General features: G+C 39.3%; 3 protein-coding genes across 3 annotated transcripts; 1 reads left to right on the forward strand and 2 right to left on the reverse strand.

Moving 5' to 3' along the window:
• The first annotated feature begins 3,943 nt into the window (after nt 1-3,943).
• On the forward strand, nt 3,944-17,831 carry YES1 (YES proto-oncogene 1, Src family tyrosine kinase). Its single transcript, XM_062501118.1, has 11 exons — nt 3,944-4,208; nt 8,335-8,434; nt 9,090-9,188; nt 12,188-12,291; nt 12,485-12,634; nt 12,851-13,006; nt 13,274-13,453; nt 15,649-15,725; nt 16,053-16,206; nt 16,747-16,878; nt 17,623-17,831. The coding sequence occupies exons 1-11, from the start codon at nt 3,944-3,946 to the stop codon at nt 17,829-17,831; spliced, it is 1,626 nt and encodes a 541-aa protein (XP_062357102.1).
• A 23,688-nt stretch (nt 17,832-41,519) lies between these two features.
• Nucleotides 41,520-50,005, reverse strand: TYMS (thymidylate synthetase). The gene is made up of 7 exons (XM_062501131.1): nt 49,720-50,005; nt 49,347-49,420; nt 47,928-48,102; nt 45,698-45,799; nt 44,320-44,495; nt 42,890-42,961; nt 41,520-42,014 (listed from the first exon to the last, which is right to left on the reverse strand). Exons 1-7 carry the CDS (start codon nt 49,889-49,891, stop codon nt 41,877-41,879), a joined length of 909 nt encoding a protein of 302 aa, XP_062357115.1. The 5' UTR covers nt 49,892-50,005; the 3' UTR covers nt 41,520-41,876.
• Nucleotides 50,006-53,893: 3,888 nt separating this feature from the next.
• On the reverse strand, nt 53,894-66,282 carry CLUL1 (clusterin like 1). The gene is made up of 7 exons (XM_062501145.1): nt 66,180-66,282; nt 64,714-64,862; nt 62,865-63,032; nt 60,384-60,828; nt 59,022-59,159; nt 55,185-55,399; nt 53,894-54,061 (listed from the first exon to the last, which is right to left on the reverse strand). The coding sequence occupies exons 1-7, from the start codon at nt 66,280-66,282 to the stop codon at nt 53,894-53,896; spliced, it is 1,386 nt and encodes a 461-aa protein (XP_062357129.1).
• Nucleotides 66,283-71,881: the final 5,599 nt, after the last annotated feature.

The raw sequence follows: 71,881 nt of genomic DNA on the forward strand, positions 1-71,881 counted from the left end.
AGACCTTCCTTGAACCACTCCTGAAAATCCTGTGACCCAAGCAATGAAGGAGTAACTTCTGTAACTACCAGCTGGAAGGAGCAAAGATACATCAGATAAAAAGTGGTTTCCTTGTGAGACCCACCTCTCTGGGCTGGAGGGACAAGGCTATGGGCACCCTGAGGGAGTTTGCCAGTATGCTAAGAGACAATGGCATTAGAAGAAAAACTTGTTTTTCTTGGTCATCCTTAAAGGAAAGCAGAAAAAAGCCAACACAAAGACTTTACTGGCTGCACTTCTCAAATGTTGATGAAAGCTTCCTTCATGATCTGGCACTCTGTTATAAAAAGGAGTGAGGAAGATGAGAGGCCAGCTTGACTTTCTTGGAGCTCTCTTGCCAGAGTGTTTCTTAAGGATCTTCTACATTGTCTGAGATGTTTGTAGAGTATTGAATGACAATTAACTGTTGCCTTTTATATGTCTTTTCCAAAAAGTGCAAATCCAGTGAGATGCTACTAAAATCTCATTTGATTCCTACTGACAGTACTGGAGTAGTCTCATTCTTCTGTTGATTTCTGTGGGCATCCTGTTATCCTTCAGCTGTCCTTAACAGTGATCATTTTAGCTTCTGTTTCTACTTGAAAACATTTTAACATTGTTTTGTTTTCATCTAGAAGGCAGAACAAGACAGCTGGGCTTGCAGTCCATGTCTTTCTGAACATGGTTTCCTGATAGTCCTCCAGCAAGCTGACTGCCACCCTCTCCCACCCAAAATGTGTGGGCACAGTGATCAGAATCAATAGGTGAATGTTTGTTTTAAAGAAAGAACAAGATGCTGAAGTTACTAAAGTAGATTGTCTCAGACACCAATCTGGTGTGAAATAATGATCTAACTAGTGGGAAGTCAGTGGCTTGTGAGTAAGATACTTTGGGCTAGCACTTCTTTAAATAGATGGACTTCTGCAGTGCAAACAGGAATTTCCCATCTGAATCTGTTTCTAAAGAGTTCAGTGCATCAGAAAGAGAGCTGTTAGCTTTTTTTTTTTGACAAAAATTTATTCCTTAATATGTTTTTGCTGGACAGGTAAAGGTTGATTTAAACAGTTGTAACTTTTTTTTTAGTTACATACAATTTTGGTAACAAAGGCCAGAGTACCAGAATAATCAAATCCAACATTGCACACCAGCTGCTTAGGGATTTTTTGTTCTTTATCCAGCAATTTATTACAAGACTAAACAGTACTAAGTCGTTGGGGGTTTCCCCCCACAGGATGGACAGTCAGGGTTTTTTTCTACTCACTCTTGGTTTCTGTCATCTTCCCTCCCCTCATGCCTCCAATTCTTCCTCACAAATGCATATACAGAATTTCACTGCAGTTCACACCTATTTTTTTTTTTCTTTTGAAAGCTAGGAAGTTTATTCAGTTTTGTTTTGTGGGTATGCAGTTATAAGAGTACTTTACATTTTTGTCTGCTTATTTCTGAATGTCTTTCTCTTTGAAGTGCTGATTGAATCTCTGCTGTTAATCTCTTTAACCCCTGAAAGAAGATTACCTTAACAGTGAAGTGGCTGGGGAGGGGAGTAGCAAGGGAGAGGCTGATTCTGTTTTTCTAGAATTAATTCAGGTCTTTAATAAAGGGGTTTTTTTTGTGACCCTCAAGCAAACAAATAGTAAGTTCTTGCTGCTAACACAGCCTTAGCGGGTGAGCACGTCCTGGTGATAGTAGTTACCAGCCATTCAATCAAATCAGCAATTCCTTGGGCAGACTCCAGCAGTTTTACGGGACTTGGTAAATTGTTTACCTTTTTTTTGTTTTTTGTTTTTTTAATCTTGAGGTCTTATCAGCCTACTACAAGTTGGGTAAATGCCAGAAGGAAGGAAAAGTATTTGTGCTGGACATTTGTATAGATGTCTCTGTACTTCCTTTTCATTTACTTGATTAACATTAGTAGTGTGCTGGACTTTTGAACTGTGTGCTTAACTTGCAGCCAAAGGCAAGGAATTAGTGCTACTAGAAAAGACATTTTTGTAAAGGTGATTGGATTTTTATTCAGTGCTAGAGAAAACATTGATTCAGGTTTTTTAAAAATAGTCAAGTAGGTCTCAGAGGAAGACAAGAATTCACAATAGGCAGCCACATGGCCAAAAGAAAGTATTTTGGATTATGTCATTAAAATGTCTATTTGCAGTTGTAGAGAAATTAAAAGGATGTGATTCTGGATGTTTGACTTCTATCGTGAATTAATAACTGGCTTTTCTACTGTAGGTAGTAAGGTGTTTTCTGTAAAGTATTTAGGCACATTGCATTCTTATGCACAAATTCAAGCCTTGCTCTGTTAGCATTTGCTCATAGTTAATAAGTTGGCATTAATAGTATAAGAAGTAAAAATAATTGAAAAGGTATGCTTTGTGATGATTCATTATTCTATGAAAAACCTTAAGTGTGATTTGTAAAAGGGCAGTTATTTGACTTTATTTCTGCACCAGAAATTGTATTACATTGCAGTATTAGGGGCTGAAATGACAGGGTGAATATATTTAATCTTTTTGAGTATTAAATTTTATAGGGTGTTTCACTGTCTGTGGACCTTGTTCTTTCCAGAACTCTGATTCATGGTTCTTGAGGAAATAACAGTATCTTTATTATTGTAACAGTTAGTTATACTATTATTTTCTCTCAGTGTGTCTATGTTAAGACAGTATTTGTTTAGTAAAATTTACTTTGTTCCATATTTCTGTGTCCAATAGTTAACATGGTAAGAAGGAATTGAAAAGGAAGTAAAGAATTAGGCACACATTGGGAAATACATGTTTCCCTAATTGTTAGTTAGAGTCCATGAAATTGTTCTTGTGCTTATCAAAATATGAGGTTTTCATGCTTTCAGACTCCTGCTGTTTATTTTTTTTTATTGATTCATTAGAGAATGTGGAATAGTTGATTTCCTGTGTCTGTAGAGGTTTTACTTTTGTAGTTAGAGCAGATTTTTAAACCCCCTCCTGAAAGTAACGCAGTACTTTTATGCCAGACTAGTGCTGCATCTAATAGATGCTGCTGCTTTCTTCCAGATTTGTTTCCCAGCTGGGGTAAGCCGAAAAGTGCTTGCTGCCAGTTTCACCACGTGATAAATGGCAGGTGGTGAATTCTTAAGGCTCAATTGTTGTTAATTGCTGGGGACAGGTCTCTCTGATTCCCTTCAGCAGCAGGTAATAGGTGCCCCCACGGTAATCATCTCTGGCACTGTCTGCCTGTAGTGGGAGCTGGTGGCAGCCCTGGGCCATCAGGGATATAAATTGTCACCTGTCCGGGCACAGTTCAGTTTCTAAATCCTTTAAGATATTGTAATGACTCTTGGTTTTTCTGCAGTTTTAGTTACTCTAGAGCTTAACCCTATCCTGCAGCTGTGAATATCTGAGCTTTGTTTGTGAGATGTATTTTGGAGCTGGCAATGGATGAAAACCTCTCTGTCTTTAAAGATGTCACCAGTTGGTCAAGATTTCATTGCACAGATGCTTAAAAAAAAGGCAGGAATGCCCCATTTGTTTTCTTTTGTATAATTGCTTTGGATTTACTTCCTATAATTGACTCTGGATTTGTCACATCTGTTTCCCCCTCCACCCTGCTAATAGAAGACTCCAGTGTCTTTTCCTCATCTGTTGCCTGATTCCCCCTTTTTTTTGCTTTGTTGCCATTTACAGTCCATCAAGTAACCAGGATGAAGAATAATCCAAATGTGCTGTTATTATGTGAAGTTGGAAGGGAAAATAATTAGGGCTTCCCTGGTCTAGTAATAGTTTAGATTTTATTCCAGAACACTTTTTCATCAGTTTACACTCTGCAGGGGATTTAACAACAGTAAATTAGCATTTGTATTAACTTTTTGGGAATGTCCTCCGTTAGCTATCTAAAGACAACATGAAGCTGAACTCTTTCTTTTTCCCCTCTCATTCTCACAGAAGCAAGAATGGGGTGTATTAAAAGCAAAGAAGGTAAAGGCCCAGCCATGAAATACAGAACTGAAAATGCTCCAGAACCTGTTATTTCCCATGTCAGTCATTATGGATCAGATTCCAGCCAAGCAACACAGTCACCATCAATAAAGGGATCAGCAGTTAATTTTAACAGTCATTCCATGACTCCTTTTGGAGGGCCTTCAGGAATGACGCCCTTTGGAGGAGCAACATCTTCATTTTCAGCTGTGCCAAGTACATATCCTAGTACTTTAACAGGTGAGTGTTACATAAAATGATGCTATTATTATTTAGTATTATAGCCACTTGACAGTCATAGTCAAAAAACCACTATGACACCTTGCCACACAGAAATAAATTGCCTTTTAGAGATTCCTGATTTTCCATATCTTTACTGCTTAGATAATAATTCAGTCTGTATTCACTAGTGACTAGGGCATGAAGGTTGGGTGTTTAGGCTTTTTATTTTTGTGGAGACAATTAGGATCACAGCACAGAGAAATTTAAGACTTACTAAAGACAATAATAGGAATAGTTGATACAATTAAATTAGAAGTTTTAAACTGTTGAAAGCATGCATATATGATAATGGCTTTAAATTTGGAGAGGTTTACAAAATGAAAAACACTTCAGATTCAGGGAATTGATATTTTAAACTGGTTTCAAGTCTGATTACTTTTAAGTTATATTAATACAATATTGAATTAATTTATAAAGCTAAACAAGATTTGCATTATATTCTATGTACTTTAGTCTGGGAGCAGTATGTGTGAAATGAAAGAGCAGATTTCCATTGTTGGTGATCATATTAAAACCAAAATGGAAAATGTAAAAATAGAATTTGCAACACACAGAGACCTTCTTGGCTGAGGTATAGAAGATACAGCATTTAAAAGCAACATGCACATTTGATGTTATAAATCCACCTTTATATCAAAATCTTAAAACTTACAAAAATAATGATTTTGTCCACGTAACTAGTTTCATAGTTTGGTTGGATATTTCTGAAAGGAAGCTGTGATTTACTCTTCTTTTTGAGATACAGTAAAACAAATAATTTATTCTAGAAGCTCTGTACAGAAACTTCAAAAAACAGAGTAAATAATTTCTTATTATTCTATTTCTAGTTTTACCACAAACCTCTATTGTTGGCACACTTACAGTGCTTAAATGTTTGCGTTGTTCCAGTGGCATATAAAGTCTTTTAAACACAAGTAATTTGAGATCCATGGAAATGCATTCTGACCTTGACATTAAGCAATTCAGGATACCAAATATGAGTAGTGAGGTAATGATCACCTCGTAGTCCTTTTCTTGGGAATACATTAAAAACCAAATAATGAAAATGAACATCTAGCCTGTATCATAATGAGTCAGCTCTGAATCCCCGTTTTGGATGAACATATGCAGAAATTAAATAAGGGCAGCAGTCCTTTATTTTCATTAGCCCTGCTGTATTTATTGTATTTCATCTCCCCCAAGAGCCTTGGCATATTTCTTCTTACTAGATCTGGTTCTTTGGTCATGTAGGAAGCTCCAGCAGTGCATGCAGGCACTCTTGGGCATAACCAGCCATCAGAGATGTAGCCCCCCACTGGGTACCACAAATCCTTTACTGCAGAGACCAGAAGGGATGTTCTCTTGCCTGTTCCTGTTCCTGCTGGTTGTTAAGCATGTTATATCTTGAACTAGAGTCAACAAGAGAGATTTCTCGTGAAGAGAGAGTCTTAATATCTCATCAGTGTGAAATCAGTTATCAGCAGGCAGGCTGATTTGTGTGAATGCTCCCATTGTTTTGCAATTAGGTAAAATGATAATGCATATGAAATTATTCCTCTTCATTCTGTAAAACCAGCCCATCCACAAAAAACCCCCCTTCATTTAAATAAATAAATAAATACATAGATAAGTAAAATCGCACTAACAATTATTTGGTACATTCAGTGCTTCTTTTCAGATCAACCAAAATTGGGTGTTTTTGTGAGATGACAGCCTTCATCTGCTGTAAGCTTTTTGTATTTGTGACCAATAAAACACTGGATCACATTCTGTCTCTCTTTGCTTCACAAGAGAGGAGAATAGATGGGCTCGTCAAACAGGATGTAAGTGTCAGTAGTACTTACCCAGTTGATCAGTGATGTGTGACAAGAGGATGATATGGTTGTCATCATGGCCTGTAGTGAGGCTGAAAAGAGTTGAGCCATCTTTTATTCGTCTAGAGCAGAAAAGGAGAAGAAATCTGAGTTAGTCACACTGCTCCTGTATGACACAGTCTGTCTTCAGATACTTTGAATTCATAGAATATTACTGGAAATCAAATAAGAAAAATGGACTGCTGTTCTTGCCTTCCATGAAGCTGTGCTAGTGCTCTGTAATCCCCATGCTGAACCAGAAGGTAAAGTCTTCTCTCCAAAACCAGTCATAGATTAGAGGATGGAATACTGACCTGATAAAAGGAAAATCTTTAAGGGAAGTCTCATGGCTACAGATAGCTTGGGCAGCTAAACTAGATCACAAAGAAAACAGCTGCAAGAGACTTGAAATACCATTTGACAGTATCTTTGTTTAAAGCAGTCTGTGATGATGCTGTTCTCTCAAGTATTTTATTATTCTTTGCTATGAAAAAATAACACTGTGACTGAGAATAAAAAGAGGTCTTATGGTAGCTGAAATTTTTTGAGTTTCTTTATATGCACTTAAAAACCTTTGTGATACTGTGACTTTAGAGTATTGATTGTTTTCACCTGTGGAAGAACTCTATAGAGATGGTTAATTTCCCCTTAACACTTGCTTTCTGTTTGTGTGAATACAGTTGTATCCTCACTATTTTCTGGCTCCACATATCAGTTTGTGTCATCAAAGTAATTCAGTAATGAAGAGAAAAATTGCTAGAATTGTTTTGATTTTTAATTTAAATTAGGAGCTCCTAACTTCTAAGGAATATTTTAATTCATTTTCAGTTCATAAATCACACTTTTTAAAAAAGCCCTCAATTACTCTAACGTCCTGTGGGGATTTTGTTCTGTTTTTCCTGTCGGAACTGTAAATTCATTTCCAGCTGAGGCCTACTGAGAGACTGCAACCACAGGAAGACTCCAAATCAAATGAAAATATTTAGGTGATTAGGAGGTCTCTCAGAAAGTGTACATTGCACAAGAATATTGCATATAGACTGTCCCCACTGCATTATGTGTTCTTTCTGATCACTGTCATGTTAATTGTAAGATCTAAAATTATTTTCAACATGTTTCTCTTGGTGGACTTTCATGTATATCCTGATATCTATATGTGCATATTAGAGATTTAGTATTATTCATTTAAAAATGTTAATTGCTTGGATCATCATTAGGCTTCTTAAATGTTCATCAGACTAAGAAATTGCATTTCTAGGGCTTAGAAAGTCTTTCTGAATTGTCTATTTGTGATTTTCTATTTTAACTTTCTTCTAGTTATGGTATGTGGTTCTTTATTTTTGCAAGTAGCTTGTACATCTCAGCCTGTTCTCTTTTCCCTCTTCCTCATCTTCCTCTTCCCAGTTTTATAGATCAGTTCCTTAGAGTATAGTAAAAGGTTTCCTGCTGGTTGGTGTGGAAGCCTTCCTGCCGTCCACCTCTCTCACATCTGTCCTGTCTGGGGGACGTGTTCATCAGTGTGCCCTATACCAGAAGTGGGATGGGAAAGCAGATTCCTTAGGGTTGGTGGAGTGCAGCTGTTCCTTATGTGACCTGTCTTGGCCCTTGTTCTCTGGAGTAATGTACTGATGGATCACCCTCAGCAAGGGTCTGCTTCACAGGCGAGAGGAGACTTAGGGAATCAAAAAAAAAAAATCATCAGTGCTAAAGCAGAGGAATGTCTTTGTCCCCAAGAGAATACTTTTATTTCTGGTTCAGTTCCTTGGGTAGGTCTTGATGTGTAACCTCCAAAAGTTGGGAATGCAACCGTTATTTGTAGCCAAGTGCAAGAGGAACTTCTGCGTAAATTAGTGGCTGATGGTTCACCACTGTGGTTGTGTAGGTTCTTCCAGAATTGCATTTCTTAACAAGAAACAGAAGCTATGGTTTGTTGTTTTTTTGGTTTTTTTTTTAACTGATGATGCATCATGCAGGTTTCTGTATATAAGTGCTGTAATTATTAATGTAGTTCCAGTGATGTGTCTAGTGGCCTTTTGTGGTGTGGAAACATATTTTCAGAATGTCTGTTTATAGGCATTGCTCTGTCCTAAAAAATTAGCAGGTTATTCATCTGTCTTCCAAAATGAGATTCAACCTGGAGTGTTTAGTTGCTTCAAAATCAAAACTGATTAATTGTTTCATGGACAAGTACTTAAATAAAGTGTTGCAATATTATTGCTGTATCATACTGGATTTTTTTTCTTTTTCCTAAGGTGGTGTTACTGTATTTGTGGCCTTATATGATTATGAAGCTAGAACTACAGATGACCTTTCATTTAAGAAAGGTGAACGGTTCCAGATAATAAATAACACGTAAGTGCTCTCATTCACAGACCTCACTAGGTTGTTTGGAATAATTAGATCCCCAGTTTTTTTTGGAAATCTGTGTATCCTGTTTCAGTGGGGTAGATTGATTTTTTTTTTTTTATTTTCTTTTTAATACATTCAATATTCAACAAGCATGGGGTTAAAATATATAATACTGCTAAAACAATAACTTTTCAGGCTGAGATCAGGGTTTGGTGCGGATACAGCGCTGTAGCAACTATGGTAGCCCCAAGGCTCTTGTCAGTTGGGGGACTTCCTTCCCTGCCCCAGCAAGGCACAGCTACCCCCTTTGGGGCAGCAACAGTGGGGACAGGTCCCTCCCAGACTCTGCACCTGGAGTTAACTCTCTGATCTGGAGAGGCAGATGAAGACCAGACAGCTCAGAAGTTTAGTTACACATCTCTGCCATAAAGCATTTTGGTTTTACATTAAAAAAAAAGAATAACATATGAAATTCCACTAAGAGGCATTTGTGTTGCTCACAAAACAAGATGTATGTAGGTGCAGCATAAACTAGTTTAGATGCCCTCAAAATAACATGTTACCTAAATTTACCTGCCTTTCATATGTGAGTACATTACAGGTGCTATGGAATTATGTGTTGTTTATACGTGGAAGAGGTAATGATATTTCATTGCAGGGAAGGAGACTGGTGGGAAGCAAGATCCATTGCTACGGGAAAGACAGGCTACATCCCAAGCAATTATGTAGCTCCTGCAGACTCCATTCAAGCAGAAGAGTAAGACACTGTATCCCGTCAATCTTAGACACTTTTTTTACCCTGTGATGATACTGTTTTTTAAATACATCGTATATAACATCTAAGGGAAGAGTAGGAAAATACTATTAATGAAAAGGTAGCAGTGCCACTTGGACTATGTCAAAGGTGTAATTATTAGTAAGCATGTGGTGGGCGCACACAGTGTTTTGTGCCTGCTTGCTACTTGTGGGGCTAAAGGAGAAAGGATGTGAGAATTCAGTAATGATAAAAATTGGATGGCACACCTTACGTATCTTATAAAGCAAAAATGGATGGGTTTTAGATAAAGAGTTCACACCCCATCAACTCTAGGTTTTTATCCTTTATTTTTGCTTGCCAAACCCTGAGTCAAGATCAGCTATATATACTTGGTATGACTTAACCATAAATTTAAAAAAGCATATGTGTGCACAGTAATTGCTAAACTATTAATCTGTGATAACTTTTTGGTGATAAAATTGTTTGGTATGCTAAGGATTGCTATGAATTTGGAAAATTATACTGCTTTGTGTACTTACTACATTTATTTCCTGACATCCTGGAGTGCTTAGACAATCACATAAAATGACTGTGGAACCCGTAGGTTGGAGTAGAGTTGTGGGTTATGCTTGTTCCAAGGGATTGTATTTGTTGTACTAGAAATACAAAGTTGCACAGCTCTTATTTCAATATACAGGCATGATACTTCCAGTCAGCAGTTTACTCATATGTGATCTGTGCACTTTTCTGTTTACTACTGTACGTCTGGAAAAATGCCTGATTTTCAAGATTTTTCCTGAATCTCAAGCTGAGACTTTAGCATGTTGCGCTGCTGCTCTCACTTGGCTCTTTGCTATTAAAAAATGATTGCGTCAAAAATGGTCTGTTACTTTGCACCCTTGAGTTTCATCTGAGTTTAAAATTATTAACTTTTGTTTCTTTTTTGGGAAAAAAAAGAGTCAAATATTTCTTTTTTTTTTATTATTTTTTAACTGTGCAATAAAACTTTGTCATTACAACTGCAGGGGTGGTAAAATGGAAATGATAGCCCTTTTCAAAGAAAGTATGGCTCCTAAACACTGGCTAGAACAGAGTGGTGGGATTTGTCATATGTGATGACTAGGTGTAAGTGTGAAGGGTGATGAATGAGAAAGCTTTTAGAAACTGTTTGTTTTAAAGAAACGGTGCTAATTTTATGAAATATCCCCACAGTATTTGGAATACAGTTAATTTGCTTTAGAGTTTGATAGCCCTGTGCTTTGATAGTGTGTAAATTTTGTGTTGTGACTGCAGTTAAGAGTTAGAAATGCAAATGCAGTACAGAGCCCCAAGTTGTCTGTGGCCTTTTCTAAGCCTAGAGGCATTTGTAACAGAAACTGCTTGTGACAGAGTCCATATTATTTGTGTGCTCTTTTTAATGACACTGTAATATAAATGTTTAATTGTCTTTAAAAAAGAAAATAATTCAACCCTATTATTATATGTAGTGAAATAAAACAGCACATTACTACATAGTTTATAAATTGTTGTTGTAGTCTGGGGAAGAGGCATTTTCACGTGAAGTTATGAGCTAGGATTCAAGTTTGCTTCTGTAAGATTATAAGTTACTTTCAGATTGTCTCCAGTGTGTATTCTTTCATATCCATTTCTAATTTGGAACATCTCCTTCGACATGCAAACACAAATACAACAAAATGTAACAATAAGTTTCAAATTTCCATGTGATTGCAGGGGCCATTCTGTTCATGGCCAACAAAGTGATTGCTCTCTATCTACATTTTTTCCCCAGAAATGTTTCACCCACAAAGCCATTGTTTTGCAACAGTTTCCAGTACAAATTTTTCCATCAGTCATGAAGCCAAATTAGCTTAACGATAAGATAGTGGCAGACCAAAATGTTCAAAATTGACACTTTACATCATTTTGTAACTTTTAAGGCATCTAATGAAAATGAAATTTTGATAGAAATAAGTCTTGTTCCAAAGTCTGGGGATTCATCTGGAGGTGCACCTTAAAATTATCACTGGCTCAGGACAGCATCTGTTCATCAGGATGAGCACACTGTGGGAATGTAGAAGAAAAACCTCTTTTGTGAAAGAGTTGAAGGCAAGGAAAAACACAAATCTTTTAAAACATCTGTGTTCTTTTGGTATTAAAGTGATTCTGCAGTTTGCAGTGTTACGCACAGAGAAGTAAATGACACCTACCATAGGGTTGTTCCTAAATGATCAGTAGAAAAAAGCGCTCTCTCTAGTGAGTTGGAGAAAGATGGGAGGCAGCAGAAATTGAAGCAGGAGAGTTTCCAGCTCAATATAAGAAACCTTTTTGTCCTGAGGACAGCCAGGAAAGGGTACAGGTTGCCCAGGTAGATGGTCTGTCCTTCAGGGTTTTCAAGCCTGAAATAGACTACATCCTGAGCAACTAGGTCTGATACCACTGCTGACCCTGCCTGCAGTAGGAGGCTGGACCAGAGAGCTCCAAGGGTCCCTCCAACCTGAATGAACCTGTCATCCAATGATATTTATGCACACTCACTTTGCATTAAGTACTGTTTTCTGACATAAAGCAAAAACTTTTTAGAGAAGGGAATTTCAGCTGCTGCAGTGTTGAATGTGCTACCAGTGTGTGTGATCTGATTCATCTTGGCCTGTAAACTTAGCCTGAGGGGGATATTCCTTTCAGTGTTTAGAACAGTTGATGTCTTGATGTCTGTTGTTAAACCAGCAGAAAACTGTAGTATTTGCAGATACAGGCCTCTTTGCATGTATTTTGTAAATAATAGAAATGAGAGTCATATAGAAATAAGTCGTCTTAATATTGTGATTATATGGATGTCGTTGCTTTTGTTGATCTGTATCTGCTTTGTGATACTTGTAGCCCAGCAACTGTTATGGAATATTGGTAGTCCAGTCAGTGCTTGAGATTTCTAAATCTCTTGCTTATATGAGTACCAAAGCATAGGAAACTTTTATTTACACATTTCCCTTTAAATTTTCTAGGTGGTATTTTGGTAAGATGGGCAGGAAGGATGCAGAAAGGCTACTTTTAAATCCTGGGAACCAGCGTGGTATTTTCTTAGTAAGAGAGAGTGAAACCACTAAAGGTATGTACGTGTCTGTGTATGTCTCCTCTCTCCCATTCCCTGCTCTCCCCAACACCAAGGTGAACATTTTTATGCGTATCCCACAAAAAACATGAATGTGCACACCATGTATAGGTACAATGACAGCTGGGGAGATATGTTAAATACCTTTTTATATTTTGGTGAAGAACCAGTATGTGACTTTTTTTCCTAGGTGCTTATTCACTTTCTATACGTGACTGGGATGAGGTCAGAGGTGATAATGTAAAACACTACAAAATCAGGAAACTTGACAATGGTGGATACTATATCACAACCAGAGCACAATTTGAATCTCTACAGAAGTTGGTGAAACACTACAGAGGTAAGCCCAAGTTCCAGTGTCCCAATGTTACCCTGTGCCTGCTGTGAGGAAGAAGGACTATATAGCTTATTCTTAAAATTCGCAACTATAAAACTTCTTTTTGATTTCAACAAAAAGTAAATGGACTAGTTCTTTCTATCAACATTAAGATGTTACTTTTGTTAGTCTTGCCCCTGTTTAACTGTGAAGCTATTAACTATTTTTTCTGTTTTCCAGAACATGCCGATGGGCTGTGTCATAAGCTAACAACTGTGTGTCCCACTGTGAAACCACAAACACAGGGGCTAGCAAAAGATGCGTGGGAAATTCCTAGAGAATCTTTGAGACTGGAAGTTAAGTTGGGCCAAGGATGTTTTGGTGAAGTATGGATGGGTAAGAGTTTAATGTGACGCATTTCAGTTGTTCCTGTGATGTTTCAATGGTACTTTAAATCATTATCAGGGTCTGAAAAGATACTGTCATAGAGAAATAAAGGAACAAATACCAGTTATGATCCTGCATGTAATGGTAAAATTGATATTCAATATAGTTCTAGTTTATGATTATTCTGTTATATAAGAAAACAGAAGCAAAAAAAAGTTTCAGCAGAGAACCTCTCCACTAATACAGTAGGGAATAAAACCTGATCTGTTTCTCTAGGAACATGGAATGGAACGACAAAAGTAGCAATCAAGACACTAAAACCTGGTACAATGATGCCAGAAGCTTTCCTACAGGAGGCTCAGATCATGAAGAAACTACGACACGACAAGCTTGTTCCGCTGTACGCAGTCGTTTCTGAGGAGCCAATCTACATTGTCACTGAATTCATGACAAAAGGTGTGGGACAGGATAGTTAGAAATACTACATTTAAAAGGTTATTTAAGACCTCAGCAATAAATCTAGTGTTTAATTAATGTTAGGTATAAGCTAACTGAAGTACAAGTGTTAATTTTGATTAAATTAAAATGAGCAATGCTTGACCTACTTGGAGCAGTTCTGATTTAGATTATGGGCAGAGGCATGATTCTTTTGCACATCTGTGTCACCCTTGCTAATCTTCCAAGTGACAAGACTGGGGTTTTTTCCTCCTCATTTTTAGTGTGTACTGTCCATCACGTTTAAATGGAACAGTATAGCTGGCAATATTACTATGAGATTATGCCTGCTTGTAGACAGGTCTTGATAAGAACAAAATATGCCTAGCTTTGGATTTTTTAGTGTTTCTTTCCCAGCAGTGTAATAGTAAATTTAAAAAGGTTGAGCGTTTTTTTCCCAGACTCCCTCCTTTATCCTCTTGTTTTCAGATCCTTCTTTCTTTGCTCTTTATCATTTGCCCCTCCCCCTGCTACTGAAACAGAGATTTAGAGATTTAGGCAGAATGTAGAAATAAACATCATAAGCATATTAGTGTTAAGAAGCAGCAGATTTTCAAGTCAATTACTCCATTTTTTATAAAATGCAGGCTTCCATTCAACTCATAGAGAAATTTGACTATCCTCATAAGATACAGAAGCAAGGGAGTAGCTAGTTGTGTTTAGTACAGCACCAAAAATGTATGGGTTTGCTTTTCTCCTGTTTGGATGGGGTTTTTAAAGGGTTGTATAGTATGAAAAGGTAAATGGAACATGAAATGTAAAAAGTTCCTTCTGCATATTTTTTCCTAAATAACACTACACAGCCATGCAAATTCAGTTTTCATTGTTCAGAAATCAGATTTCAGCAAAGGATTTAAGCAAAAAAATATTTGTAACTGTCTAAAGAAAAGCAAAGTTAACTACCAGAACTGGTTACCTTGCAGAAGCGAAGAGTTGTAATTTGTCTAAATTATGGATTCAAAATGCTGTTGGAAGTTTCTTTCTATAGCTTACCTTTGACAAATTTCTCACATTTTACAAAAGCCCATAAAACTTCTTTGTTCTAAGCCAGTAAAACAATTTATTTTTATTTATATTTCCCCTTTTACAAGGAAAACAAGCAGGTACAAACTGCAGAGTATCCAACTGTTTTTTGCAGTGTGGACAGGCTACTAGAGAGCAGTGTGGAATCTTTGCTGCTCTTCAGTCCTTTGATCTTATGAACCAAGGTCAGAAAAAGTCTGTGCAAACACACACAGCAAACAGCAGCACTGTGGATCTGGCCTGCCACATTTTTACTTTCACTGTGCAAAAATGCAGCAAGTCACTAAAGTTATGTTGGAGAAATCTAGTTCGGAGTTACTGCTGTGAATCCATTTCAGGATATATGGTCAAGTGGTTTCTTTCCCCACCATGGCCACACTTGTAATTTTGTTACTGTAATTTTGACTGTGACAAGAGTGATTAGTACCAATCTTCACAAGTTTCTTAGCAAAGAGGTTGTATTCTTACCTCCTGTGACATAATGCCACCTCTAGGGATAACTGTTACATTCAGACAAAGCTTTACTGCACAGGTAAGGATTGTTGGCTTAACAGAGCACAGATCCTTGGAGCAGTATCTGAAATCAGTTCATGTAATGCTTTGGGTACAACTGCATTATATAAATGGGAGAAGATAAGGTACCGTAAAGAATGGAAGATAGTTTTCCCTGTAAGAAAGAAAAAGCAACAAAATAAATTTCTCTAATATATGATTTGGGCTGGCAGAAAAACGTAGGTAAGGGATATAGGCTTTTTTGTTCTGTAATTATAAATCTACCAGTGGAAGAAAGTCCAGCTAGGAGGAGCACTGATCTCAACAACATTGGAAAAATCTAAGGTAGTGCCAAAAACAGCAGTCTGGTTTTATTAGTGCTTAGTTATTTGCATTATTGAACTGGATTCCAAACCACTTGGATAGAATTGCACTAATTAATTACTAGTGTAGAGATAGCTATGGATATGATCATTGGGTCACGTATTCTGGTAAATGATGGACTTTCAGACACAGATTTTGTGAGCTAAATATGACAATTATTATGTCTAAGAAAAAATTCTTATTTGTGTTTTCAGGTCAAGTTAATGTTTTTGGTTTTTCTCCTTTTTTTTTCCCCCAAAATGTGTCATGTTCTACAGGCAGCTTGCTAGACTTCCTTAAGGAAGGGGAAGGAAAATACTTAAAACTCCCACAGCTGGTCGACATGGCTGCTCAGGTACAAAAAAAATGTATTTTGTGTTTAGAGAAGAGCTATCAGATGTCAACTAAGCATAAATATTGAATGCTCTGGCTATTGTATGCTGCTCTGTCTTACACCTTTTGTTGTGGATTTGTAATTTGTCAGAAAAGAAACAGTCTGGTTTGCAATTAGCAGATACTGCATAGCCAGACACACTAATCAGTGCCAAGCTCTTGATTGCTATGCTATAATTCCTATACTTATACAATGGGAATGGAGCTAAAATAAGGAGGTGCAGCTTAATGCTTGGGAGAAATGTATACAGTTGTGAAAAATAACCTTTTAAACACTTTTCTTTTTGAGATTGCTGATGGCATGGCTTACATTGAAAGAATGAACTACATCCACAGGGACCTCCGGGCTGCTAACATTCTTGTAGGAGACAATCTTGTGTGTAAAATAGCAGATTTTGGTTTAGCAAGGTTAATAGAGGACAATGAGTACACTGCAAGACAAGGTAAGCCCAGTTAATTTATTTAATTAATAAGACCATTTGCCTTGCTTAGAACTGTTACATTTAGCAGAACATGCCTGTGTATTCTGTATTCATGGATAAGGGTGATGCATGGAGTTGTGCTTTCACAGCTATGTTTAGGTGAGCTCCTTGCCCAAGTGTAATTCTAGTAAACTTCCTGTGTTCAAAGTTATGTGGTGGTTTGTTTGTGTTTAAACAAAAAAAAAAAACATTTTTAATTATTTTTGGGGGATAAAACATGATACAGTTTGAAGAGAGATGAGATTCCAGAGAAGCTGTTCATCAGGTTCACTTTTTGAAACATATTTAAGTAAGACTCTCAGATGTCTTTAGTGTTTCCAGATACTGTAGCCAGTAGTTGATGTCCGAGTTTGAGAAATATTACAATACTATACCACCTTGAATTTTATCAGTAAAGTATAAAAATGTTTTTAGTGCATTATTCTTCTCAAAACATTTTAAAATGTAAGCAAATTGCAAATTGGCAAGGGAAAATTGAGACTGTCTTTCCAATGTTTGCAGGAGCTAAATTTCCAATTAAATGGACAGCTCCAGAAGCAGCCTTGTATGGTCGGTTTACAATCAAGTCGGATGTGTGGTCATTTGGAATTTTACTGACAGAGCTGGTAACTAAGGGGAGAGTGCCATATCCAGGTAACAGGAAGATGTAATATCTTTTTCTTTGTTGTATTCTGTGCCTCTGAAGTTACCTTCTTCCCTTCATTCAGAGCCCACAGTTGACAAGCAGAGACAAAACACACCTCACTGGTTCCTTTGTTCACAAAGATACTTTGGTTTATTTTCAGATTAAATATTGCATATTTTAAAGTGTTTTAAAATAATAGCACTTCTAAATGTGAGTGACAGGTTATTTCAGATTAGTGTTGTCCTTATGTTTCGTATCTGTCTGTTCCTGATGCTTCTACTTCTGACATTTTCCCAGGCTCCAGAGAGCATCAGTTCACTGAATGTGCTAAACCAATTCTTGAACCTAAACATTTTTCAGCAGATACTTTGCTGGATCTGGAATTTGTAAGGCAGTTCTGTTAGGGATATATAAAGCCTTTTTCTTGGCCTGATTTCAAATTAAATTGTCCTTGAATGGAACCTAAGGCAGGGAGAAGCTATTTGTGCTGGAGTCTCCTTTCTGAAATGACAGGTCCAAGGCAGTGAAAAAGGGAAAAAGACCAGGTGTTGAGGAATTACCAGTGTACTGAAATAATGTTCTGAAAATGTATTTAATGCAAAATGTAAAATAATGTTTTCACTCTAAAGCGTGTTCATTAAAGGTTCTATTCTGGTAGAACCACATCCATTGCAGCTGCAGAGGTTCTTGAAAAACTTTGGGAAACTGTTCTTTGCATAATGTCCTTCAGAGCTAATACGCTTTCCTTTTAGGAATGGTGAATCGAGAAGTTCTGGAGCAAGTGGAACGTGGGTATAGGATGCCTTGTCCACAAGGCTGCCCAGAGTCTCTCCACGAGTTAATGAAACTGTGTTGGAAGAAGGACCCTGATGAGAGGCCAACATTTGAGTATATACAGTCTTTCTTGGAGGACTACTTTACTGCTACAGAACCACAGTACCAGCCTGGAGACAATTTATAAGCCAACAGTCTATATAACATGCACAAATCTGCCAAATGTAAAAGACTTGCAAAGAATTCCTGACGTCTCTAAGGAATCACATGAAAGAAAATCTTCGCTACTTTGCATGCTCTTAATGGCAAACTGGAATTTCATAATGCAGTTGCACAAAACCACTTTTAAAGTGTTATACTCTGATTTACCAATGATATGTTTTTATTTTTTTCCTCTTTCCCAACTTATTTTCAGGGTCCAAAGGAAGCTTACTGAAAATATGGGGCAGAAAAAATAATTGTTGGTGTGAACAATAGCAGAAAAATCAATGTTTTAAATCCTTTATTCTCCCAGTATTTGTTAATCATTCTGCTAATGAGGGAATTGTCTGGAATTAGTGATCTTGGGGTAAGGCCTTTTAAAAGCAGAAGAACTTTGTTGGGACCAAGCAATTCTATTCCAGTTCAGTAAAACTCCCTGTGTTTAAAACTACATGTTTGTGCCCCCACCTCTGCAAAGCAAAAGATGGTACAACTGTATTTGGTTTATAGTCTTGATCTTTAAGCTTCCACTTTCATGGACTTAATTAGGATAGGCAGGTAAAAAAAGAAATTGGAACAGTGAATGAGAAACTTGATCTAAATGGTAGACCTCAGTAGTGAGATTAGAGAGCATAATGCACTGTGTTAATACTTGTATTAATATAACTGGAAAGTAGCATGAGAGATTTTTCATTTTTTCTTTCTGCATAGCTAATTAAGAATAATGAAGGTAACTAGAAAATGAGGTAATATTTTATAAAATTATGTTGCTAAAGTATGATGATATTTGAACTTGAAGCTATGTAATACAATCACAGAGGGAAAACCTTTGATCTTTTAAGCTACAATGGAACAGCAAGCTTTTGTATGGGAAGACTACCTGAACAAAGTTAACCAGGAAAGCAAGACTGAAGCTGGTAAATGGCCACCTTTTAGTCCTTTTACAGAGACAGGTTTGGTACTGTTGTATGTGGCTTGTAAGTGTTAACAAGGGGGGGTGCCACAAGTGCTATCTGTCACTAGTTCAGGGATTTGATTGCACTTTTGCTTTTCTTGACTATTAAGACACACACACAGTTGCTCTTCCTACTTCTGCCCTTCCTACAGAATTATTTAACTAAAAATAAATGAAAAAAAGTGAAAGTTTAAAAAGTAAAGGGATAAAATATATTTAATATTGTCCAAGTAATGAAATTTGCTGGCATTCAGCCCAGCTGACACTACATCTATATTTTTTTTTTTTTTTTTTTTTGCTACTGACATATCAAGCAATAACATCATGTCTTTTACTCAATAATTTGCATGAGGTTCTTGAATTTTCTGATCAACCTTACATACTTTAATTTTGAAACACACTTACTTACTGGCTTGGAATTCATATTATCATTGTAAAGCTATCCAACAAATGAATTCAGAAAAGCTGGTAATATAGTTCTGGTACTAAACTTAACATTCATGGGTTTGGTTTACACTACATTGAGTCCAACTACCAACAGAGCTGTGTAGGAACAGTGCCATCATTTTTCATTTTCCCTCATCACTGCTCATCAACTGCACAGCTGTGGTTATCAAATTTAAAAAGGGCTTTCTGTAAGAAAAAAAACAAAAAACACACACAAAATCAAAAAATATGAAATTTTAATTTTTCTAACTATTTTAAAATTAATAACACAATCGTATGAGTTTATGTATTAATACAGTCATAACAAAAAATGCCAAAAATGACACGGCATTATATGGATTTTTAATTACTGAATGGAACAGTTCATTGTAATAACACTTGTATAGTAAAGGAATAAAACACTAACTTAATGAACGTGTTCATTGTAAATGGTTGTGTATTATAAAACTTCTCCAAAAGAGTTTGTATGTTTATGAAAATTTATTTGTTTCACCTGAAGACCTTGATGTGGTTCTTTCCCTAACAGAGTTTAAAATTCACATTCACACTTTTTATATAAATAGTAATAAGTTTACTTATGTAACTAAGTATTTTTATAAAGGATGGCATTGTTGAACTGTTTTGCAGAATTGGTTCAAAATAAATTTCACCTTGATTGCATCTGCTTATTTGAGGTGGGGGAGGGGAGAAGGTGGGAGGGGGGAAAAAAGCAGAGTAGCCCTCACATTAAGGGGGGAAGGATGGGAATAAAACATTTATGAGGGGTTTTTTTATCCTCTGTAAATTGTACTTCCATACGGGATTGTGAGTTCATTGTGCATTATTGCTGTTAAAACAGAGACATTTTCTAGACTGGTTCACAGGTCCTGGGCAGGAATGGGTTAGAACAATTCTGCCCGGGCTTAAAGCAAACCCCTGTGGTGGACAGACAGATGGACTTGGGATTTTTGTGAGAGCAAGTCCAACTTAAAACTCTCAGCTGGCAGTCACTGCCACGCTGTCAGGCAAGCACATATCCTCCCTCTTGCTTTCTCTGGGATTAACAGGCACTGTTCACTTCTGTCTGATTTTTCAGGGAATTTTATACATTTGTTCTTGTGATAAGCCAGTGTTTTATCTCAGCCTCATTGAATGTTACCTGTCTCAATGACCAGAACAACTCAAAGTGCAGATCCTGGTGTGTACACACAGTGCCACTGTAGGTTGAGGAGCTAGTACTGTTTGAGTTTCAATAACGACTAACACAGCACTAAAACCTTCTTACAGAACCTACAAACTGCAAAGTTTACTGTATTTTTAGTATTTCCTGTAATGTAATTAATGTTTTACTATTTTTAATGAGAACAATCATGTAATTTCTGGTAATCTATATTCCTCCCTGTTGTCCATCTGAACCTTGTGATTCCCATTCTGCATGCTAGGCCTGCAGACTGTTTCTGTCATGCATTGTTTCAAGCTGCAGTATTTTAAGAATATGTTCGTAGTATTTTTGAGTAAACTTCCAAACAAAACTATGTGTACGATCCTACTATTTAGATAAAGTACATTCCTACTTTTAGCATAAAGCATTATGAAAAGAACCTTATGTGTTCTTACCCTTGTAACCACTGAATTGTCATTTCACCAAGCTTGTGAGTAGCCCTTACAGATGAAAAGTAGCCTTGGGAAGGTTTGGAGGGGGGTTTGGTGGGTTATTTTGTTTGGTTGGAGTTTATTTTTTTTAGTTTAAAGAAAGACTTAGAGTCTGCTGATGGGCAGAAACAAGGCAGGATGCTGTCTTACCCACAGTAATCTACAATACTGTTTATTCTAAAACACTTTTTCTGCAGCTGGAGTATAAAGAAGTAAACTTAATGAGCCCCCACTTTTGTTATTTATTTTCAACTGTTCAATAAACTCAGTTTTTAAGTTTTCCATTGAGATGCTGTAGATGTTTGTATTTGTGCCAACATTTCCTCGACACAACTTCACTTAGAGCTATGCTGTCACATCGGGTTTAAATCCCAGGAACAGTCAACATAAATTAAGCAGTACGTTGCAAGCAGGAGACTCAAATCCTCACACCTGGCTTAAGGAATTTACGGCTAGATTAGAACAACTGCTCTGGGCACCAGAAAGCAGGTCTGGGTGGATAACTGCCTAAGTCCAGAACTGTGATTCATCCAGTAAGTGTTACCTTGTGCAGTAGGTATTGGGCTCTGTGCGAATGTCTGAAGGTGCCGGTACCTTCATGGACACACATCTTGCTCTCCCTTCAGCCTGACTGTAGTACAGGAACAAAACTGCTGTTGGCCTTACAGGTCCTGCAGGAGAGTGACTGTCACTGTGGGGCTGGGAGCATCCCCCCGAATATACATCTCTGACAGACACCTTTCCAAGACAGGATGGGAAGAGTCAGAAGATGAAAATGAGGTGGTTGTATCTATTTCTGATGTAACAGCCTTGAGTGCAAAACCTGGATTCTGATGAAGAATCCTGGCTAGCTGGGTGTCAGCTGTGAGAGACTTAGGAGCTTATTGAGAGTTGGAAGCAGAACCCACTGCAGAACTTCACCCTCAGCTGCAGACTTTAACATTTCCTCGAGGAGCAGATTATTTTCTCTGCACTTTTCCTGGTGATACAGAGAGAGTGTTAGCTACAGAAACGGCAACAGCTTCCCTGCTTCTTTCTCCCTTGGCATAGGGGAGGAAAAGGAGGAGGGTGAAATGGAAGGATGGAGGCAAGCAGCTGAGGTACAACACTGCATCACTGGGCAGAGGGAAGCAGGCTCAGGAGTGTGGCATGGCAGATGTCGTATGTTCTCATAATTTGAAAGAGAGGTTGGAATGCAGGGGAGCTGAAGAGCATCTGGTTCCCTTGTGCACATTGGAAATGGAGCAAGGCTAATGCCAAGTGCTGCTTCTGTTCTCTCTGGTGGTTCTGGGCAGCTCACCCTGACTGGTTTCTAGCAAAACTGCTTCATATTAGTTGGGGAGTCCCAAGCATTGTTTTGCCATCAGAAATTTCTAAGACTGAACCTTGATCAGCTCTTAGGAAATTAAAACACATATACATATATATATATGTACTAAGAGACTGACCAGAGAGTTACTGGCCTCTGGATCACAAATAGACAGTATATCAGAATCTGGGAGGTAGCTTAGCATTTCTTTCCCAGTCAGTGTATGTGGATGTAGGATTTTGTGTTAGGTTTCTGTCCTCTCCACGTATGGGTATGATGTCCCTAGGAACTTCACAGTGTTCAGATGTTACCCATGTTCTCTGGTCCTACTCTTTGTACTTATTTTCCTTGTCAGCTCTGCATGCAATCGTGCTTTTTGTAGGTAGCACATTTATTATATTTTTAATAATCTCTTTAAAGACATTGTTTTTGTCAAAGTGTAACAACCACTGTTGTTGGGGTATCAAAGTATTTATAGCACTGTGTATTTTTACAGAGCACTGTCCATCTTCTCTTAGTATTTAATTTCCTGTAGGCAAGGAGAAAGATGTTGGTCATTGTGTTGTTTTTGTTTTGCTGTTAAAGAAGACAGGACAGATACCCAGTTAAGCTCAGCAGGGTCTGAGAAACAGACTGGAAGTCTGAAAGGGAAACCTGAATACAAGCAGTCTTGATGAATTAGTCATGTACCAACTGGAAAGCTGACTGCTGTGAAAGCATTCCTTTCTTTAATCAAAACGCTACTGCCAGTAGGAGCACTTCCTTTGTGCCCTGCTGCTAGGTTATTGAGTCTCTAGCTGAGGCTGCTGTTAAAAACCTACTGGGAAATAGACAGATCTGTGCATTTTACCTTTGCCCCTGAAAATCCATCCCAGGCATGTTTAATGATTCACCTTTTTTTCCTGCACTTCCACAGGTGCCAGCTGCTGGATTCACCATTCGTTCAATGCCCACACACACACATTTATTCACATTTGGGTCAGCCTTCCAGGGGTTAAATGGCTGTTGATCCTTCTCTTGGCTTCAGTGTTTGGTGGTGCCAGGGGTGTATTTGCTGAAGTAAGGAAGGGTAAGGAAGCATTTCTGCTCTTTCAAAAACAAAATATTATAAATCTCAGTTCAGTATGACTCCTATGATAAAAGTACTGCACATTAAGAGAGCATCTAACCATTTGACTGCGTCATCATGAGAACAGTGAGGACTTTTCCCTGCTTCTCCAGCAAGTATAGAAAACAACACTCAGGGAGAAGCTCATGGTGTGCTGTGAGGGAATGACCATGCTAAATTGCAACCCCTGTTCAGTCCTACCAAGGATGCCAAGTCAGTCATTCTGTCCTTCTGGAGAGTTCCCAGGAAAAGGCAAGAGCATTGGTTCACATTGGTAAGAGTGAAAGCTGGTGACTAGATGACTTAGGTTCCTTACATGCCTCTATCTCCTCCCAGTTCTAGCTGGGGTGTTTACAACCAATCAGCTTTTATTTCTGCATCGTGGCTGTGCAGTAACAGCATGGGCACATATGAGAATTCACAGGTTGTGTTTTTTTTTAAGTGGAGGGTACCTGGCAAATTAAGTAGCTTTATAAAAGCAAGGTCAGATCTGTACCCCTTTCACTGGAGTTTTAATTTTGTTCTATATTACCCTCTTCATTTCTGGAATGTCTCTGTTTTTCAAAGCGGCTTATGACTACCACAATTGTATATTATTTCCATTGTGTTAAATGACGAGAAGTATAATAGATGCAATTTCCATACTTATATTTCAGTCTAGTGTTACTTGTTAAAATGACTGCATCAAAATCTGTCCATTTAATTTTCTTGACATCTTTATCAAAGGATTGCCATTCGCAAGGAGAGGATTTTTTTTCCACATGGAATGAAGTTCAATCAATTGCTTCAGTGAGTTAAAGGTTATAATGAGCAGATTACAAGTAAGCTAAATATGAGCTCTGGCGCCACTGTCATTAGAATGGCCCCAGCCTTTTCAGACTGCTACTAAAAGTGTTCTGAAGAGCAAGTGTGTATACACTTAGCAATAGATATGCCCCTGATTTCAACTGATCAATAAAGTAGGAAGGAATGACCCTTTTTGCAACCTGGGGATGACAGAATTTAGGGGGATAGTGGGATACACATCCACTATGACCAGTCAGCATATCTGGTGGAAATGCTCTTAAACTATTGACGAAATAGCCTGGGCTTCATTTGTTCTTTGTTCCAAGACAGACACTGTTATGCCGGGCAATAAACAGAAATCTACTGATAGGCAGCATCTCTCCCAGTGGTTTCCAAGGAATTTATCACCTCACCCAACAACCCTTATTGCCTAATATATAGCATTTCTCACACACTCTCAAACAAATTAGATCAGTGTCATAATCTCTGTCACTATCCTTCATCGAGGGGAGAAAGAGTGTTTTGACTCCTCCAGGGTCAAGTTGAAGACTGTGATCAAGCAGCAGCCAGAATCTAGCATTTGGTCAATTCAGCATTTCCTTTCAGATGAAAGGAAACTTTTAGCATCACCTACCAACCTTGACCCCTGGTCTTGAGCTTGGAGAGGAAAAAGTTGTAGTAATTTCCCATTATTGCTCACAATGGACACTGCACAGCAATTTGGCTGCCACAAAGCCAGTGTAGCAATTATGTCATACAGACAGCATGGAGCATGGATCTCTAGCCTGAGGCTTGCCCAGGGGGCCCTGGGATGCAGCTAGCTGCCTTTCAGACAGCCCACACATGGGTGAATGCTGGACCTTGGCCTCTGAGAACAGCAGTTACTGTCAATGGGATCTGCCTTCCAAGGTCACTGAGCTGCCACATCTCCGACACCACGGCCAACAGAGCAGGAGGTTTTGTCAGGCAGTTTGGACAGGACACAGCTTCTGTGACTGTTCCACAAGCACTGTCCAGTGAGCACATTCATGAGTTCACCTACAGTTCTCATTGCTCCCTTCTTGTACCTTGATGTAGGCTCCAGACACTGATTTGCAGCAACACCCTTTCAGCCCTAGACCACAGAATAAACACTTCCTTCTTTGCCATTCCAGTCTGTTTCACTGACACTGCGAATATGTCAAAGCCTTCCGAGCTCGCAGCTGAACACCCACAAAAACTCTGACTTGATGATATCATGCCTTTTCTTCCTTCAATCTACCTTTGCAATTGTTTCTCACAGAAACGTCTCGTTGTTTTTTTTTCTAAATTCACTTAGAATCTGGCAAGTAGTCAGTTATTTCAAGCTTCTTTAGGAACAAACCATTATCTTTAGTCAGCTTAAGACTGGAGTCTGTGTATCACCTGGTTTGTTATAAGATGCTGAAAACCCTCCCTGTCGTCATGGGTGAAACGTGCATAGTACAACCTGCCTAGATACATAAATGACCTCAGGCACTGTAGTACATGATTCATCACATCCAAGGAATAGTGGGATGGGATGTTGTTCCCACAATGCAGGTGGGAACAGCAGAGGAACTGAGACACAGGCCAGGAAAATGTCTTAGTCAGAACCACACAAAGGAGTTCTCACTAAACTCATATCTCAAACAAATATCCTAAGCAGGGGAGAGCTCACAGAACTGGAATCACTGTCTCTTAACTCTCAAGACTGTTTATTCCATACAGCTGAGGAAAATTATGGTTGGCACAAGCCTTATGCTCGATCTGTCCTTTCTCTGGCACTCTGCAGTTTGCTGAAGAAGATTGGCATGTGGTTTACCCTGGCAAAAACCTTTGCTTGGAATAAATGTTGACATTGAGTAGTGGTATGTGGGACTGGAAAAAAAACATTTCTGGTGCAGCCCTGAATCTTGGGGATTTGAAACAGCTGGAGCACAACTGCCATTACCTCACTGCCAGAAACAGAATGCCTTATGAGGAATTGAGAACTTGAATATGACTGCAAGTACCAAAACAACTCAGGGAGATGCAGCAGTGGCTGGAAAGAGATGGTATGTAAAGGCTGTCTAATTTGGAGAAATGCTGTTTTCCTCACAGGATAATGGGATCTGATGGCCTCTGTCCCTTTAACAGTGTTTTGGACTGCCAGTCCAGGGTGGTTGCTTTCTTCCTCTGCAGAGTGGGAGGTGATACTGAATAACTTCCATCTTGAAAGCCCTTTGTGATTATTTTTTGAGGAAGGGGTAAGCATCTGGAAACAGGAAGTTAAGGTGAAACATGGCCACTCAACTAAACTGACAGTGGCCACCTAGGTCTGGGCACAAAGTGAATGGTTCCATGCTGGTACTTCAAATTCACAGACTGTCTGAAAAGGTTAATTCTCAAAGTACCAGCTGAGGAAAGAGCCCACAGTCCTCCTGTTATAAGCATTTGGATGCAATGAGGCAGTAAATTTGGCCATGCTTGGCAGTCTTATGTGCTGTCAAGGCTTTCTTTATTCGTGTGGTCAGTAGAGACATAGGAGAAATTGTCAACAACTTTGAAGGCTTCTCCAGAGAGGTTACCAGCAACAGGCAACTCTGCTGTAAGACACATTTAGGGTGCCTTTGTGAAAAGGATAGTGACAAACATGTAAGTTGTGAATTTTCACAAAATAGTTCCATTTGCTTTCTTAGAAATTGGGAACATGTGGTTCTCAGGCAAGCCAGTGTGAAAGTGACCAGTCAGAATTCCATGGAAGTATTTGATGCAAGTTGCACATTTCTGAAAATTCTCTTTTTTTGTGATTTTTAACCAATATGAATTGTTCTTTCTCCCCCAGCATAGTATCAGTGACTTTTCCCCTTGCTGTGTTATCCACAGTGCAGTTTCTTTAACTGTGGGGAACAAAATATTATTTAACAGAAACTGAGACAGTGAGTATCAAACCACTATGGATGACACTGAAGGGTCTACAATTTTTTGCTCAGTAGATTGGACCAGAGAAGGGCACAGTCCATTTGGCTATAGCTGCTGTGAAAAAGCAGCTATAGCTGCTGTCCTGAAAGCTCTGTGGGCCTAACAAGAGGGAAAGGTGACACCCATGGGACCTCCAAGAAAGAATGCTTCTTACCTCAGAGAGATTCCCTGCTCCTGGTTGCCCTCATGGGCATGTGGTCTTGATTTTGAAGTAATCTATACATTTGATTGGCTGTAAAATATCAAATAAAGTACAGTCATCGCCGAGTTCTTGTAGTGTCTGCCCATGCTTAATTTTTGCGGGATGAAAAATTGTAGCCACTGCACAGCCCTTAGTGCTGGAATTGATCGAAACATTACAGAGTAATTTTGTGGAACTCTGGCATTGCTGAAAGAAAATATTTTTGCCAAGTCCTGTTTCTTCATATGCTCTTCTCTTTATTCCATTTTTCTTGCTCACAAATTTTAATCTGAGATTTTTCACCTTTTAGCCACTGCCCTTCTGAATATGCCATTGATCTGGGAGCCAAATCTTGCATACGTAACAAGTTACTATTTATTAAATAGCCTTTTAGGCAGTGATGTGAGGAATCATAAAAACAGGCTGGTTAGAGAAGAAAATTAGTGAACAAAAGATATTGTCTGCTCAAAAAAACCTGACATAGAAAGGGCTGCCTGGAACTGCAAGCCTGGGGACCAGTCCTGTGAACTAGTGAAAAACATCCTTGAAAAGGAGAGCTAGCCTCTTTGAAGTGCAGCCGAGGTACCTAGAAACCAGAAACATCCAGAGATACCACTGATAAGCACCAAACAAGGAGACTGTAACAACAACTTGTCATGTGAAGGTGGAAAGCAGTCTGAAAAAAAAATACTTCGGAAGGAACAGAAAACAGCATCCCCAATTGTCTGTGAAAAGTAGAAATTAAACAGCAGAAATTAAATTGGCTGCTCAAGTCCCACTCCCTCTTATGACTATGTGCTATAAAAACACTTCATATTTATCCAAAAATGAGCCTGAGTATTTCTTGGTTGAATCTCTCACTACCTTTCTATGACCATTTGGTCTTTCACCAGGGATACCTGGCTAAATAAAAAGAGTCTGTGATATGGATCATTTTGGAAATGGGACTCTACTACCTCTCTTACTGCCTAGGTCTGTCCTCCTTTCTTTCAGGAAGGATTGGTCCCCCAGGTTGTTCCCACCTTTTGAGATGGTTTTGCTGCTTTTGAAATCTGGCTAATTCACTTCATATCAATAGCATAAATATTAATATAAGTCATCATAAAAGTATCTGCTGTAATGTCATTAATAAATTTCCTTCATTCATGATAAACAGTAATCTAAAATAGTATAAAGCTACTTGGCTGCTGCTGTCATTGGTTGTACCATAGTACTGATTCATGTTATCATTAATTGATGCCATGCTGTTTTTTGATAATATATATTACTGATGGCAGATATTAATTTGTAATGACTTGATGTATATTCATTCATTCATACTAATTTTGTTAACCATAGATATGTTTTCTAGTGGCAATTTTTGTGATATTTGTGGTAATCTGTAATACAGGAAAGAAACTTAGGGGGCAAAGCTCTCACGTCCTAGTGTATTACAGATTCCCACAAACCAACAGTTGTTATCTCTCCACACCTTTTTTAATAATCACTCTATCAATACTGCTTCCACAGTGAAAAGTGGTTAAAAAGCATACTCAATCCTTAATGATTATTTTGGTCAGTATTGAGAACCATTTTGCTTTGGTGTCAGGAATTAATTTTGCATGCCAAATGTAAATGTTACTTGCATTTTGTGACATTTCATCATGAAGAAAAAAGCATCCATGTGTTATAGCATCACTGTGGTTCCAGTTATTTAATTTGTTTTGTTTTCTAGTTTATGTGAAAGTTACAGGTCCCCACGGTCAGAAAGTCTAAAGGAACTGGGTCCTACTAGAACAGTACATGTTTCAGCTGGCATCTAAACTAAAATGGTCTTACAGCTCATTTCAGACAGAAGCTCTGTCACTGGCAGGGAGTGTTGCTTTCTGCCCAGAGAGGTCCTTCCTCCCAACATACCATCTTCCAGTGCCTGCTGTCGAGCACAGATGCAAACTAGCCCCTCTCCCAGGGAAGCTCTACAGCTTGTCTTTGCATCACAGCTGGCAGTGGGGACTGATGTCTACAGCTATAGGAAGTTGTGTATTTAAAGAAGGTGCTTTAATCTGTAGGTCTCCGTTTAGGATTTGGACTAGAAGCTGCTTTTCTTTAAGTCTGGATAATTGGGAGTTTGTTTTAGGTTTTTTAATGCTTGGGTTCTTTTTCACAAAAGCAACTCCTTACTGAAAACTACAAACTTGTAATTTAATTGCCTGTGCTACCATTGTCTGCTAATAAACACTTGGCCTTTATGAAGTGACTGAAGTGATCAGTCATTCTGGGAGGAATTCCCTTCAGTATTAAGATCTAAAAGGTCCCTTTCTAAAATAACTTGGTATTTCCTTTTCTGCAACCAGGAGGTATGAGAATAGGGGTGGTTATCTGTTTTAATTTGACAGCTAAAATTTAGTGTGACTTGGCTTTCCTGTTTAATCTTTTACTCCTGCTTGGATAGAGTTTAAAAAGAAGCTGAAAAGTGCTTATTATCAGCTATTCACAGCCATTAAATCAGGCAAACACACATTTGGCAATGCAACACAAGCTCATGAGGGAGGGGAGTGTGAAGGTTTAGAATATCTGCTGTTTCAACTCCTTGCTTGCTTCAGAAAAATGGGGAAAAGATCGACAGCCATTCCTCAACTGACTAGCATTACTTAATCTTTTTTTTTTCATCATACTGTTCTATCATGGTATGGGTTTTTTAAAATTTTATATGTCGTGCTTGAAGTAGGCTGCCAAGCATTTGCTATTCTTCATGGAATACAGATACATTACTGGTGTGTTACCAGAAGAGGAAGCTTGTGGTAAGTCATCTTTCTTTCAAAGCTGGAGTTTTGGTACCATTTTCCTGGACATGTCTCATCAGTTTTGATAGGTGTAACTCTGCCAGGAACACATCATCAGCCTGTGAGACTGACAAGCTGGAGGAACAAGGGTAATGGTGAAATCTGGACTGTGAGGAGAATTTGATCCAGTTCAGTGTAATTTGATATTCATTCTTGTTCCCAAACAGAAATACTCCAAAATTGTCTGCTTGGAAAAAAAAAAAAGAAAAATGTGAGCTTAAATACATCTGTACTTGATGAAAACAATTACTTTGCATCTCTTAGAGAGTGGGACAGGAACTGTATGAGATGAAGCCTGTTTGCTGGCATCTTCTTGTGTGTCCCAGGAGTGCAATGTCAAACATCAGGTTTGTGCCATATTGGTGATATTTTGCCATGTAAAAATTTTGCACTGGGTTTGCAAGGAGCTAACCCAAGCAAGGGGCTTGTACTGATCTCTGCTTCTTCCAAAGGTTTATCTGCCTTACAATTCTCTTGCATTAAAATAGCAATAGGGAGAAGAGTGAAGGGCTTATTTGGCCAAATTGATCTATTTGATTAAAATGCCATGTTTGGGGAAAAATAAAGAAGTTAAAGTATCTCCAATCCTTCAGTTTTCCCACATAACATTCTTCGATGCATTATTCAACAAAATAATACACTGCTGACTAAAACACAGCCTGACCTGTAATTATTCTTATCTGCTTCAGAACAGAAAATAGATATCAGAAAGGATGGATATCTGGCTTATTCAGGATCTTATTCCTGCCTGGGCTACTCAGACCAGCAGTTAAAATGGGTTTGAATGTTCAATTTTATAGCCATAGGATTTTAATTAGTATGTGAAGTGGGAAATGCTAACAGATGACAATCAATTCTCACTGCTTGCTCCTAAACGCTTAGAAGTTTTGCTGGACTGACAGAAAATTTATCATGTATCAAATGTCCATTTGGGGAGGTAAAAAAGTGGGCTTAATACCATTTCAGTGATCTTTCCAGTTAGGCAGAGTGTTTATGAATGAAGATATATCCATGGAACTAACATAGAAATGGAAATTTGTTGGTATATTAAGTGTAACCGTGAATTTGCAGGGGTACAGCTGTTGTTGGTTTGTGCAAGGGGCTTATGTACTTAGGGATTCTCAGGGGAATGCTATGAATTAGCCAAAAATATGATCATTAAGAGTGTTAATGAAAATACATAAAAACTGTGCTTGGATAGCTACATTAAGAAGCATAGTACCCTTAACATGTGGTAACTTCATGGATGAGAAATGGGGATGTCACCTTCAGAGTCAACATGAACCTCAACATTTGATAAATGCTGGTTTAATCTAGAAATTCTGGTTGCCATCACTTTGAGCGATACTCTGGAATTGTCAGTGGCAGAGGGCCCTTGGTTTCCTTTATAAACAGCATCCCTATTGCCAGAGAGAGCTGCATGTGCTTGACTTTCTGTCTCAGTTTATTGGTGTCAGATCAAGTTAAGACAGCTGGCATTTTTCTTTAGGGAAATATATGCTTTGGTATACCTAGAAATAATGTTGCCAAGTTATGGGATGTTCACACCTGGATTAGAAAAATTTTTTATTTGTTACACTTAACTGGGTTGAGGAATTTGATTCATCTGTGTGTTACTGATATACCTGATTTCATTTTCTGATGGCTTCTTCTAGATATTTGTGAAGAAGAAATAAAGCTTGTTGTAATTACATGTAAATTAGTATTATTCTAGATGCAGGGTGGTGGAGTTATTTGGAGGTATGTAATTAATTGATCCAACTTTGTTTGCAGTTGCACACATAGGCCTTGAGAGAAGGCTGCATAACCTATAGTAAACACTTGAACTGAGTGTTACACTTCCATGTTGTATGCCTTGGAAGGACAAACTGGGCCTAGTCCAACTCTTGAAGGTCTGTGTCATGGGCAGGGACGACTTTGCTTCTGTATCTCTCCCAGACTCTCCCCCCTTTCACTACTGCATAATGCTGCATTGCAGGAAAACAGGAGTGGTGTGGGAAAGCTGAGGGCTGATCACAAGTGAAGATAAACGTGTTTCCGTTGACTTATAAAACACCATCGCTGTTTTATTTTCAGAGTAGGATGAAGCTTACTCACAAGGGACAAGAAGTAACAAAGAAGATCTTTCTGTAAGACAGTGATGCTAAAATTGTAAAATCCAGTTTATGGATTCCAGTTTGTGGCTCCATTAATCATTCAGAAGTGATATATTTCATGTTTGAAATATAGTATGCCTATTCAAAGTAAAACCTTAAGTACAGGATGATATTTACAGGTTGAGATCTATACAAGAAATAACTGGCCAGACAAAATAACTGTGGATATCACATTTTGCTACTGTACTGTGCTATTTTCTATTCAAAACCATTAGATGAAATATCTCTTGTATGCATTTATTGACAAATATTGTTTTTTTCCTTCTTCAAATCCTGAATAATAAAATCAACATACGTTGATATATTTCAACAAACAGCAGTACTGGATATGACTGAGGTAGATGTATTACTAAGAATTTAATCCTGTATTTCTGTGCCAAAAATTCAAGTCTGCAGGAGAACCCCACTACCAGGATTGTCTTCTAGAAGATTTAAAGTGGCTTTTATATCCAGAGAGACTTCAAGAGTAAAGCCTGTTAATAATTTTAACAGATATTTGGCCAAAAACAAGCTGGAAAAGAAGTTATTCAAACTAAAATATTTGAGTGAAAATGAAAAAGTAGATGGAAGTCACTCATTTTTATTTTGAAATGTTACAGTGTTGTCTGCTATGGGTCAGATTCTTTGCCCCATATGTTCTCTGCCACACTGCAGCTGCTGACCTACTCTGGGTGCTGCAGTGCAGCAAAAAGCTTTCATGGGATGCCATAAATCATGAAATACTGAACCAGGAACTCTGTCAATATAGAACAGCAAGGACCTGAAGAGCCTGCAGAAGAACTATGATGTAATTTTCAGATGATTCATTCCTTATAGAAAGAAAAATTCTCCCTTGTGTGGGAGAGAAATACTGCTTCAAAAACTCATCTTATTTAAACCACTGCACTTTTTTTTTGTCAAGAAGCTTTTCTGCTGAAAATTTCATGCAGCCGTATCCATGTTTTAGGGTGCTTTACTTAAGTATGTGCTGCCAAAGATATACTCATTCCCACAGAAGGCTTCTCTGCTTCCTACAGGTCCTGATCTGCTTAGTTTGAACCTAGTCTGGATATTGACACAGTCATTGCAACTCTGCATAAGATTAGCCAAAAGTAAAATACAGACAGAACAGCAATTCCAACTTTTCATTTGCTTTCTATTTCCTGAATTTCTACCACTTCATAAAAATTTTGCAGTTTGACAGGAAAAATAATTCTGTAGAAACCTACGCTGTATTTGATTCTTGTTTTTCTTATCCCAGATGCTGAATGCAAAGCAAAAATGGGAAATAGAGGGAAATAGAGGGAAAAAAAGGAAGCAATAGAGTGGGTCACTGAACCAGCTAAGTTTAAACCCTCATGCATTAAGGAGCCAACATTTCTGGATGAGGTTATGCATATCCAGATGGGACATGCAACTGTTTCAAAGCTTGGAGGTTTAATATTTTATTTCAGTAATACTAGAGTGGCTCCAGACAGTATTGATGTAATGTTGATACTGTTCCTTCACATATTCAGAGTTCAGTTTGAACTAGTGATTCAGAATACTATTAAATGTATTTGCTACAGGATCTTGATACATATTCTGCACCTGTATTCCCTTAAGTTTAAATAAATAGTTTCTTTCGAAAAAAATGCGTAAAAGAACTGCAATCCTTGCATAAGGAAGGCAGCCAACATTTAGTATGAATAGGGAACAGCCTTTTTTTTTTTTAAATGTGTGGTTTCCAGTGAAATTGGAAGTGTGGTTCAGAATTTGTGCTCCAAACATGCTATACGTAGCAGTACTGTTAAAACCCCAGATGTACTGTATGTGCATTTCTTTACTGCTCCACACACCCTATTATAAAATTATTTACATTGCTTCTGGACAAGAGAAAACAGAAAAAAAATATCAATAAAAAGTTTTATGACATGTTACATTTTCCATAAAACACATAGAAAACAGTGTGCTTTTATTCCATCCTTTGTGCTACTGAGTAACTTCACTGGGAATTCAGAAAACCAGAAGCAAGTCTTGAATGTTTGTTATTTCCTTGCAGGCCTTAACAGTGCTAGGAATTGGCGCAGCAGCCAGAGAACATGTGAGTATATGTATAAGTGCTTTGGGCTTTTTCCTAATTACTGTTTGTTTAATGAATCTACTGCATAACCTTTCAAGCAGGTGCCAAAACTCCTTTGCATGAAGTTAAACACTAAAGCTGAAAATTAGTTGGTCTTTATTTCAGCTATTCCCTACCAAGGTTGCCTCCCTTCACCTAATCTCCCTGGTTCATTCTTTCCACATGCAATTTCTGTGAACAATCTGGAAATATCTGGGTTTTTTTCACTATTGTTATGAAAGCAATTGCTAAAATTTCATATTCCTACATCAGTGAGAAGTATCAAAGAATTCATCCTGTGATTGCCCATATGAAGGGTGGCTAAGCAAGGTACAAAGATGAAGTCCATGCTGCTCTGTGAAGCCCACTGCAGGTCCATCAGACAGCCCGGATAACATCTGTGCAGAACACTGCAGGCTGGACAATGTGGTCTGCGAAGCACTGAAGGGCTGATGAAGCTGATATCCCCTGTAGCCCAAGGATGATTATCCAGCTCCCATTTTCATTTTGCTCTGTGGGTTTGGTACTTCAGCCAATGTTTCGCTCAGCACAGCAGTGCATGTCTAGACATGACCCTACAGTGGCTATATGAAGGAGAGGGGTTTAGAGGGAAGAGGTTCCAGGCTTCTCCAACTGCACCAACTCTATCTGTGCTGCCCTAACTCAGCTGTAAATATCAAAATTCCAGGAAGTCATGCTGTTAGCAATCTGCAAGTCATCCTCTCGGTGGCAGCAGCGGCACTGCAGGGGTGCAGGAGGGCTGGGGAGACGGGGGCATGGCTGGCAGGGCAGGTCTGAGGGAACAGCCAGAACCGAGAAGGGTACCAGACGAGGTTATGGTGCCAAGACAGCTCTGAGGGCAAGGTGTGACAGTGACAGGGACCAGGGTCAGACACAGCCCAGGGACTGCCAGCCTGCCCATGGATATGAAGCCAGGCCCAGGCCAAGCAGGGCCAGCAGCTCAGGGTCCGATCAGTGAGGCCATGGCTGTGCACGGCTGCGATCACACTGGGGTTGCTCAGACAGGGCCTGCAGGGTGTCCTGAGCTGAGGGGGATCCGAGGGCAGCACTGATGGGGGAGAGAGAGCTTCTTGTGAGGCTGGGCAGGGCCAACAGGGCTGCTCCTGCCCTCAGTGTCCTGCCTGGAGGTCCCTCCAAGACACATATGTCCTGTCACCCAGCACAGAAAGAAGTGGGCTCTGATGGGATTTGCTGAAGAGGAGTTTCATAGTTTGTGGGATGTAGGGGGCATTCCAGGGGACACAGAACTGGACACAAGAAATGGGAAAGGGACAGGGATTATTGGAGCCAGGTGGAGACCCTGTATAGCCCCAGAGCCCTGGCAGGCTTATGGGTGGGGATCAAAGTGGCGATTTTCAGATGGCCCCTGAAGAGCATCATGTCCCCCTTGTGAGGGATTCACTCAGACTCAGGTTTGGGCAAGGCTCATGCTGTGGGAGGGTGTGCAGGTTTTGGCTGGGGTAGAGTTCATTTTTCACAGTGCTAGGAAAGGGATATGTTTTGGATTTGTGCTGAACACAGGGTTGATAACATAGAAATGTTATTGTTATTGCTGATCAGGACTTTCGCATGGCCAAGGCCTTTTCTGCTTTTCATACTGCTGTGCTGGCAAGGAAGTCGGGCATGCCTGGGAGGTTGGGAGGAGACACAGATGGGACAGGAGACCCAAACTGAATAAAGGGATATTCCAGACCATGTGGTGTCATGCTCAGTGGGGAAGAAGTAGGTGAAGAAGTAGGAAGAGGAGTGTTTGGAGTGGTAATGATTGTCTTCCCAAGTAATCATTATGTGTGATGGGGCCTTGCTGTCCTGGATATGGCTGAACACCCGCCTGCCTGTGGGAAGCAGTGAATTCATTCCTTGTTTTGCTGTTTGTGTACACAGCTTTTGCTTTCCCCATTATACTGTCTATATCTCAAACTGTGAATTTTCCAGTTTTTTCCCTTCCAATCCCACCCCCAATCCTGAAGGTGGGGCAGCCAGCTGCTTGGTGCTGGGTTGCTGGCTGGGGTTAAACCATGACAGAGGGTCAGAGCCCAGAGTCAGGTTTGTCTTGTGCAGCTGCCTCTGCACTGCTGGCTGAGGGCTTGAGGCAGGCTGAGATACCTGGCAGGCAGGACACAATGGGAGCCAGCTGCTCCCAAGGACTGGGACCTGTCGGGAAGCCCCATGGGAGCAGCAGGGCAGAGTCCTCCCAGCCAGCCTTGTCCCACCTCCATTTAGGAGCAGGAGTGGCAGGGGGCAGTGAGGTGGCCCCAGACTCAAGTGCTGGGAACTTCTCTGGGGATGGGGATGAGCAGAGGTCAGGAGTGAGGACAAACACGGTCAGACATGGCCCAGGGTGTGTCCAGTTAGGATGGGGTGTTGTTCCACAGCCAGACATGTCCACAGCTGTAGCACAGCTGGAGGCAGGTACACCTGCCATGCAACCCAGGCAGAAACAAAGGCCCATGGGCAGAGAGTCTGAGCCCCAGGTGGGACTGGTCATGGTGAGATCTGTCAGTGCACTCGGTGCCATCTGGCCTTAGGAGGAATTTGTCTGGTACATTTGCAACTATTTTAAAAAGGTAAAACCTGTCCTTTCCCCCAAGGAAACTCATTGCTAGCATTAGTAATAAGTCTGCCATCAGCTATATTTAAATACTTTTTGCATTAAATATTTTTAATGAGTCCAAAGAGCAGAACTAACTCCCAGCTATATCATAAATAGCGAGGTGTCAGCAGACAGGCTGATACTTTTTAGAATACCAGTCTTCAGATTAAAGTAAATTGGTTTTTATTGCACCCATCTTTTTGCCAACTATTGACATCAAATCTACAGAGCCAAACAATGTGAATTAACAAATTCTCAGATCTCTGCAGCAACTGGAAACAACAGTGATGACATTAGCATAATTTCTCTGCTGCCAGTTTCTCATGCCAAGCCCTGCTATAAACATATTTAATTGTACTTCTCACTCTCAGCTGCTGTCTGCCAGCAGATAGGACACTTTATTTGCGGAGGGGGGTGTTTTATAATGACTATCTAGTAGGATGGGTTTGAATTACACATTAGTATAGCCTTGCTTTACAAATTACAGGATAGTCCTGAATTTTGGCTTTACTGAATGTTTTATATAACCTTTCTCTTCTTTTCACCATAGCATCACATAAACGTTTAATGTATTTATCCGCAGAATTCCCAGGTGAATAGGGGGAATACAATTATCTGTACCAGAAACTTGGGAAATTAATATGAGGCCTGAACTGACAGAACAACTTAGTCAAGCTCCAGACAGGAAATCTGTAGCACAGCTAGAAATTGAATCCTGACTCTTATCCAAGTGTATCTCAGCTACAAGGCCATTTCTCATCTGGTTGGACTGGTCTCCGGAAGAATGATTTCCTGCAGCAAAATCACTACTATATTCACTTTAGCTGCCTCAAAATGGGAAGAGGTGCTCATTCACACAGGCAAGCACATCCCAAAGCTGTGCAGTCCCAAGCATGCTGAATCCTGTCCCCAGAGTGCCCCTAGTGCCCCTGCCTGTGAGACAATTAGGTGACCAGAAGGGTCCGAGTTGGCTCCCAAAGGAGCATAAATGTTAAAAAGATTTGAGCGAGAGTGTGAGGCAATTATCTGGCAGAGCTTCCCAATCAGTTTGTGTGAGCATTGCATAATAGTCTCACTACAAACCTGGCGTGCCTTTGTGCATGATAAGCCCATGTATGTGTCCTGGAATGGAGCAGTCATTTTCACTTGGCATTTTTCACTTCACTTTCACTTAGGAGATTCAACATCCAGTTAAGTGTCAGTAATTTCCAAACTCAATCCTGTACAACTATGCCCTTTGATTTTTATTCAGTGTACCTCAGTTCATTGTGTCAGGTGTAGTGCTCTTGACATCACAAGTATAAGCTGATTTTTAATACTGATAACATCCTTAAATTCATCCAAATTCTCATGTGATCTCTCATTTAAATAATCTGGATTTACAGATACACACAGGAGGGACACTGTACAAATGCTTGTGTATGAGTTGCCACCAGCTCTTATTAATTAAGCTCTTATTAATTAGTTAATTTGGGAGTCTCCAGGTCTTAACTTTCCATTTTCTCCCTTATACCGCCACAACAGAATGATATTTAAAAATCTTCTACAAGCCAAGGCCTTGAGGTATCTCCAAATTGACAGCTGCAGGCTGGGAAGTGTGAATGAAAGCTTGTCTTTGCTGCTGATGGCCAAAAAGTTAGAGAAATGCTCTGCAAAATGCAGCAGCAATGAGAAAATCTTTCTCTCCCCATCCTTCAAGGCATTCTGATTAATTTCTTCAGCTATCATGACTGTGATTTCTGAGCATAAGCTTGCATGCACTGCTGTAATTTTTGTTGTTTCATGTCAAGCACCGAAAGACTTTGGATGTCTTAGAGTGGCAGTCAACTCTAGTATGGGTTTCGGGGCCTCTGCCAATTAGTCCAGCACTTCATAATGTTTGATTACATCTAATCTAGTATCTGAAACACTTGAAAACAGGTTAGTTATATAAAAAAATTCCAGTAACAACTGACTATGGTGGTTGCTCTTTCTTTTCTCCTTAAAAAACATGTTGCTACATGGTGATCACAGCATGTATTTGTGCCGTTACCCCACAAGCTCACCTTCCTGTGGGATGCAAAGCGTAGTTAGAAGGGTTGGTTAAACTTCAAGCGGGTGAATGTGAACCGTTTGTGGTTTTAATGAAGGCACTTGAAACCTGGGCTGCATTCCATATTCAGACACTTCACAGGTGCCAGTCACTATGGTGACAAACTCACCAAGTCAGGCTCTTTAGAAGACTTGATTTTGATGGCTGATCAGATGGATGTTTGTCTCAGAAATTCAGTTCTTTCTTTTCTGACCCTTCCTCTACTACCATCTACTTTGTGGTACGGCAATAAGGCAAATCTTGAAACATACCATAACCACACCATGTCAGAAATAGTATGGGTTACAAAACTCATCTAAGGTGAAAGGTAGAAGTTGGTATTTCACCAAAGTGGGAAGAAATTTCATTGCTATCTCCAAGTTGTTGAATGGCCCTTGGAAAGTGGAGAAATGATACGAGGATGCATCTCTTGTAAGTATCAAGAAATGTCCCATGTTTTGTCTAAAATACTGCTCTATGGCCTGCACTCATACTAGTCATCTTTGCAGCATGAACAGTGTTAGTATTTTGCAAACCGAAATTCCTTGAGTACCTTCTGTTTAGCTCTATATATTAAATTCTTCAAATATTCATATATTTATATGAAAGCTCCTGAAGTTTCACACTTCATACCTAAAATCTATTTTTACTTTAACTCACACTAAAGTGTGCTGTTGAAATGCTTTTTACATCTTTCTCATCTTCTGAGCACCATAAACCTTCTTGGTCTTCAAGGTACAAGCTTCACTTCAACTGCTATTTGTAGCAAAGTGTGCTGATAAAGGGGAAAAGCGAACTTGTAATTAATTTCCATACTAAAAACCAGGAGCTTTTCCAGAGCTATAGAGACTGGTCTGCTTATGTATGCTCTGTATGTCCATATACCTAACTCCTCTGTAACTTAAGAATAGAAGTAAATGATTCCCATTCTGAATTCTTCTCTTGGCTAGGTATTCCAGTCCAGGATAACCACTGAGACTGCTAATTCCCACTAGTAAAGCCCTGAAGCCAGCTTTATTTCACATCATCTCTGGCTACACTTGGTAAAATGTCCTGCATAATCCACCTTATCTGCAGTGTTACATAAACTGGTTTCCAGCAAAAGGAACTTTATTTGCTAAGTGTAGGCAGAACTGTTAAGTGAATGTGCAGCTTAATCTGTTTCCTTGTACTTTAGAGGATTGTAGAACACTCAAGAACCTTTAACTTATAAAAGTATGCACACATTAAGAAGTGGCTGACAACCTACAGCTGGGACATACCACTAATGAAAAGGTAACACCTGGACCATCTGAACTAGATACCTTTAATGAGCTGAGATTAAGTTTATTAGGAGGAGCATGTGACAAAGTTCTCAGGTGAACACTACTACGTGTGAATTCAGTAATTTGAGAGAAGACCCAGGTATGTCCAACTACAAGTTGGCTATTGAGCATCCATTTAATGCAGCCTCAGAAAAGGGTGAGGTTCGGCCATTCCAAGCTTTCATGAGATCTAAGCTGAAAGAGCACATAGTCTGATCATCTGTCTTCAAGAATGGTGCACTGCAGTGTATATTACAAACCTTTCTAATAAGCAGTGGTCTCTTTACATTTGGTGTGCTTACAACAGGCTGAGATTTTTTTCCTGTGCAATCTTCTTGTGTTGGGTTAAATGTCAGGAAAAGAGAACATCTTCTTGCGCTACAAAACAATTAGTCTGAATATCAGTAGAAGGAAAATCAGCATTATGACATATGCAAATACTTATACAAAGTATGCTTTTCAAAGTTATGATCAGTTTGGTTTAAGAAAGATTCAATGGTCCTCTTATGCAGGAGCCTGAATGAAATGATTATTAAATTCTTAGAATTATCTGAAATTGTACATTTCTCCAATATTTACCAGTTTCTTGACTTTAAAATTTATTTTTAAAAATTACTATTCATTTTTCTACATGCTCAAGTATGTATTGCGTACCCTATATCTGAATATTAACGACACATCTACTCCCAAATACCTGAAGAGCAATTTTGTAAGTTAGTGCAGAAGTTACAAGGATAAGGAGACTTGAAAGCTGAATTCTGCTACAATTTAATTAATGAACTCCATACCTAAAAATACTATGATCTCTAGGTTTTACTGCTCCTAGCTGCAAAATGAGTCCATATGCTTGTGGGATCTGGTTTTAAATGGTGACAGACAGCTGATTACTAATATTATCTGGTAACCTCTCTTTAACTGCAACTCTCTTTGATTCCTATCAAATCAGTAATTTATGTAGGGTTGGGTAATAAAAAAAATTACTGCTACAGAGACATTATGCAGAGATTGCACTTCTCGCAAAGTTCCAGTAAAATTTTTGCCTTCCTGATGGTTCATCTGTGAAGACCATGAGAAGTTTGTTTTTCCTTGCCAGATGTTACCCTTCAAGACCTTTCCAAACCCTTTTTTACTACTCACTGTAAAAAGACCACACCAGAATTAAATATGCATCACGCCTTCCAGAAGATATTTTTAAAAAAAGCTTTATTAAACATACAATCTAAAATATATCTAGTGATTTTTCCCACCTTGAAGGAATCCTCTATCACATATACAAGTTCTTATTTTCAGTACCGAATCAAGCACATAAGCCTGTGCTACTCACACACAGTAACTGAACGTTAACAGAAATGGCCACTGGTAACTGAAGCAACACATGGAAAAGTAGCTCTCTAACAACTTAAAACCGGGTTAACATCTGCATAGCACATCAGGAATGATCATCTGTCCTGTACAACTGCAGGGTAGCACTGAAGGCAAATCTGGTCTGTGACCATTTAACAATAAAGCAATTACCTTTTGAAGTATATAAAATCCCCACCACTTTAGAGAAACTAAGTAACATAGGTACATTTCCACATTAATATCTAATGCTGGTTTATACCATTAGACAGCCATCTCCATTTTAATAGGTGGATGAGGATTATAATCTTCAATCTGAAAGTCTTCTGCCTGAAAGTCGCTGATGTCTGTAATCTCACGAAGAATTCTGAGTTTGGGGAAAGGTCTTGGCTCCCTCTGAAGCTGAGATAAAAGCAAGCTTACTGTACAAAGCTAGTATTTGAAAGCAGAGACTTCGTGTTCTCAATCTCAAGTCAGATTACACTATGTAGGATTTCCCTTCCCATCAAAAAGACTTATACCAAAAAAAAAAAAAAAAAAAAAAAAAGAAGAAAATTCCAATACAGTTAGGTAGAATCTACCTTAGCATTTTCACTAGGAGCAGTAGCATAATATTCAAGTGAATTCCCTGATCATCCAAATGCACTGCAAGTAATTTCAGTTGGCAAATCAGTTCTGGTGGTTACAGATTATATTCCTCCCAGGAGAAATTTAATTGGAAAATCTGACCCAAACATGGATCAAATATTCTACAGCTTCTCACTACTCATCATTCAGGTCTGAATCAATAACTACTTCTCTGGGTGGTTTCGAACCATACTAATAATGACAATGTTCAGTCCAAGCTTAGTCTAATCAAATCAAATGCTGATTTTAGCAACAAATTACTTCCTGAAGAAAATGTAGCCTTTCTCAGCCAAATAGTATTACTGGTTAACTCTGTGAACTTTAAGTTATCCTTTTCTCATATATTACAAAGACATTGTATTTTGTGTTATTTGGATTAGGGGGGAATTATTTCCAAAATTAAAAGTACAGATTCTGGATCTCTAATTTGGTTCTAGAGTAGTACACAGACGTACATTTCAATCATGCTTGTATTCTATTTCTGTTTGCAACCTGAAGTGATGTTAAAATACTACAGTTACTAGGATAGAAATGAGAAAAAAAGCCATACAAATTAATATCTGCAATAGGATATTTAAAATATCAAGGTAATTTTGCATTGAATAAGCACTGTGGAAGATAAAAGGACAGAATACAGAATAAGTACTTACTTGGACTTTTAGAGGTTCCACATGGTTCAGATATATGTGAGCATCCCCTAAGGTGTGTATGAACTCTCCAGACTGAAAAGAATGAAGAACACACGTAGTTTTTCAAACAGTCAGGTTCCAAGAAAGCAAAACATTACAATGCTTATAGTATTGATTCTCAGCATCAATAGTGTGGAATTGCAGCTTCTGTACTGGATTGTATTCTTTGAAAGCTGTGAAGGGCACAAGCTTCTCTGACTAATGAATGCCTAATTAATGGAAAATATAATGAAATTTCCACTATCTTACAAAAAAATTATCTTTCAAATCCTGCCATGACAGTAGCTTTGGTAAATGAATGGAACAACACTGATCTGCTCACTGAGACAGAAACAGGTGCAGCAGCGATATCCACCTTTTCCACTCCACTTCCTGTAAGTACAACGTGCCAAAGCTGGCTTCAGAGCAGTTGCCTCAGCCATTACTAAACAGCAGTGGAGGTGTCAGGCACAGGCAAGCATTCAGATGGGGTGTGAAAGCTTGCAAGTCCTGTGACTTCAGCAGCCCCTGAGCAAGCAAATTTAATGTGGGGAAATTTCATCGGATCTTTTACCAGCCTCTGACCAATGTCGATCAGCCCTTAGATACGTTGCGCTGAAAACCATCAAAGCCACATGAGGAAGTGGCTGAGAGGCAACAGCTGGACAGAATGTTAAACTTCACTTTTTTTAGTACCTTGGACTAATTTCTGCAGTTGTGAAATCTGATTCTTCCCTTTTGCCCTGCTTTAAGAAGTTCCCCTTCATGTTGCTGGTGGCAGGAGGATTAGGTGCAGAAGGACTTGCTAGTAAAATTTTTTACATGTCCTAAAGAAAAGGGGTTTTCCCTTGTGCAAGACTGTTGTGCATTCAAGTTTCTCTGTCAAATTACAAAATACAGCTCTGAAGTCAGGGCAGGAGCTATTTGAGCACATACCACTTTACATAATCATCTACAGTAGGAAATCAAAGAACTACACAGCTGAAATTATAGCTGGAAGTTAGGTGGGCAGAATATCCAAATTAGAACCTTGACAGCTACTGCTGAGCTACTGTTCACTTCCAATAAACACATGCTACAAAATCTAATCTCTTGTATATTACTATCCCATGAGGACAAGCACTCAGTTCAGATTTCTAAGACTAGTGAACAGGTCAGTCTTGACACAGTCAAGACATAAAAGAATCTTCTGCTTAACCTGAATTTTAAAATTCGTACATTGCTGATTCTAACTGCCCATACAAAACAGAGGCAATTCACGTCCAATTCAGAGGGCCCTTTTTTTACACATACTTCAGCAAGATTTCAAACAGCACGTTCATTCCAGTTTTTCTTGGACATGATATGAAGAGCCTTATCTTTTAGTCCCTTATTTCTCAGACAAGAATGAAAAAAAATATTAAATGGCATACCTTCAGCCCTGTCACATGGGCAATCATGTACGTGAGCAGTGAATAGCTGGCAATATTAAAAGGCACTCCTAGTCCCATGTCTCCAGACCTCTGATAGAGTTGGCAAGACAATTCACCATTTAGAACATAGAACTGGCAAAGGGCATGGCATGGAGGCAAAGCCATCAGGGAAATATCTAGGAATTGAGGTACAGAAGAGGGAGGGGGGCGAACAGTAACAGCATTAATGTGTTATGAATGTAGAAGATGCAACAAGCATGTAATGAGATATAGTAGAGAGCCAACTTCACTGTCATTCTACTGCTTTTTCTCTGTTGTTTATAAGCACCTGCTGCCCTAGCAATTAAGTCTAGGTCATGACAAGCTGTCTCCTGGGTTGTATGACCAGAAAATCACAAACAGATATTCCACAGAACAGATTTATGCCATAATGCTGCACAGCAGTTAATTTCTACTCAGCTTGGTGAGACAGTTGAATTCCCTAAAGGAAGCCATTAAGAGTAAAATTAAGCATATACCCTAAAGCAAATTCCAACTGCTTCATCTTATTCTCTTCCCATTGCAATGCGCTTGTTGAGATATAAAAGTAATGATCATTAAAAAAAAATATTCAGAAACTGGAAGATCTTTTGAGTAGTTTTCTATGCTTAAAAAGTGCAAAGAATAAAATTACAGTTTGACAAGGAAAATTTTCACCAGGTATCTTCTGAGAATGTTCACCCTTGAAAATAACAGCAATAGCATGTGGAATACCCTTTCAGACAACTGTGGAAAATGCTGTGTGAATTTTTTGGAGCACAGATCTATCGCTGGTGAAAGTTAAACATTCTGTTGCAGTAGCTCTTGTTTAGAAGTTGCCCCACAGAGTGAATGGATACCTATGTATAAACAGACCCTATCATTCATATGATACAGGTTCATCATATGAACCCACGTTCAAGGAGAAGACTGCAACACTAATAACAATTTTGTTCTCTAGTGTTAAGAGTTATGTTTATAAGAGATTACATGGCTAAAAGCAAGACACATTGCTTTAATATAGTTTTTATGGTTTGGGTTTTTTACTTTTTTAAAATAAGAGTTATTGTCTTTATTGAATAATACTGTATGTCAAAGACACTGGTGTATTCCTCACTTTAACCTGTAGAGAAAAACTCTGAAGAAACAATTCATTATTTTTGATGTTTGAACATGAGGATTGAGTAGAAAGAGAATAAAGATTATAACCCCAGACCATTTTTACTGCACTCCTGGTAGTTTTATAAAGAATGAACAAGGACACCAAATGGAACAGACTGTTGACACAGGAACAGAACATAATTTATCACAGAGCAATATAATGTGCAACCACATTCACTCTACACCAGCTGTTCAATACCTTTGGGATTCCAAGCACACATAATGATTCTTCTGTCATCTGGGTTGGTTTTGATCATTTCAATCACTTTTTGCAACTGATCAACTCCTTGGTTGGAGTAATCTGAAGAAATATAACAAGTAAGATCTAAACCAGACAGATTCAAGTCATATTTTTTTAACACCCAGCCCATGTTTCACTGAAAAGTGATACCCAAATGACAACCTCTTAAGATTTTACCACAACTTTTAAACTGACTAATAAGTTGGCACCGTCCAAACATAGGTTGTTCTTGGTCTTTCTTAGGATGCTCCAGAGCCTGTAAAATTCTCATTTGGTATTTCTGTATGACGACCCCCCCCCAACTCTTTTGGGTGCTTTGAGTACCTTTAGCACCCACTGAAATAGGACCATTCCTATTTATTCCATTTTCAGCAACCTCACTTTTTATAAAAAACCCTAAAAAGTCTGTATAATCACTAAACCCCAAGAAACAAAAGCTGTAACGCAAAAAAAAATAGCTGGACAAAGTATGGTATTTTATCACTCATGGTGACTTGTTACCTAAATAGGACAAGAGCTGTACTGGAATGGACAAGACATTACCTCCTAGTCAGTCATGGTATTTAGACTGATTTGCTTATTGTTTTTCTGGATTAAAATGCCTTTCTAGACATTCAATTTGCATGCTGCAGTGCTCCTTCTTTTATATATATAAAAAAAAAGTATGCCCAGGCCAGTGTGCCAGGTACCAGAATTCTTTACACGCTCAAAAGTAGAAAGTTTGACAGATGAATAAATGCATCCATCTAGCACTCTCAAGGTCATGGATGAAAACTGAATTTCCATAGCATTTACCTCCAGAAAGGAACTTTAATCATGTGTAGCACAGGATATTACATTTCACTCAATGATACAGGCTGAATTTTAGGCTCAATACCAGTTATGTAAGAAATTTTCTGAAATTAACTGACCATTAGAACAGACTTCAGAATAAAAAAGTCATTAGCTGCTAATCTCTATTCTGACTTATGTCAGTGAATCAGCATGGTTGGTAACTACTTTTTTCTGATACCTCTTATTACAGCAGCACCAGATTATGGTCACAAGGAGATCCAAGCTGGCAAACAAGGTTGTAATACACAATTAGCATCTCAGGGAACTCTTCTACCAGCAATACCACGCCAGAAGCTTTGTCAAATGGTTATGGTTAGTTCCTGAAGCTAATTACCTATCCATTAGTAATGCAAAAGGAAATCTATTTGTAAGGAAAACTATTGGAATTTATCTTGTTCTTTATTTCCATGCTGTGTTGTGCCTTAGACATTTTAAGATGAGAAACTCAGGAAGTTTTCAGATGTGCCAGTTCACAATTTGCATCATTTGTGTTACCATAAAACTATATTCTTCTAACGGCCAACATGCCAATATTAAGTCTAATTAATATCTGTAATCAATGTGAGCTGCAATTTGGGGCTGTACTGCAAATAAAATTTTAAAAATCAAATAAGAAATCTCACCTAGATAATTAACCATGTTGTTAATCCAAGTTAAAAAAAAAATCACACCAGATAGTGACAATCCAGTTTTTGACACCTTTTTCTTAATGGCAGTCTTCTAAACATTTTATACATCCTCTCCTTGAGTGACTTGGAAAAGAGGAATCAATATTTGAGAGTAAGTTTTCTAGACCAGTTCCACTAAAAATACCAACAGGTATTTTTATCACAACTTGTCACAGCTGTTCTGTCCACAATATCATCAGCTATGGAAACATTCTATTTTGTTCCGGATGCAGAATGAAAAAATCTCTTCCACTGCCTCCAGTCAAGGTAGTGCACTGATACCAGTTTTTCCATCACAACAATTTCAAGGACCCTGCAGTGGTATACAGAGATGGCAGCCTGTGTTCCACTGTTATCAAATGGAGCTAGGTCAGATTTGTAGACTGCAGCACAAACATCCTTCCAGCTATCACCAGCCACATCTGCTCTAGGTAAAAGACTAACAGTGTGTGCCTCATGACTCATCTGTTCCACAAATACCAAACTATAGTACACAAAGCTACATCTTTCAGCATAATTAAGACTGAGTAGGTATAAAAAAGTTAACTCCCTCTAACCCTCTTTATTCTGGCTATCAGTCTGCTGTGAATGGCTATTTAAGAACAGTTCATTCCACACAGACTTCTGGTAGTGATGTGTCACAGCTTTCTCACTGAGCAATCAAGACCATATTTGGATGCCGTTACCTGTGTGCATATCTTTGTATTCTGCTCCAAAATGCCTCCACTGGAAACCATATACTGGTCCCAAATCACCCTCCTCTCTGCTGCTGAAACCCTGCTTATCCAGGAACTCACGCGACCCATTAGCATCCCAAATCTTCACACCTTTTGCAGAGAGCTCCTTGGCATTTGTAGAACCCTACAAAACACAGAAGTCTGCATCCTAATTCCAACATAGAGGACAAGATTTAAAACAGTTGTATTAAGCTTTGCTAGTCCACGGTATTTCTCCACTCATCAAGGATGAACAGTGTAATTAATGTACTGGATGAGGTTCTTGCACATGGACAGAACAAAACTTGTGAGCAACATCCTGCAATGAAGTCTGAAGTGCCATGCCACTGCTGATTAACTCAGGATTCTCACACGTTGTGAATGCACAACAGCCCCAAGGTCAACTGTGGAATGCCATTTCATACTTGCAGAAAACAAGATGTTACTTTACAGATTGATAAAAATAGATTAACAAAAAATGTATGGCCTAGGCACGGTCTTTGCCATGTCAAGCCACCTATAAGCTTAAAGTCTTAAAAATCCTTTTCTTAAAATGACAAAAATGAGAAAATAACCCAGAAAAATGTCACTGAATCCTTCAAGAGGTCCAAATCAGGACACTAAAAATAAAACATAGAAATTATGCTGTTTTGGGGAGTGTCTAGTCTTTTACATTTGAAAAAAAAAAACAAACAAACAAAAAAAACCCAAAACCAATAACATAAAAAAACCGCTTATGAAAAATGAACGTGTATTTCAGTCTTTCTATCTAGCAAATGGCTATGCAGACTCTCCCATACCTGCACAATAACATATATAGGAACACTTACATTGTAATGAACTACCTATCATTGAATTATATTACATTACGTACAGCTCTTAACTCTCTTAGATCTCATTTTTTGCTCCTAAAAAGCCTAGCATTTACATCAGTCTTACTTCACCTGTGGTTCCACATGGCTTGTTTCTGTTCAAATCAAGCTATCTCAGTATTAAAGAGCAGATCATTAAATTGCCTACTATCTATCTCATATTATTATTATTTCTGATTAAAACACCAAATAAAGAGACTGCATTATGCCTTATAGCTGTGGAGTATATTCAAATTAGTACAAGCCCTCACTATTTCAAATTTTCTCCCTTGGAAAGACAGAGAAGAGAAACTGTTCTGACTGCAATGGTAGCAATAGTCTGCACTAAAATGGAGAATGTCTTAAAGATAATGGCCTTCCATGCGTGGTCACAGTATTAGAGGGTTAGGGTCACAGTTAGAAGGTCTGTCGTAGAAACAGAAGGATCTGCAGTTACCCACACGCCTTAATCCACTGCCCACCAGTTCTGTTTGTGACACTCTCGAACCCACCACCCACAGACACCCCAATACCGAACCTTGATGAACCACAGCAGCTCCTCCAGCACTCCCTTCCAGAACACCCTCTTCGTTGTGAGCAGTGGAAACTGATCTGGAAAAGAGTTCCAGACTGTCAGCGGGCACCAGCCATTTGCAAGGGTGAGCAGACTTGAGTTTTTCCCCACAGAGAGGGCAATGCCACCGCCTGACATTGTAAGGTCGGGATATGAAGTAAGGAGTTGCGAGAGGATGTGTAACTCCCACGTTCAGACCCCTGGGGTGGGAAGGAACAGGACAACCCCGGCGTGCGAGACCCCCACACTCAGCCCGGCTCAGGGAGCCGCGGCGGGCAGGGCCAGGAGCAGGAGCAGGGAGCAGGCACAGGGGGCCGGGGGTCCCGGCGGCGCCCACCTTTCAGGCTGTACCGCGCCTGCATGCCGAACACGGAGATGGTGCCGGTGCCGGTGCGATCCTCCCGCCGGTGGCCGTACTCCAGGATGTGCCTCACCTGCTGCAGGTACTGCTGCTCGCCGGACTCCGGGAGGGCGGCGGCGGCGCTCAGCAGCTCCCCTTCGGCGGGCATGGCGGGCGAGCGGCTCCTGCGGGCGAGCGGCTCCTGTGGCCGCTCTGCGCCGCGCTCCGTCTGCGCAGCTCTCCCGAGCCAGCCAAAGCCCGGACTTCCCGCCAAAGCGTGGACTTACTTTCCCGGCAAAGCCCGGACTTCCCGCCAAAACGCGAACTTACTTTCCCGGCAAAGCCCGGACTTCCCGCCCAAGCCCGGCTTTCCCGCCAAACGGCGCCGAGGGGCGGGCGGAGAGATGTGGCACCACCGCCACCGCCTCCCTCGCCCACCCCCTTCCCTTCCCCCCTCCGCTTCCTCTTCCAGTACCCAGGGCTCCTCAGCGCTGTCGCCCCCGTCGCCGCCCGCTGTTGTGCTGCAGGGAGCTGTTCCCCCTGAGGGACGGCTGGCCCGAGGCAGCGTCCCGAACCATACCGGCTCGTTTAGGTTCGATATTAGGAAGAGTTTCTTCACAAAAAGGTTGATCTTATGTCGGAATGGGCTGCCCAGGGAGGTGGTGGAGCCGCTGTCCCTGGAGGTGTGTGAGGAAAGACAAGGTGGCGTGAAGTGCCGCGGTCTGGTTGATGTGGTGGTGTTCCGTCCAGGGTTGGACCCAGTGAGCTCAGAGATTTTTAGGGACTTAGATTGTGTGCTTCTGTGACCTCATTCTGCTCTAGCGGCACCATAAGCGCTCTCCAGGCTCATCCCGTGCTGGAAGGTGCTGCTGGCATTTGTCATCCTTCTTCTCTCTGCAGCCTCGGGCATCCCATTTCGGATACAAGACCAAGGCCTCCAGCTGGGTCGGGCAGCCGCACGCATCTGGCACTAGATCCCCCCAGCCGGGATATCCCGAACAGCCACATCCCCTCCCTTGTCTCCCCTGGTGTGGTGTTCCTGCAGTGCCGTGTCCCATGCACAGCTCACCTTCCACGTCCAGCAGCGGCTCCCTGACCTGTGCTTCTAAAGCCGGGTTCCTTTCATGCCGTGCCGTGTCGTCATCTTCCTGCTTCATACTTTATTGGCACATTTGCTACTCACTAAGGGTAGTACTCGTCACTTGGGTTTATTTGGTCTCATCGTGTTCATCTCAGCTTCTCCCATGTTCCAGTGTCATTTTGCATCCCGACCCGTGTTTGATTGCAACTGCTCCCAACATGGTGCCCTCTGAAAATTTTCTAGGTACAATTTCTGCTAGTCAGAAGAAACGGATTCTTTTCTGAATGTTTCTTTGTTAGTATCTCGTGGAAGTCAAGAATTCTGTAGGAGTCACTTATCTCTGAGATAAAGCCCAGCTTTCTGACAAGTGGTGTTACGACTGACGATCTCATGATTAGGAGTGTGAAATACAGGTATATATGACAGAAATTAAGGAGCATAGAGGACTGTGGATTAGAAAATACCTACCTTTGCAGCAGGCAGAAAATCATCTTTTCCACTAGTTAAAAGAGAAAAATGGCTTTTTTCTTGTATAAATTTGTATACTTAACACATATGTATAGAACTAAAGGAAAACATAAAGTGTAAGTAGGGTGTGGATATTTTTCTCTGCTCGTGTCTAATATAGGTGTTTTTGTACACTTTGAAATTAGCATGATTTATTCAGCAGATTTATTTATTACAGCAGATTTAGATTTATTATAGTTGGAAATGGTGCATATACCTGTGTGCAAAAATGCTCAGAAAAGCTGTGCATGGCAAATGATACCAAGCCACCTAGAGCTCTGCTTCTAGGTGAGAGGTGTATCAGTTCTTAACCTTTATTATAATTTATAAATACCATTGAAAGCTGATGTGTATAATTTAGGGAGAAACAAACTTCTTTACTAATAAAGGCTGTTAATTAATTAAGTAATAAACTCCAGAGGCAAACTACTGTTTGTAAGAAATGCCAAAGGCAGAAGACTTACTCATTAGTGCATATTCAGATAAGTCATTTAATGTACACAATAAGCATCAAAAGCAACTGGAAGGAGAAATTGAATATTTTCATTGCAAAATAATATGCTACATGCAGATGGAAATCTGGTTGATTCAGACTTAGCTGAATGTGCAACATCTGTAGGGATCAGTCTTGAAAAGGCTTAAGAATGTACTTGAATATAAGTATGCAAATAGAAATTACTTTTATGCTTACAGCTGATTATGTCCTTAAATCTTTGCATAACTAGAGTCATAGCTTGTTATCAAAGATTACCTCACTGACAATATAAATAACATTTTATTTAAATAAATTAATACTGAAATGGATTTGGTTTGGGGTTTGATTTTAAAGATTTCTACAATCTTTGCTTGATATCTTATATGTTACTGTATTTACTAAGCAACATTTAATTTATATGCAACTATTTTAACCATAGTAATTTAACAGTTGTATTGACTGTAGGGGTAATTCAACTAAGGAGCATATACTTTATTTCAGGAAGAAAGAATTCACACTTCTTCTTTCCTAGGAGGAAAAAAAAATGAAAATTATACATTTTGGTTTTGAGTGGAGTAAACTATGTTAGAAAAATAAGTATATGTGGAATGTACCAATGTCCTGCTGTAGAAACATGCATAACATAAAAAACAGAAACTTTTTTTTCCTCTCCCTTTCTGTTCTTATAGATAGTCCAGTTTTCTTGTCCAGTTTTAACTCTTTTTTTACCATTACATTTTCATATACTCTAAGCCTTGTGCAAACTGAATGTAAAATGGTGGTATAATTTTGAAATCAACACAACTTACTGTTCTCAGGTATGAAACAGCTAGACAAGATATGTCCACAGGAAAATCAGTAAGATTCAGAGCATCAAGCTACAGAAATACCTATTGCCATCATTAGGCCCTGAAGATTAGTATTCCATGATCTGAAATAATGTTTATCATTTATATTTATAACTGTACATAAATTACAGAGAATCTTGAAGAAAAATTGTGGAGAAAGAGTTGGAGCATTTTATTGCATATGTCTGTAAGTATTAAAGTATTGCATTTGCCTAAGCAAAGTACAAGGTGAGGTTTATTCTATTATGTCTAAATTTTGCAGCCCACCTCAGCCTCTCTGGTGAGAGTGATTTCTTTCATCAGCTCAAAAATTGTGCTGATCTCAAAAGAATAAACAGATGCAATACCAAATGCTGAAATCTTCTTCATCTACTTTGTTAATGTTGATTGCACTTTCCCTGCCTCCTGAGACTTCTCTTTTTGTGCAGGTCATGCTTCAGTTGCTCAGTTGAGGAAATCAGCTATGACCTAAAGAGAAACGATTCCAAATCTGGTCCTTCTCAGAAGATTTGGGGACACTGCAGTGATCTGTGACATGAGACTGAAAGTCTCCCTGTCTCTCTGCCTGGTGCTTGCTTCCTCTCCCTGAAATGTCTGAAACAAGGAGAGAGGCTTCTTGTGTGTCCTTTCTACAAAAATGGTTGAAGCCCATGAGTAGGATCCTTTTGTGTGTGATCCTGCAAGTTGAACTGCAGCCTCTGTTAATAAACACTGTTAATCTGAGCAGTATGCTGCTAATGCAGAAATGTTATGGCAAGACAGCTCTTCCAAGTCCTGGTGGTGATTCTCACTTTGCACTCCATTATCATCAAAAATAATATGAGCATGCTCTCAAATACTACTGAAAATAAAAGAAAAATTAAAATCCTATCATGAGTAGTGGTAATTCCAGTCCATTCATGATGAATGAACATAAAGACATGTTTTTCAATGCCAAGACACTGGACTGTGGTTGTGAGGCAATTCTTTTCTGAAGAAATATTTATAATCACATTACCTCATCCCAGCTGCTACTAAAGATGGAGGATTTCACAGTTAAGTAAGTCAAGTAATTTAACATCGTGTCTGTGTTTTGCAGGCTAGAACATGGAGTGATTGTGTTTTCCATAATGCCTGTGTTTTTCTCTATGTGTCCTTTCTGAGAAGACAGTCTTGCATACACCATGACTGAATCTTGTTCCAACTAAAGATTATTGCAATGTAAACACCTCTTATGAAGAAGCGTGTTCTCTGTGAAAGCAGAAGGAATGAACTTACCACTTAAAAATTCTGCTTATACAACTGAAGTGCTTTCCCAGCTATGTATTCAATGAACTCAGGACTCTTGGGATCTAAGTTGGGAGGAACTTTAATGGTGAAAGTAGGTGAAGTCAGAATGTTCACATCTACCACAGTCTCGTCTTTACTGGAGGGATCCCCAGGTACCACCTGGAAGAGAGCAGTACTTTAGACACTACAAACTGCTGTGTGCTTTCAGTTTTGTTTATACCTACTGTGCCCACTCTCTTTAATAGGAGAAAATTAAACAGGGGAGTATTTTAGACTTGTCGACTTTCTTTAAATTGCTTTCTTCTGAAAAGAGAGTGGGTGTCTGAATTTATGTCGGTGGTGGAAAGAGCTGACATGGCACTGCCAAGACCATATTAAAGAACTGCATGTTAATACTTACACCGGGAGCTACATCTATAAAGAGCTTCTGTTCTCCTAATGAAAATTTCTGAGCTGTTCCACTAAGTTCAATACAACATTTGTGTGAATATATTTATTCACTCCTGTGTGTTTTTATAAATCAGACTTAGTTCTGTAGCTTTATTTTCTGAGAACAGATAATTCAGACTCTGTTGGGAAAGTCTGCCTGTCTCCTGTTCCCATTTTGTGCTTTTTTTTTTGGTGGATTGTACCATCATGTTCTATAAAGTTCTGATAGTAACAGTAGTAATTCACTATATATTAGTAGATTTCTGAGTTAGAATAGAGAATAAGATTTGTCCCTTGCCCAGGAAAATGGATTGAATTTACCTTGGATTTACCTGGTGTGTGAGACACAATTAATCATTATGCATTTACTGAAATATTGACTGATGCTGTCAGGTGTGTGCAGCTTCCACTGCAATAATCTGTATATCATTTGCCTTCTTTGAACTTTGGAATATATAAGTACAGACATAGATAGCTAGACATTCATCAATCCAATATGGACATGTTCATGACTGGTGCAGTGCAATTTATCTGTGAAGGTAATCTGAGGCCAGTCAACGTTGCTAGTGTCAATTTACTCTTTATCAGACAGCGATTCAGGTTAGCCTGTCAGCCATCCATCAGACTAGAAGGATTTAGAGGAAAATAGGTTCTAATCTCAGGAGTTTCAGCTCATCGAGGGATTACCAAGCATACCAAGCAAATTCAAGATGAGTAGGAACTCATGTTAACAACTCGTGTTGTTAACCCAAACATTACATATCTATAAACATCCACACCCCCCCAGGAGCATAAGCATGAGCAAAATGCAGGCTAAAGGCAGCAATAACTCCCTTCAGAAGACAACCCTTACCTTAACTATGTTGAAAATGTTTTCTGGTCCAATGGTCGTGTTGGATAACTCAGACACCCACCCAAATCTTTCTTTCATTTTGTTCAACAAGTAGGAAGTGTCCTCCGTGTGATGACGAACCACCTGGAGAATCTGCTCGTATTGCTCCCCTGAGAGATTAACTAGTTTAAAGGCTTCATCAAACTTTCTGTGCAGCTCAGGAACATTTGGGCAATCTGTTAGGAAAGACAGTGTTATGTCTTGTACTTTGTCTTTTCTATCTGAAGAAATGAAAATTGTAAAAAAAAGTCTAGCATGGGGGCATGGTTTGGTTGGATCTTTAAATAATGCTGAAAAAAGAACAATTTCACTGACTTATTATGGTAGATTTAGTTTAGACCCAATGACCAAATGAATGCATTATCCCATGTATTGTATTAAAGTGATTTACCAAGTTTGTATCATATATTATATGGTTTATATAATATTTCATGGCAATAAATTTTCTGTTAATCCTAAATAAGGTCTGATAAATTTTATATATAGCCACTTCATAGTCTTCTTACACATTTTTTTTTTATTGGCTCATATTCCATTATGAATCTATCCAGCATATGTAGACTGCAACGCAAGGGCTGAGAGAGCAAAGTTCCTTCCACTGTAAGAGAAGATCAGTTTTGAGTCCATGTGAGGAACCTTAACATATCTAAGTCTATGGGACCTGATGAGTCCAAAGGGAATTGGCTGATGTAGCCACTCTGCATATTTGAAAAGTCATGGAAGAGAAGTAAAGTCCCTGGTGACTGGAAAATGGAAATATTTCACTGATTTTTAAAAAAGGGTTGTAAGAAGGACCCTGAGGACTGCCACCCTGTCAGCCTCAGCTCTATGCCTGGAAAGATCATGGAACAGATCCTCCAAGAAGCTCTGCTTAGGCACATGGAAGATAGGGAGGCAATTTGGGACAGCCAGCAGGGCTTCACGAAGGGCAAGTCCTGCCTGACCAACCAGTGGCCTCCTATGATTCCATCAGCAGAGAAGGAAAGGGTTAGATAAGTAAATTCATCTGTACTTCTGTAAGGCCGTTGACATGGTCCCCCACAACATCCTTCTGCCTAAATTGGAGAGATACGGATCTGATGGGGGGAATGTTTGGTGGATGAGGAATTGTGTGGGTGGTCATATCCAGAGGGTAGTGGTCAATGACTTCATGCCCAGGTAGACATCACGGACAAATGGTGTCCCTTAGGAGTCTGTGTTGGGAGCAGTACTGTTTAATATCTTCATCAATGACATAGACAGAGGGATCAGGTGCACCACCTGCAGGTTCACAGATGACACCCAGCTGAGTGGTGTGGTTGACACACCCAGGGGATGAGGTGCCATGCAGAAGGACCTGGACTAGGTTATGAAATGGGCCCAGGTGAACCTCATGAGGTTCAGCAAGGCCAAGTGCAAGGTTCTGCACCTGAGTTGTGTCAACTCCTGCTATTAACACAGGGTGGAAGATGAACAGATTCAGAGCACCCCTGCCAAGAAGGACTTGGGGGTGCTCGTGGATGGAAAGCTGGACATGAACAGGCCATGCATGCTCACAGCCCAGAAAGCCAAACACATTCTGAGATGCACTGAAAGAATCATGGCCAGCAGGTTGAGAGAGGTTATTTTGCCTCCCCTACTCTTCTCTCATAAGACCCCTGAAGTATTTCATCCAGGTCTGGACTCCTGTATTGGTTTGGCACGGCCTGGTTTTTGGTAGAAAGGGGGACACAGAGATGGCTCCTGTGAGAAGCTGCTGGAAGTTCCCCACCATGTCCAGCAAAGCCAATCCCTGATGGCTCTGAGGATGGACATGCTGCTGGCCAAAACTGGGTCAATTAGAGATGTTGGTAATGCCTCTGTGATGACATATTTAAGAAGATCAAAACAAAGGGTTTTGCTTCTTGTCATGGAAGAGGAGGAGGTGAGAACACATGAGGGGAAACAACTTGGAGACACCAAGGTCAGTGGAGAAGGAGGGGAGGATGTGCTCCAGGTGCCAGAGCTGAGATTCCTCTGCAGGTTGGGGTGAGACCGTGGTGAGGCAGCTGTGTCCCTGAAGCCCATGGGGATCCACAGGGGATGCAGAGATCCACCCACAGCCCAAGGGGATCCACAGGGGATGCAGAGATCCACCCACAGCCCATAGGGAAGTTCCCATGCTGGAGCAGGTGATGCCTGGAGGAGGCTGTGATCCAGTCGGAGACCCAGTGGAGAGAGGGGGCCCTGCTTCCAGGCTGGAGCAGCCTGTCCTTGGAGGACTGCAGCCCATGGGAAGACTGACCCACGGTGCAGCAGTTTTGGAAGAACTGTGAGCCCATGGGAGGGACTCACATTGCAGCAGGTGTGGTTTGGCTGATGCTTATGAGAATGGACCCACACTGGGGAAGTTCACAGAGAATTATCTCCTGTGGGAGACACAGGGGAAGGACTTCTCTCCCAGAGCAGAAGAAAATCTCTGGTGATGAACTAGCCAAATCCCCCCACCCTGTCCCCTGTGCTGTTGGTGGGAAAGAGGAAGGGGCTAGGGGGCATAAAGGTGTTTTAAGGGCTCATTTTACTTCTCAATATCGTCCTTTGATTCTGTAAGTAATAAATTTTCACTTTGCAACTTAAGTTGAGCCTGTTTTGCCCTTAAAATATTTCTCCCAGTCCTTATTTCACTCATGAAGCCTTCATTAACTTTTTCTTCTTTTCCCTCCTTTGCCCAGCTGTGGCAAGAGAGGGTGAGCGAGTGAGTCTGATAGGTGCCTGGCATTGGGCCTGTGTCAAACCACAGCAGCTCCTCAGCACAGAATGGCATGGACCTGTCCATGCAAGTCCAGAGGAGGGCCACAAAAACTGTTGGAGGGTGGGAGCAACTCTGCTATTTACTAGGACAGGCCAAGAGAGCTGGGGTTATTCAGCCTGGAGAAGACTCTGGGGACACTTATTGTGGCCTTTGAATACAAATTGTCACCATCAGCAACTGAAGGGTGCCTGTAAGAAAGATGGGGACAAGCTTTTTATCAGTCCCTGGGGACAAGAGGTGATGATTTTAAATCGAAAGAGAGTGGATTTACACTATATGTGAGCAATATATTTTTTACAATAAGGGTGGTGAAGCACTGAAACAAGTTGCCCAGAGAGCAGGTAGATGTCTCATCCCTGGAAACATTCACGGTCAGGTTCTGTGGGACTCTGAGCAACAAGATCTAGATGAAGATATCCCTGCTGATTTCTGGGGGGTTGGTCTAGTTGACTTGTAAAGGTCTCTTTAACCCCAAACTATTCTATGATTCTGTGATAGAGGTTATTACAAGAAAGCCCGTATTCCTGTTGAGTGTTAAGACCTAATATTTATCTTACAATAGCTCAACAGTACTATGAGACTAGTACTGTCTGCCACAAATTCAGAACTGAAGATAGCTGAGGTTACACCTGGTAGTCAGCAGGAGAAGCAACTGTCAGGAGTTTGAGCTTCTCCTTACTTTCTGCTCAGCACTTCTCTACCCAGGCAGGATCGACTGCTGACTGACATCTTGCTCCTCTGCAGGATGGCAGCTCTAACAAAATACCTGTATATTTTGTTATAGACTGTGGGACGTCTCTTTGGAGCACCAGTGGTGTGTTAACATCTGAGCTATACTGACACTCTGTGGAGACAGTGGGGAAAGCTAATTGAAATCATCTAGAATGAGGAATGGTTATTGTAGCCGTAGTTACAGTAAAAACTCAGTGACTAAATGTTAATTCCAGTAAAAAAATTAAAACCTCAAAATTTACAAACAAGTATTCAGTGCATACAGGGAAAAAAAATAAAGGAAAATAGTTATTTACCATGCAAAAGATTGTCTTGACATTTCTGGCATCTCTCATGAAACTGTGGGCATCCAGAGGAGTTCTCCCGGAGCTCCCTGCACTGAAGTCTCTGGTGCCCTGACACAATTTTTGAAAACATGCCACTTCTGTCAGGATCTAGAATAAAGTCATGGTATTTTTAGACTGACATTAAACTTAGAGTCTTTATAAGTATGCATTCATTACCAAGCCTGAGTGCTAGAATATAATTTCTTGCCCTTAATCCAAAGTATTTTGCATAAATCCCTTTCCCTACCCCTCTGCTTCCCCTCCCCCCACAAAAAATAAAAGGAATAAATTATTAAAATGTAGAAGTCAGGAGAAGATTCAAATGATGTTTCTTTCAAGGAATTCATGCTGCTGTAGTATATTCCCTTATAAAGACTTAGGAGTGTATTCCCCAGACATAACCAAACAATTGCTAATATTATTGCACATTATTTCTACAACATATGAGTTCTGGTAAGATCTTTTTGACCCTTAGAAGTCAAGATGTTCCAGAATCACATGCAGTTAGATGAAAACACAGTACCAAAGCTTATTTCTGAACTAACATGGCTTATGATATAGAAAAAAAAAATTAAAACACTGTTCAAGAGTCACTTAACTTTGTCCTTCCTGATGATCACGTAATGTTTATGTCACCTGCTACTCAGAGTTGCAACATAGGCTCACTGTGATTTTCTTGTAGATAAGGACCAGCATGCATTTGTCCTATTTTCAAGAGTCAAATATGTACTCTAAAAGCTGGCCATGGTCCTTTTCCTTCCCTGAGTGTCATCAACAATGGTATGCCTAGAATTTTCTGGTCACTGGAAAACCTGATGGCTGGTCTTTGATTAGCTGGTATTTGATTGTTAAATTACATTGCTCTGTAGCCTGGAACAGGACTTGCAGCTGTCAAGCTGAACTTAGCATCATTTGTCAAGAGCAGGGATACACCTTGATATCTCACAGAATTGCCCTCATTTTTTAGAATTGGTGGCCATGTCAATAAGAGATGATACAAATCATATCCTGACAAATGCTGAGATTAAATCTGTCAGTCGGCTTTACGAAAACCTGCATTCACCCTGAATTTAAGTGCTCCTGAAAATGTTTTGAGAATTGCCATGAAAATCAGGCTATGTAGGACCCTTTAGTCCCCCTGCAACATTTCTTGAAGATTTCTAGGCAACTTCTATTTGTTCATTTAAATGATAGTTATCCTTGACCCATCCAGAGATTCCTTACATATCTCACATTCACATACTGGAAACTGAGTAATTTGCTGTAGTTTAGCCATCCCAAGGGGGTTGATGTCATTGACAGTGCAGTCAACTTTCCTCTTCTAACACTTGCCTTTAGTTTGTTCTGGCACATCTCTTCTATAATCTCTGTATTCATCAAGCACGTCAGTGATCACCTCGCTGACACCTTCGAACACTGTCCTACTGAAATCAAAAACCATCTGTAAGAAGCCGGGCATGCCCCAGCCTCTCTGGGAGCCATCAGTTCTGGTGGTGACCTCAGGTAAAGCTGGCATACTGGGGGACTCACTCAAGTCCAGGTCAGACATGAAATATGTCTGAAAAGACTGGTCAAATTCTTTTTGCATGTGCTTGAAAAAAATGAAACTTCTGTCAAATATTGAGCCCACATCCGATAATAGCTGGCTAAATAAGTCTTCCATCTTCACTAGCTGGGTATCCTCTTTCTCAGGCTTTTCATTAGACTGGATGTCTCTTCCTTGATCTTCATGAAAAGTAAATATGAGTGGAGGTATTTTCCTCAAAAAATCTTCAACCTGTGTATAAGAAGGAGACAGATCAGGAGACAGACAAGTTATTGGTTTCTCATCTCTCAGGTAAGTGTCTCTAATTTTTCTGTTTCAAATACTCATAGAAACAATGCCCTCTTAATAACTGCCAACACAGCATATTCTCTGAAGTAATTTAAGACACTAGACCCCGAAGAGGGGAAGTGCATTCAATCTAAATCATTAGTTTCAAATCAGATCTGGAGTAAAAAGTCTGCCAGTTGCCCTTTAATCTGTGGGGCCTCAAAGTTATTATCAGCATTTGGGTTTCTTCCAACAGGCAGCTTGGACTTTATGTTGTAAAGACGTGAGATGCATTTCTGTTGTGTGGTGTGGGGAGCAGAAGGTGATCTCACCTTGATTTGTAAAAAGCCTGCCCTCTCTCTGCTGGGCAAATCGTCACGTCCTTGTGTGAATGGAAACCAGCAAAATCAGTAAAGCAGTGGCTCTAGTCCATGGTTTTACCACATAAGAGGCCAAGTGTCAATTCTATCACAGAGTTCCTGGGTCTTGGCCACTGGTCCCTGCTCTCTACTTTAAGGTACAAGTTTGGTCTGAGCCAATGGAGTGGTTTTTCGAGCCACATTCCATGGCATAAGAAAACAATTAGGGGTTAAGAAGCGCCCTGCTAAAACACACACATATCAATGTAGACAGATATACATATGGATAAAGACAGTCATATATGTTAATTAAAAAAAACCAAAAACAAATCATCAGCTTAATCTGACCACTAGTGCAGCTTAGAGGGAAGGTGAAGTGTGAAACAGAAGTCAGCGTTGCTCCTGCTGTCTGTGTGTCCTCAGCCACAGCTATCATCTTTGTCTTCTTTTCTTTTCTTTTCTTTTCTTTTCTTTTCTTTTCTTTTCTTTTCTTTTCTTTTCTTTTCTTTTCTTTTCTTTTCTTTTCTTTTCTTTTCTTTTCTTTTCTTTTCTCTTCTCTTCTCTTCTCTTCTCTTTTCCTTGACTTAGGTCACAACACAATTTTTACTTTGAATGCTTCAAATAAACCAAATAATGGTTTCTTCATGGTAATGGTAATGGTAACTTCATGGAGGAAGTTACCAAGAGGGTCAAAGACAGTGGCAATGCAGTATATAACTTTTACTGCAGTAGTTACAGCATCCACAAACGCTTGAAAATCCAAAACATATATATCAGCAGTATCTAAAAAGCTAAAAGTCTCACAAATAATCTTTCTTAAATTTAATATCTCCTACATTTTAACCTATGCACAAATATTAAACACTTTTGCTCTAAACCCTGCCTGAAACAGACCACATTTAAGTTACTATATATTTTCAGTGCATGGGAGGGGTGAAAGCTAGGGAAGCTGGCTAACATTTTAGTAGCAGCAATTACAGTTTTGCTTCAGAAATTTGTTGTGTTTAAAGTGTATGCCCAAGCAAAAAAACGTGATTACAATTGTTGAATTTTGTAGTAATAATGGGCCACTCAGGAGACCATATTTTCCTTCTAGTAGAATTAGGGGAATCTCCTTTAGTTCCTTTATCATACAAAGTTAAGCATTTTAAAGCTTTTTTTGTTACTTAAAGAGTTTATTTAAGATAGATACAGGAAAGAATGATGCAATAAGTAAATGATATTTCCCCCCCATGTGATTTTGCTAACTACATCTACACTTTTAACTTTGCTGACTTTTAGATGGACCATAAAAGAATCTATGTGGTATTTTCCACAAACAGTTATGGAGCATCTTAGTGCAAGTCCCACTGTGAGAGGAAATATTGTATATCTGGAATGAGACTGTTGGAGTTAGGGGATTCATCAGTTTCCATGGAATCTTGCCAGGGTGCAACTGAACTCATTTTGGCTCAGCATTCCATGACCATAATCACATGTAATCTCTGCCATATAACTTCATATTTCCAGACCCTCCAAATCAAATTAATTTTTGTAAGCTGATATAACTGGCAGACCTAGGCATTGAGAAAATAAGATGTGCTGACTCTAAAACTTTGGGTGAACTCAAGAATAATCTCCAGATACAAAATTTCTTCCTACCTTTCTCTTAAAGGTTGACACATCATGTTTGCAAGTTGTATAATATCTCATGCAGGTACTTTCTAAACAAGATTCACATTCATCCCATAGATTTTTCAAGGATACTTGACATTGTCTTTCTTCTTCTTCCAGTCTTGCTTTTACTTCATTCATAAGTCGCAAGGCTTGCTAAGCAAGGAAAAAGATTCAATTGAGAGCAATTTTCAGATTAGTATTCTAAGTACTTACCCAGTGTTGATCACTCATTTTGGCTATTTATGGCTCCTTTTTTTTGCTAATCCCTAACCACCAGGGTAGGTTGCCTTTACAGCTGCAGTCACATATAGAGAGAACTGACAATTGAAAACCTTTTCCTTATAGGATTTTTCTGATGTTCTCACAGGGGGCACAGCCTACAGAAACAAATGGATCTCTACAGTCTCCTGGGATTTTTGATGTTAAGAAAAAAACTCACACATCATTCTGTGTAAGAATTTAGCCTCCCACATGGTCATGTGTTCAACTCATGTTATTTTTTCTCCATATCATCTGAAAAGTATTCATCTGTCCCACAAATAGTAATTTTCTGTTTATTTTCCCTACCTTTACAGGATTGATATTTCACAAGGGTAGATCCTTGCCATAAAGTCTTTGTAACAAAGAAATATATAAAAGAAATATATAAAAGTATAAAACTGATGTTTGTAAGTGTACTAACCAAAAGGCTGTAGTAAGGGAACTTTTTTCTTGCTCTTGTGGAAGTGTAAGATGCTCCTTCCATACTGAAGGGCAACAAGGTGCATTTTACAATGCTGCTTCTATTTACTTCATCAGTTAGGGCACAAAGCTGAGCAGATCAGAAGCAGCATTTTTGGAATGGACTTGACAATGGAAAGAGAAAAGTTCTTCCTATTGAAGTAGATTGAATTTATTTCTCCAATTGCAACATATTTTAATACTTTTTATTTCCAAACAATGTTCCAAGTTATCTCTAAGTAAGACAGAAACCTTTTAATTGGTGGGGCTTACTCCTTTTTGTCAGCATTCCCGTAGGGAAGATACTCACATAAAAGAAAACTTCTGTCAGAATGTGCTTGATGGAGATAGTAACTGCAATTTTCATAATCTATGCTTAGTTATTTCCTGATCTTTCTAATACATTTATTCAGTGTTTTATGAACTCTCACTGTGGATGTAAGTCCTGTGTAAATGAAGTCATCCACTAAGATCGAACAAGAGTGTTGACAGTAGGAGTGCACTGATGTTCTTTAAGATGTTATAAAGCTATCTTTTTGTTTTGCTAATACCAATAGTTTAAACTAACTACCAGATATTGGGCCATGAGGGAATTTTCCTTCAAGTTCATTGAAACAAAGTTAGGATATTTGTATTTTTTTAAATATACAGTAAACCTCTGTTTCTTCAGATCATCAAGCACATGGATCTGAGCCTAGGCATTGCACTAAGACATTGGAAATTTCCCTGATTCACTGTACTTTCTTTAGAGCACATTATCATTTGCGTCTTTGATGTTCTTCTGCAGATCTGAAGTTTGCGAAGCAAGCTGGAAAACATTTTGTGTCCCCAGGAGCATAGAGACATGGTGGGCAGAGCTGCTGGACCTTGTGCAAAAAACACTGTTCTGCAGTGGCCTGGAGTTGCCTTGGTGTGAATTCAGTGAAGCAGGGGTTTTTAGAAACAAGCAGTATGTGCAATTTTCTGCTTCTAGTGAGACAAAAGGGGCAGAAGCAAATTTTCTCTCAATCCCGTGACTGTATGAAAATATGTATGTTGCTTGTTTTGTACATACAGTTTGGCTTACATTCTTCCCAGAATAAACATTACAACCCCACAGATGGATTTATATTACCTGTTTTTCTTCACTGCTCTTCTTCAAGGTTTTCATCAGATCTATATGCTTATCTTCGTTTCTTTCCATCATAATTTTCATCTGTTTAATACCAATCAAAGCTTTCTTTACCTCTTCATCTACATACTTCTCTCCAACTTCAGATAATTCTAAAAAAAGCCAAATTATACAGTGACTTAATAAGATTTTAACACTATTTCAAATTGTCATGCACTGATGATGAAGGAGAATGAAATAGCTCTATGTTTCTCTACAGTGGCAGAGCCAAATCTGAGATAGTGAATGCTGATTAACACAGAGCCAAGACAATTTCCATGAGATAAGAATCTGGCCCAGAGCTTTTGCAAGGATCAGCTGTATGTAACTCAAAATATATATTCAACTGTCTCACTGCTGAATACTGAAATCCAGAACAATTTAAGCTGGTACCTTCGGAGATCATTGACTCTGCCCTGTCCCCCACCTCCTGAAAGCAGGGTCAACTACATCAGATTGCACCTAGGTTTTGGATAGCTCCAAGGATCACTCATCAGTCTTCTAATGACGTAACCTTTATATTTATCTTTGATCTGGTAGAAGCCTGTGACAGCTTCCTTCTACATTTTGAAAATGTGGATTACAAGTGCCTTCAACCAGTTTTCATAAAAATTCAGTTTCTAGACTTACTATGAACTAATGTCCATGGAGTTCTGGTGAAAGCCTGTGCTGGCCCATGCATAGCAGCTTGAAGCTCTGCATGATTGCCTATCCTTTATCTGTATTTATTTTCTTTGTGGAAATACCCTGACTGTCACTGGAACTATAGAAAACAAATAAAAACCATATCACCTTGAGACTGCTGAAAACACATCCTTCACTTCTTCCGTTACATCTTTTTTCCTCCCCCTGAACTTTTTGTTTGTTTATTACAGAAATCTTGTCAACATAGATGGAAGCACAGAAGGATTGTTTAATGGCTGATCCTCTCTCTATCCACAAAATAAAGCCATGCTTAGAGATGTGTGTGCGTGCAGAATAGCTGCTATTTTGTAAATTAAGTAATTTTATTTCAGTTGTTTGTAAAAGCCGTGTTTTTCAGTGAAGTATATAAGTGTAGAGGAAATACTTTCAAAGATTATTTGAACAAACAAAATAGTTCAAATCTGTTGAATTGAACTTTGGATTTGGTTTATATTCTGATGATCTACAAGGAAACAATCTATAAAAGTCCTGTAAATACTTTTTTGGGGGGCAGGTGATGCTTATCTGTTAATCCCTTTCTCATCCTGCTTGTTCTTATCTTCCGTGTGTGTGTGTGTGTGTGTGTGTGTGTGTGTGTGTGTGTGTAGGCATGCAATCAGCTTTATTATGGTTTCTCCACACATGCAAGTGGAACTTGTTGATGCCAGTGAGCGTGGAATTCAAAATGCAGTCCCCAGCAGGGCCCAGGGGCTTCCAGCACACCCTGGCAGGACAAGCATACGTACGCTTGAGGTTGTCACGGAGATTCATTTCCTCCTGCTTCGTCGGTGCGCACTGATGGCCCCTCAGACACAGCACATGTATTATAAATATCCAAGAGGACCTCATGTTCTTTCTGTTCAAGAAAAATGGCTTGGTGCAGTTACATGTAAACATTGTCAGGAAGCTCAGATGTCTAGGTATACTAAGTAAATATAAATACTATTTATAATACCAAGTATCTTACAAGACCCCTTTAATTTTGTCTTTAACTGTGGTTTTTGAGATGTATAGCGTGCACCTAAATGCTACTCTTGCTGAAAATACATGAGTAAGAAGCTTGACCTCATTTGTAATTATCAATTTAGATTAATTAGATGAATTCCATTGAGTTTGCACAGTGGTTAACAGAATCAGAACACGTATACACAAAATCAAAAGCTTATGCTGCTCAGTCTGTCCCTTTTCTACTTTGTGAAACACACTAATTGCTGATCTCATATTGTGTCCTTAGTTCATATTTTAAATACATCCATGCTAAACACTATTGCCAGTTTTAAAGAGGGAAGTTTCTGGAATGTTATTCCCTTTCTTGCATCCAAACATGCAATTCTTTTCAGTGTCCTTCAGCATAAGACTTAATATAAGAGACACAGTAATGGGTGTGCCAAGAAATCAGCAATTAGAAGAATTTTGTAAACAAACAGATCAGCAAATGAACTAAATCCCTACAAAATAAGGGAAAGAAATTCCATTTGCTTTATTTCCCTCCTAAGACCAGAAGTGAAAAGTTTATTTTTCAGAAACCATGCAACTGCACTTTAAGGTTCTCATCTGATTAAGTGAATCCAGTATTCAGATCCTTGTAGTTAGCCAATATAGCCTTCTTGGAGATGCAATTATCAGTCTCCAGAGCATATGAAAATTAAAAGCCTGGATTTGTTTATAGCCTGGATTTACTTCTGTAGTTACTTGCATATTGTACCTTTACGTTTACAGTGAAAGACCAATTGACTTTGCAAAGAAATACAGACACGCAACCAAAGAAAATAAAAAAAAACAACAAAAAACAAGTATATTTACCATTAATATTTTGCACCTCTTCTGCAAAATTGCTCCCTGCGTCAGGAAGGGGCTGGGCTGTGTTCTGATCTAATTTCTGGGAGTGTCAGGGATTTTGCCATGTTCTACTTATCTGATGAGAAGGTACTTAATCCTATTAACAGGACGTTTAGTCATTAGGCTGGAGGATTTTGCATGTATGCGACTTCACGTTCATCTCTGTTGCCAAAACCACCAGGGGGAGCATTGGGCAGAATTTCCTGATATAATGCAATTTGGAACTGCTACTTTTCTGTAGTCAGTAGCCTTTTGTCGTGTTAGATCTTCCATCGTCTTACTTTTTACTTTAGGAGACATCTGCAGCTTATGTAATTAGTGAAATTGATACCATTAGTTTGTCTAAAAATGGCTGTCAACATTTAATCTCTTCAGCATAGTTTTAGCTTGCTATAAAAACCACTGCATTATGTAAGGGCCTTCTTTGTACACCTTCTGAAGGTACGGGAGTTGAAAAAAAAAATCAAAAACCCAGATGCAGGCTGTCATATGGGCAGATTCTGGAATGAGATTAGCAATGTTTGGCATTTTGTACATCATTGTACTTGCCGATGCTTTGGGTGTTTGCCCACTTTATGCTATTTCCTTCAGTTTCCCCATATCTGTGAAATATGTCTGAGATCTGACTTGTACAAAGTTTTGGATTCTTTGAAATGAGATATTTAAATACTAACAGGTGCTTGATATAAAACATGGACATATATTGTTAACAAAATATATTCCACCTTGTGATAGTCAGCAATATTACTCCCTTGTAGTCAAAGATGAGATGGGGAGAGTGGGTGTCTGTAGTCCACAGGGTAGAACAGCAACTTTAAGAAATTTTGTTCTATTTCGTTTACCAAATCATTCATAAAGGCCAGTTGATGATTGATGGCTAAGATTCAGCACGATTAATGCTTCTTAGGCAAGAGATTTGAGAGATTTAGTTTTAAATACATTATCAGAAAGAGTGAAGAATCTATTAGCTCTAATGGGAACTGAAAGTCCCCGATTTGCATTAGGAATTAAGATAACTCCAAATTTTTTTTAAATGATAGGTGGAATGGAATATGTAATTTGTTGTTATCTATATGAATTCCCATCTCTCATTGTGTTGCTGCCTACTCCTTGACCAAGACTCATCACTACCCAAAACATTTCAAGTTCTGTTCTGTGGAAATACCAAGCAGGCACCCTTGCCTACCTTGCAGTTGCCTGGCCAGACTTTGTTAAGGATCCCTGGGTCTTGGGCTGAAGCAGAAGGGGCAGTCTTTCTCTTTCCCCCTCTGAACCTCATGCTTGGCTCAAGAGAGAGTGAAAATGGAAAACACATTTGCACAAAGGAAGACAATCTATTACAGACGCTTGTGAAATGTGTGCTATTAGCTTACAAGTGTAATGAATCCTAAGACTTTAATCTTTCATGCAAGGGTTTGTCCACTCGTTTTGGACATTTCCCTTTGATAATATTCATTTACTAGAAGCATTCATTTTCTGGTCTTTCTGAACCTCACTCTGTATAGAGAAAACTTTACTCAATCTAGAGTAAAAAGGGTGGTGTCAACACATCACTCATAGTTCACAGGAGTTTGTGAGAAAGCAGGGGCTCCAGCCCTGTGGGGAGGGAGAGCAGCACTCCTGTCCCAGGGTAAGAGGCTGGAGAATGCCTCTGGCAGATATCCCACCACTTACTTTCAGAAGTGTCTGCTTTCTGAAGGTCTCCTTGGGAGTTTCTGGTCAAGCACACACTTGCACTTTGCAAAGCCAGTCCTTAAACTGATGCTGAGACACAGAGTCCTGGTGTCTGTTGAGCTGTTCTCAATTAAGTTGATTTTGAGCATTGCATCATAAGATGATGCATCTTGCTTCATCTTAGATGTTACTCTTCATACTTTATTATAACCATTATGTAACCACCAAAATCCTAGTTCTTTGCTCTCATGTTTTTTCATATATATCTAATGGCTGAAAGAGGAGGTACAAGGAACCCAAGGAAAAAAATGATAGAGCTAGTAAGTCTGTTAAATTTAATCTTGGTCTTAAAGTTAACCTTGGCAGTGCACTTAAGAACCCAACACCCTATTCCTGAAAGGCAGCTGTTAATTCTGCTTACTCTGAAAAGTTTTTCCTCTCTCATTTCTGTTTTGAATTTAATTAAACAAAAATCTCATCAATAATACCTCCAGGTTTCATGTGAAATATCCACTCTCTTTTCTTTTAATATTCTGAATCTGATTTGCAGTGACCTATTATGGAGATGTCCATTTTTCTTGTCATCTGCCATGTTCAACAGTTTGCTCTTACTATTTTATTGTCCTCTGAACTTAAGTGCTTTGATCAGCTATAGTGTAGCATGCCATGTCATGACATTGTGCTGGCATTTGAAATTTTTCACTCTTATACAAGCAGATGATTCAGTGCTTATTGATGATGTTGAAATTAATAAGGTACTCTTCTAATATTGAATCATACTAGAGACGGGCTGAAGAAGCTATTGGGAGCTAATTGTAGAAAGTGTTGTTTCCCTACCCCAATTTCTTACCCCTGTTATTCCACTACTACTCTATTCTAATTGAAATAATAATTATCTATTTTAAAAAATAGCAATACAACTTGAAAAGGAATTTAAGTTAGAATAGATTTTTTGCAAGATACTGATAAATTGAAAAGCAAATAATTGTAACAAGATATATAGACATTGAGCTTGAACCAAGCTGAACTTGAGCAATGCAAGTTGTAGCTGCTTTGTGGATTTTTCTTAGGTCCCGTTGGATGACCTTCACAAATGTGTAGCATTTTTTCACCATGTACTGTGACTTCTTTCTCTTTGTTGATCCATTCCACCTGGCAGGATTAAGCATCAAGAAATATGTTGAAATGGAATTTCCTGTGTTGTACATCAGCTATAGGATTTTGTTCCAGTTAGATATTTACACAATTATTTTCTGTTTGTAAGAGTTGTTTCCTACTATGCTACACATTTCCTACACATTTCTTTCTGAGCTAGGCCAGGCATATAATGATCAGGCTGAAAATACCTGTACATATTCATAGACTCTATGAGTCATGGAAAGTGCTATATACTGACATTAAATCTCTTGGTGCTTGTATGAAATAGTACCTAGTTCTACGAAATCTTAATTAGCTTTATTTGTAAGCACACTATTAGTTCTACTGCTTTCAATTGAAATTAAATCCTTGTGGGGGTTTGTGGTGTAATTACATGGCTAATCTGAAGCATGCACAAAGCTTTGCTAAAAGTTAGTATGGGTTTTAAGGGCATAGAATTGAACTTCTGTGCTGTAAGTTTGTTTTGTTTTGTTTTGTTTTCTTTTGTTTTGTTCTGTTTTGTTCAATTTCTTCCCAGTGCTTCAGGAGCCCCTGAGTGGTTTCTGCTTTCTCCGGTTTTTCAAAGGCTCTCGGAGGCCCCCTGAAGTTCTGTATTCAGTCTTTGAGCTCTACCTGGTTACCTGGTTAGGAACCAAGGCTCTTTCTTTAGGCCAGAGAGAGAGGCATGCTCCTGAGATGCTCTCAGTCATGCTGGAAGGCCTCAGACAGAGGAGCTGAGGATGCATTAAACTGAATAGCTACAGTCAGTCTAAGCCACACATCTTGCAAAAATACCAGCTCAGGCCCCCAGTGTAGCACAGCTGTGTTAGCATGACAGGATCCCAAAGTTCACAAGCCCTGAAGCTCAGAGTCAGGCTGACACAATTACCCTGTCTGGAGGAGGGTCAGGCAATGCCAGGTCAGGACTCTGTGCTGTGCTCAATACAAACACAAAACCAGCAGAAGGCAGAAATCAGCCAGCGAATCTTAGAGCATCACACTGAGAGTTAATGTGGCTTTAGCTGGAATTATTAAGCTTCAACTTTGGGGGTCAGCAAGACCAACTCGCAAGGCTTAGCATGCTTTTCTGATTTCCTTTTGCTCATCTATCCTTGGATGATAAGGATGACAATTCAGTGTGGAAAAAAACCCCTTCCACTTCACTGCTGATTTTTTTTTGTTTTCCAAGACCTTCAGGGCTTTGACACAGAGTTCTAAATACCAAGCCCAGCAGTAACATGACAACTGTTCTTCACGGGGCCATGCAATTTTTTCTTACCTTATCCAGAGGTGTTGCAGAAGGGACCTATAATGATGCTGTAGACTATGTTTGGGAAGACAAAAGTGTAACAAAAATTTTATTCACTTTAGGGAGCAAAGAGCTAAAACCTTACAATTGAATGAAAGACAATATGAAGCTGAAACCTAAAAGTTATGCAGCTGTCTTCAGAATCTGTGCTTAGGATATCAGCTAACTATTAAACTTGGAGAAGCACTTTTACTGATGTTACATTATCAGCAGGAGATATCAAAGCCAGTGCAAGGATAACAAAATGAGCTAGAAACAATTTATTAGAAAGCTATGAAGCAAACCTGCATGGTACAGTTACACAAACAGATTTCAGGAAGCATTTAATATTAAAATGCTAAAGTTTTGAACCAGATGTTTTGCAAGGGTTTAGTTTCAAGCTTCTCTAGGAACATTATAACAAAGAAGTTTTATTGCATGCAGACATGTAATATATCGGCTTTCAGCCTGCAACTGAAAGGAACAGGGTTCCTTCTGTGTATTCATCTG

The sequence above is a fragment of the Cinclus cinclus genome, chromosome 1 (genome assembly GCF_963662255.1).
Source record: "Cinclus cinclus chromosome 1, bCinCin1.1, whole genome shotgun sequence".
Taxonomy (NCBI): Eukaryota; Metazoa; Chordata; class Aves; order Passeriformes; family Cinclidae; genus Cinclus; species Cinclus cinclus.

Coding starts and splice junctions, on each gene's coding strand:
- YES1 (XM_062501118.1), top strand. CDS start 3,944: ATGGGGTGTATTAAAAGCAAAGAAGGTAAAGGCCCAGCCATGAAATAC. Junction 9,189..12,187: donor GACTCCATTCAAGCAGAAGA/GTAAGACACTGT, acceptor TAAATTTTCTAG/GTGGTATTTTGGTAAGATGG. Junction 16,207..16,746: donor TGAGTACACTGCAAGACAAG/GTAAGCCCAGTT, acceptor CAATGTTTGCAG/GAGCTAAATTTCCAATTAAA.
- TYMS (XM_062501131.1), bottom strand. CDS start 49,891: ATGCCCGCCGAAGGGGAGCTGCTGAGCGCCGCCGCCGCCCTCCCGGAG. Junction 45,800..47,927: donor ATACAAAGATATGCACACAG/GTAACGGCATCC, acceptor ATATTTCTTCAG/ATTACTCCAACCAAGGAGTT. Junction 42,962..44,319: donor CCCATGTGACAGGGCTGAAG/GTATGCCATTTA, acceptor CATTCTTTTCAG/TCTGGAGAGTTCATACACAC.
- CLUL1 (XM_062501145.1), bottom strand. CDS start 66,282: ATGAGGTCCTCTTGGATATTTATAATACATGTGCTGTGTCTGAGGGGC. Junction 59,160..60,383: donor TGTGCCAGAACAAACTAAAG/GCAAGTGTTAGA, acceptor ACTTTATTCTAG/ATCCTGACAGAAGTGGCATG. Junction 55,400..59,021: donor TCAAGACAATCTTTTGCATG/GTAAATAACTAT, acceptor CTTTCCTAACAG/ATTGCCCAAATGTTCCTGAG.